Raw genomic sequence first — 72,089 nt, forward strand, 5'->3', positions numbered from 1 at the left:
AGGTCACTGGTTTAAGATTGTGTGGAACAGTGTCAAAAATTAGTGGTAATGTCGTAGAGTTTACTGACGCAGTAAGAAGAACCTACAACAATATCTCTCTCACACTTTAAGGACTCTTACAGAAATTTAGGGTCTGGGAATATCCTGCTGCCTGACTTTTGCCAGGACCCCTCCTCTAGATAAAGGTAGAAAGTGTTCTAAAAATTCTGGCTATCCGAGTCTTAAGCTTTTTCCTCTCCTCACTTGATCTCCAGGCTAAGGACCCTATTTGCTGTGTCAAGGGAGGAATATCTAGGTATTGATGGAGAGTGGCAAGCACAAAGAAGCATTTAACCAAATTTGTTAACTTTAATATTTGACTCATATTTGTAAGCTCTCAAATAATATTCACATAATTAGAAATGCACATAACCTATTTCTTCAAGGAGCCTCCTTTCTAAACAATTGCCAAAGTACACAAAGAGATATGAAGGGTGTGGCAATATATATATGTGAATCAGAATTATATTTGGATTTAAGAGGTCAATTATTCAGCTGCTATTTCTATTTGAATGAGCTTACACAGTAAAATGTGGGGATAAATTGAATTTATGGTGATGAGCAGAGGGGCAGAGATGGTCAGGAGGAACACAGTGATCTGTGGTGGAGAAGAGTTGATAGGTTCCAAAGGCTAATGGATCTGAAGAAGTTGATAACATTATGTATCTTGCACCATGTACACTGACTGTCCTAAGGGAACATTTGAACTTTTGGTCAAAGGACAGGCCAATGAATTCTGGAGGAAAAGAACATTACAAGTGTCATAATATTTTTGCTCTGAAGAGTATACAGTCTAGTCATATTGTATTGTGCCTAGTCATATTGTACTTCTCATAATATTTATTCTGGTGTGATTTGCTATTTGAGAGCTGTTTTTCTCTTTGAAATAAGGAAAACTTGGATCCTTCTTGACCAAATTCCTGTAAACAATGACAGACTTATTGGAACTTACATAAAGGCATTAAAATATAATAAAATTCAGCTCTTAGGAAGATGAACACTTAGAACAGACAAAATTTACATTAATTATTTTTTCCTGCCTAAGTCGTGCATGTCTAAGAACCTCACACCACCTGTATTCTCTCTCCAGGGCTGAACTTAACCTCCTCACCATCTGCTTGCTTGCTGCTGTTAAAAAACAAACAAGAAAATTCAACTAAGTTAATGTAAAGATCTAATTGGCTTTATTCAACAATTCACAAATTGGGTAGCATCCCATCTAGCAAATAGTAAGGAGCTCCAAAAAGTTGTAGAAAAGGAAAGATTTTTCAAGGTGGAAACTGGGCAAAAAAAGAAGTTATTAGGAAAGAGTGGATTTTTTTCAGGCGAGGTTACCTTCCTCAGAGGGACAAAAGGAGTTCTAAGGGGCAGATTACCTTATTAGTGCTGACCAGGTAATTCCAGATTGGGTAAAGGTTACATTCCTGGGAGAAGTTGAAACTTCAGTTAGGTTAGACATTAAATCTTGCTTTGCTGACATGGGCTTTGCATAAGCGACTCCATCTGGGGGCTGTTTTCTCTTTTTTAACACATTATGATGTTCACACAGCAGGCCACTGGAGGGAGGTGGAAAAATGTCAAACAGTAGCCACATCACATCAACAAACAGTAGTGCAGGAGTAACATAAAGCAGTTCTACAGAGCTGTGTAACTTTTTGACCTGGATGTCTTCTTAAACATGATATGGTCTTGATCCTTTGCTTTTACCCTGTGATGGACTCTACTGCCAGGAAAGGACTTACTCTGTTTCTTTCCTGTTCTTAACTTCTGTTTATCTAAGCAGCATAGACAAACAACTGAAAAGCACTATATCATTATAGATAACGTTTTAAGCATTTGTTATTTATGCTTTCATAGCTACATAGTATCTATAGGAAATTAAGGAACAGTACCTTTTGAGTGTTTATTTACTACTATAAGATCAGCTTGTATGTCCAACACTGATTAATAATTAGAATAGTAGAATATTTTCTGGCACGAGGAAACTTACTAAGAAGGCAAATAAAGTTGGTTTAGGACACTTTTGCTCTTACCTTGTTAAGTGTTAATATAGGCCTTATCTGTTCTACTTTAATCCAAGGATGCAAGTATCAGATTTCACCATTGCAGCATGGATATGTTAAGAGATGTCCTTCTTAAAAAAAAAAAATCTTTATTGGAGTATAATTGCTTTACAGTGGTGTGTTAGTTTCATTTGTCACACTGTTGGAAGGCATTTTCAACAATGGACTGAGAGATCACTGAATAATTCTGTGGTCTAGCCACTCCTTGACCTAGTGAAATTATGAAGGAAATGTGCGCTTGATGGACCATGGCTAAAAAAAGATGTAAATTTTTGTTTATTAGCAAAGCTTATGTTCCACATCGTAGCACAGAGGTCTCTCTTAACAAATGCAGTTTGTATCCTAACCCCCAAATCCTGAATGACAGACTTTTTCTTCATCCTTAACTGAAACCAATTATCAAGATCTTGCCACCTTGCCACCAGCTCCAGGATAAAGGAGACAATAGGAGACCATAGAGAAAATAAGTTCACATGAAAGATAATAAAAAAAACATGTGAAATTATGTTTGACTATTATTACCTTTAAAGAGTACACCATGAGTAACTTAGGGAACTTTACATGTAAATGGTGAAAGAATGAAGGGCAGAGGAAAAATATCTTAAACACAAAATGTCCATCCCTATAAAAGCATAGTCACATCAAGGTCAAAGAATGAGATCAATCTTATTAATGATTTCTCCTCCAAGGATTCAGTCAATTAAGTAGATCTGCATTAGAGTTTTATTTATTGAGCTAGCATTGATTTTTAAATCTAATAATTCTAGCCCTAAATTCTTTTTATGTGAGCTTTTTTTAAAGTTGTTTTTTGTTGAAGGGCAACATTAATGAAGAAAAGTATACAAATTATAAGCATTCTGTCTAGTACTTTTTTACAAAGTTACTACATTCATATAACCATTAACAAGACTAAGAACACAGGATATTAAATAGACTTCAGAAGCCTCCCTCCCTTGTGCCTCTGTACTGTTAAAACCCTTCCTGCATTAGCTAACTACTATTCTGACTTCTAATGTCATAAATTGTTTGACTGTTATCAATCTTTATGCATTGAATTGCATATACACTTTTTCTTGCCTGTCTTTCACTAACCAACAGTATAGGATATTCTTGTCTGTTGTTGCATAAAATAGTTTATCAATTTTCTTTGCAGCATAGTGTTCTGCTTTGTAAACATACTACAATTGCTGCATTTTACAGCTGATGGACAGTTGGGTAAAAAATAATTTGGAATGATTATAAATACCACTGTTATAACACACACTTATATATGTCTTTGGAGACTCAGGTATATTCATTCCTATCATGAGAATACAGAGAGGTGGAATTCATGGATTGCGGTGACACACCCATTTAGCTTTAATATCAGTTTTTCAAAGCAGCTGTTCCAATTTGTATATCTACCAGCAGGGTATGAGAGTTCCAGTTGCTCTAGTTTAACACTAATTCTTCTTCTTCTTCTTTTTTCTTTTTTAATGGTAGTCTTTCTGGTGAGTGTGTATTGGTAACTTGCAATTTTCATATTAAGTAATCTTTGCCTAAGCCAAAATCATAAAAAGTCCTGTATTAACTTCTTGAAGATTTCTTTTTTTTACATTTGATGTTTAGTTTCTTAATCCATGTATAATTGATATTTGTATAGCTGGAGAGGTAAGAGTCAAGAATATTTTTTTCCCACATTGATACCAACTTGGCCAGCACCATTTATTGCAACAACCATCCTTTTGTCACTGCATTGCAGTGTTGTATATCAAAAATTTGGTAACAAATACATATAGGATTTCTTTTTCTGGGCTCTATTTTGTTATAGTTTTATATTTTTCTTCCTTGTTACCCTGTTACTTGTACAACTGACATTGTAGTAAGTCCTGATATGTGATGGAACACATTCTCCAGATTCATTACTCTCTTTCAAGATACTCTTGTCTATTCTTGGGCATTACAATTCCATATAAATTAAGAGTTATTTTGCCAATTTTGGAAAACATTTCTCAAATACTGATCGGTTGTTCACTGAAAATATATATGAACTTAAGGGGATGTAACATTTTATTATATTGTGAATACTAATAAATAGAGGTCTTGAAATCTTTTGTTACATTAACTCCTAGGTATTTGATGCATATTATTTATTAAATATTCTGTTTGTTGTTGTATGTAGATATAAAATTGGTATTTGTTATGTTGGTTTTGTGTGCAATAAAATTCTCAAGTTTAGCTACTTATTCTAACAGTTTATCTCTAGATTATTTTGATTTTCTGCTTAAACAATCATATTGTATCAAAATAATTATTTTTAAAAAAAAATTCTCCCTGTCTAATCATTATGCTGTTTATTTTGCTTTCCTTAATGCATTAGAAAGGTCCTGCTAGTATTGTGATGAATAAAACTATTGATAGTGGTCATTCTGTCTCATTTCTAAATTAAGGGGGAAAGATATCATCACCTCACCATTAAAGAGTGATGCTTTACATATTTTTGTAGATGACTTATCAAATTAAAGAAAGTCTCAACATTTTTTGCAACATTAATTTTCATAGGCTAAGCCAATGTATTTTTCAAATAATTCTAAGATATTATGATATTTTATCTTTTTAATGTATTGCTATATTTTATTTGCTAATATTTTGTTTAGATTTTTTTAATCTTTGTTCATAGTTTTTGCATCTTTGTTGCATCTTTATTTATCTTATGTTTGCTGAGACTGAATCTTCCCTTTGTTTTAATGTCTTTATCAGGCTGGGAACCAAGTTGATGACTAACTTACTTTATGGATAACTTACTTTATGGATTATTTTCTCTTTTCATATATTCTAGAAGAATTGTATAAGATTGATATTATTTCTTATATTTTGGTGAAACTATCTGGAGTTTGCCTTGTGAGAACTTTTAAGTTATTGATTATACCTCTTTAAGTTGATGCAAGAGAAGGAAATATTTCTTCCCAGGATGCCAAATGAGGGTCCTTGGCTTTGTACAGAAAGAATTCAAGAACTAGCCAAAATAAAGTAAAAGCTAGTTTATTTAGAGAGATACACATTCCATAAGCAGAATGTGGAATGTCTCATATGGTGAGAGCTGCCCCAGGTATTGGAATAGTAGCTTTTATGGGCTGGGTAATTTCATATGCTAATGAGTAGGAGGAATATTCTTCTTAAGGGGCAGGGATTTCTAGAAGTTGGGACATTGCACACGGTTTGGCCTTTTATGGTCAGCCCCAGAACTGTCATAACATGAGGGGAGTGTATTTTTTAGTATTCTAGTGAAGGCATTATAAGCTAAAAGATCAATGACCAGACCATGTAGGGTGCCTTCTTGGTGTTAGCTGGTTCCAGCTGGTTTTTGTCCTATCTGCTTTTTCTCCTCAGCTGTACCCTCTTGTACATTCTTTTAACAGTTGTGCCCTGTCTCCTTCTTCCCTATCTCAAAGGGACATAGGATTATTCAGATTTTATATTTCTTCTTCAGTCTGTTTTGGTGAGCAATATTTTCTATGGAATTTACCCATTTCCTTTAACTTTTCAATATTATTAGGCAAAGAATAGTTTATCATATTCTATTGTGAGTTTAATATCTGTAGACTTCATAGTGGTATTCCTTTTTTTACTCCTACTATAGATATTTAATTTTTCCCTTTTTTAAAAATAATTTTTGTAAGGATTTATCAAACCGACTCCTGTTTCTGTGATTTAGTGTGATATGTTTGTTTTTTATTTCATTAACTTTCTTTCTTTAACCTTAATAAGAAAGTTCATCAATGTTGAATAAACCAAAAACAATATTATATTCTGCAAGAAATGGTGGAGATAAATGCCATCCTTAAGGATGTATGTAGGGATAGTGGACTCATTATATCTTGGTTTGATTTATTTCCTGCCCCTGCAGAAACCAGATGGACCTTAGAGGATGACTGTAGACTACCTCAAGATCATTCCATAGTAGCTCCAGTCACAACCACTGTAACAGATCCGGTATGTTTCCGAGAGCAGTTTAGTAAGATCCCAGATACATAATGTGCAGCCATTCATTCGATGGATGCATTCTTTTCTATCCTAATCAAAAAAGTGTTGAAAGTAGGTTTCACTCACATAAAAAGGACAATAGTATATATTTACAGTTTTACTCCAGGGCTATGGAAATTCTCCCACCATTGTTCATAACATAGACTAAGGACATATGGACTATATTTACAATCTCAGAATATCACATTGACTAACTGTATCAATTATATTCATTAGGCTGAATGAGAAAGAAGTGACTAGTAGCCCAGCGAACTTGATAAGACACATGCATTCCTAAGGGTAAGAAATAAACCTGGTGAAGATTCAAGGGTGTGTCACATCCATAAATATTTAAGTGTCTGTTGATCATGAGAGTGCCATAATATCACTTTCAAATTAAAAGATAATTATTAAATCTTACAGCTCCTAAAAAAAAACCAAAAACAAAGCATAACATTAAGTATGCCTCTTCAGGTTTTAGAACCAGTTTGTTCCTTCTGTAGGGATACTTATCTGCCCAATATGCTAGGTGACATAAAAATCTGCCAGCTTTGAATGGAGCCCAGAGCAGAAAAATACTTTGCATCAGGTCCAAAGTATGGTATGAGCAATACTTTACCACCTGTAAAAAAATTAATAAACCAAAACCTTAATTAAATAGTGTTGGGAGACAATAAGGGGAACTCTTACACCCTGCCCTAATAGCAGAGCCCAACAGGAAGAAGAAAGACTCCTCTTCTTTCCTAGCAAGGACTCAGCCAATAAAAAGCCATGACTCCTTGTTTATCATAGCCCTCTCAACTTCCCTTTTCTCTCTCTAAAAGCATTCTTTTACCCTTGCTGTGGGGTAACTTGGATACAGCTGGCCATGTTTTCAGACCCCAAATTGCAATTCTCTGCTGAGCCCCCCAAAAACCCCTCTTGGCTGGAGAAATATCTGGCAGTTTATTTACTTCAGGCCAACACACTTGAGCCATATAATCCTCCAGACCGTATGATTTTTGAAGTATCAGTGGTGAGAAATGATGCTGTGTAGAACTTTTGATAAACTAGTGGGAGAACCACAATCCATGGGTTCTGGAGCAAGGCTACTAGTGGAAGAATTACTCTGGATCAAAGCCATGCCATCTGTAGTGGAAAATAATACATCTTTAAGAAAAGAAAACAATGTATTTGTGCTTCTGGGCCTTGATTATCATGAGTGAGGTCCTGTCAGACCCATAAAGACATAAGATTAAGGAGGTCCACATACAATTCATTGTATGCTGGAAGTTATCTATCTAAGATTAAGTACTAGCTGGATCAGGGGCCATAAGCAAGCTGCATATGCAGCCTGGACCAACTGTTGTATCAGCACCTTTCCATCCGTTCAGGCCTATGATCAGATGAAAAGGACTTATGATCAGAAGAAAGAGGAGGATTATGCCCCATCGTGGTTTATAGATATGTCAACTCAATATGTAAGTTTAGACTAATTAGGTATGACCATTTCACTAGAGTCTCACTAAGGAGTATGTTTTTAGACAATTATGAGGGAAAAATACTATAACTAATCAGAACATCAAGTAGTGCACTAGCATTTACTTTTTTGTATAAATAAGTGGTCCCAAATTAGAATATACACAGATTCATGAGCAGTGGCAAAATGGCTTGGAAAGCTGATCATAGACCCAAAAGGGAAAAGACAGGAAAGTAAGGATAAGGAAACCTGAATTGGAGGTGTATGGGTATAGCCATGAAATCGGAAAAGAACTGTGAAGATCTCTACCCACCACAAAGAGCATCCATTGTAGAAAGGGCACTAAACAACAATGTACAGCAAATAACCCAGCCAGTTGGTATCAGCCAGTTTTTATCTTTGTATCCATGACTGGAATGATGGGTGCAGAAATGAAGTGGCCATAAAGGCACAAATGGAGGCTAAGCACAGACCCCAAAGCATGAATTGATCTAGCTGCTATCATCACAGAATGTTAAACTTGCCATCAATGGGGAATTATGTTAAGTTCTCAATACGGCACTCTTTCTTGAAAAAACCAACAATTTACTTGTTGGTAAGCTGACTGCTTTGGCTCTCTTGCATCTTGTAAAGACCAGAGGTTTCTTCTCACAGGATAGATACATATTCTATATATGAGTTTGCCTTTCCTGGCTTCAAGCCCTGTCCTCAATCAGCAACATTATCCAGGGTCTTATTGAGTGTTTGATCCACAAGCATGAGATCCCACATAATATCATATTGGGCTAGGAGATCCACTTCTTAGTTAAAAGGGAAGCAAGAGTAGGCCCACAACCTCAAGATTCACTGGTTAGATTATGTATCTCCTGGTTTATCATGCTGACTTGATAACATGTTGGGATAACTTGTTGAAGGCATAACTGAAGTGCCATATGGAGGAAATACTCTCTGAGAATGTGATACTATCCTACTGGATATCATATATGTATTGTATCAAAGGACTTTTTGTGGCTCCTTGTCCCCAATATGAAGAATACGTATGTCCGGGACCAAGCAGTAGAAAGAGGAATGGTCACTCCCGATGACCCACTTTGGCCTCTGTAGTGTTGGTGGTCCTGGTCAAGGAGATCCAACAAGAATATCATTGAATCATATACTACAGCTGCCAGCTGAATACTTTGGTTTCCTTATTGTTTGTGGACCAGCAGTCAATAAGTAAAGTTACTTTATTAACAGCAATATTAATCCTGATCACCAGGAGGATGAAGGGACCAAGGAAGAATATGTGTGTAACACAGATGATTCACTTAGTTACTCCTTGGTAACTCCTTTCTCAGTTGTGCTGTAGATGGATGGATAAAGTCAACCCATCCTGAAAATGACATGCTGATCAGCAGGAGGTCAGGCCTCTCTAAGATGCAGGTTTGGGTCACACCACATGCTAAGCCATCAAGCAGAAACCTAGAATGGGTAGTGGAGTAAGGATAGAATGAGTTTCAACTTAGGACCCCAGACCAACTGAAGTAGTAGGGACTGTGGATCTTCTGACTAAACTCCCATTTCTAAACCTCCCTCCAAGATGACAGGACCACTGGACGAGCAGCTTCCTTGGTGTTCATGAAGAAATAGATATAAACTGTGCAAAAGTTTAACTATGGAAGAAGAGATGCATTTCTCATATACCCTTCAAGGAAGGACTTGCTTCCCAAGCATGGGTACCATTGGCAGCAAATACCTCCTAGAGATCAGCTCTGTCAGTTTCTGCTTTACCTTCAGAGAATCAGCAAACCAAAGATTACACCCGTCCTGCAGCAGCCCACAATCAGTGAAAAAATAATGCAGGGGTAGAGATCCCAACTATTTTGGTTTGAGGCAGAACATGATTACCAATCATTTCTTACTCGAGAACTTCTCGCTTTGTTGTGCAACAGAAACTAACATAGTATTGTGAAACAATTATACTCCAATAAAGATCTATTAAACAAACAAACAGAAAAGGAAAAGACAACCTATGGAAGGGGAGAAAATACTTGTATATCATATATCTGCTAAGAGGTCAATACAGCATACCTTGAAGATATTTCAGGTTCAGTTCCAGACCACTGTAATAAAATAATATTGCAATAAAATGAGTCACAAGAAAAAAAAAAAAAAAAAAAACACCTCTTACTGGGCTGAATAATGTTTTGTCCAGACTGCATTGCATTTTGATGATCTCCTCTGATATTTACTGTACCACAACTTTCCTTTCACAGGTATTGATCCTTATCAGTATCTTGCACCCCAAATTTTGGTGTCTGTCTCTGAAGAACCCAAGGTACAATGCTTTGGACCCATGAAATTACCAACATTTCTAAGCCTCTTCTCTCAAAATACTCAAAATCTGCCTCTTCTTGACTTTTTTTAAAAATTTAATTTATTTATTCATTGGCTGTGTTGGGTCTCCATTGCAGCGCGCGGGCTTCTCATTGTGGTGGCCTCTCTTGTTGCAGAGCATGGGCTCTAGGCACGCAGGCCTCAGTAGTTTTGTTGTACGGGCTCAGCTGCTCCACGGCATGTGGGATCTTCCCAGACCAGAGATTGAATCCGTGTCCCCTGCATTGGCAGGTGGGCTCCCAACCACTGCACCAGTGGGAAAGTCCCTTTAGTTTTCTTAATGCCACTTACAGGTTAGCAAATATTTTGTTTTTTTTTTTTAATTTTTATTTTTATTGAGGTATAGTTAACTTACAAGATTATGTTAGATTCAGGTATAAAATATAGTGATTCAATATTTTTATACATTATCTCCATATAAATTTACTATAAAATATTGGCTATATTCCCTGTGCTATATGTTACATCCTTTTATCTTATTTATTTTATACCTAGTAGATTGTTTTTCTTAATCTCTTTTACTTATCTTGCCTATCTCCCCATCACTCTCCCCACCGGTAACCACTAGTTTGTTCTCTGCATCTATGAGTCTCTTTCTGTTTTGTAATATTCATTTGTTTTGTTTTTTAGATTCCACATAACAGTGAAAACACACAGTATTTGTCTTATTAAGTCTGACATTTTTATTAAATATAATACCCTCCAGGTTCATCCATGTTGTTGCCAATGGCAAAATTCCATTCTTTTTAAGCCTGAGTAATATACCATTTTGTATATATACCATGTCTTTATCCATTCATTTGTTGATGGACACTTAAGTTGCTTCCATATATTGGCTATTGTAAATAATGCCACTATGAACATGGGGGTGAATATATCTTTTCAAATTAGTGTTTTCATTTCTTGGATATAAGGCCAGGAATGGAATTGCTGGATCATATTTTTCTATTTTTAATTTTTTAAGTTCGATTTTTAATTTTTCAAGGAACATGCATATTGTTTTCCATAGTGACTATTCTATCTTCCAGGTCACTTATGTATTCTTCTTTTTCACATAATCTGCTGTTGGGGCCTGAGTGATTGGAGCCACACTTCTGAGCTGGCTCTGGATCTCTGCTCTGGCTAGATGCAGGGCTGTGGCCTGAGCTGGCTCTGCTTCTTTCCCTGTGCATGCAGGCATGTTGGCAAAGGTGGTCTCCACCTTAGCAGCAACAGTGCAGAAACAGGAGGGGCTGGAACGGGAGCTTAGCGCAGTCTGGGGTGTGCACTGGGGCAGTCCTAACAGGCCAGCCAGAGCAACAGGCAGTGTTTGGTCTGCTGCCTCTCTGCTGGGACTGGGAGCAAGCAAGTCTGTGCATGCTCTTCTTAAGAGCAGAGTCCCTTCTTCTTACAGCCTTCCAGTAAACCCCACTGGTTTTCAAGCCAGCTAAGAGGCTTTCTTCCCAATGTTAAGCCCCATGGCCATTGTGCTTAATATAGGGCATATATTGCTCCTTAGGGAAAATCCCCAAGCCTGTAATATCCCCCCTCTTCTTCTGGGTCACCCATTGGGCGTGACTAGATTGCTTCTCTTTACCTCCTACCAGACTCCATGTGGCTCTTTCTTTACAGTTTTGGTTATAGAAGAGCCATTCTGCTAGTCTCCAGGTCATTTTCAGTGAGCGTTTTTTCGTATGTAGTTGTAGTTTTGATGTGTTTGTGTAAGGAAGTAAGCTCAGGGTCTTCTTGCTCCACCATGTTGATTCTACCCAGATTAGCAAATATTTTGAAAGTGAAAAATGGCAGACAATGTCATCTTCCCCATAATAAATCTTACTTCTCTCTAGGACATATTTCCCTCAAGTTCAGATTGCCTTGACTTTTTTTCCAATGCCTTTAAATAGAAACTTTTGTAGTTCATTTAGCTTTTTTATTCATTCTTGATGGGAAGATCTTTCTAATTCAAGCTACTCTTGTTTTAATCAGATCACAATTCCATAAAAAGTATTACAGACTGGATGGTTTAAATAATAGAAATTAATTTTCTCACCTCTCTCTGAAGGCTGAAGTTTGAGATCAGGGTGCAAGCATGGTGGTTTTTGTTGAGAACACTTTTCCTGGTGTAGGGGCAGAAAGGTTTTCCCTTTCCTCCCTTCTAGTTTCTTTGGCTGCTCTGATAATTACATTGACATAAGACAGATTAACAGCAGAAAAAATAATTTTATATGTACGGGGGTGCCATAAAAATACAAGACTCTTTGACCGTCAGGTAATTGAAGTTTATGTGCCATCATGATCTAAAGAGAGGAGCTAGGGGTCTGCCTCTTCAAAAGGGAGGAAGATAATATATGGGAAGATGAGAAGAGCAAATATTTGGTAAATAAATGTGTGCCATGCCATATGTCTTTTGTATATAAAAAGTTATCTCTGGTTAATAGCTCTCTTCCTGGTATAGGTCCCTTATCCAAGTTATTTTAAGCAGTTAAGGGGGAATAAAAAACTCACCCTGAATCTGCTGGGTATTGATTGTCTTCAGCTCGAAATAATCCAAAGGCCAAACCGGTCCATTTTTTGTTATATTCTACTCTCCTTCACTGGTTTGAAGACAGTTGTTTTCTTTCTATGTCCTCACATGGCAGAGAGAGAAAATACTCTGGTGTCTCATCTTATGAGAGCTAATCTCATCATGAGAGCCCCACACTCATGATCTCAGCTAAACCTAATTTCCTCCCAAGGCCCTATATCCAACTGCTATCACATTGGGGGGTAGGACTTCCATACATACATTTTAAGGGGACACAATTCAGTTTGTAGCATGTCATAACCAAAAGCTGATTATGATTATTTTATTCATTTAACAAATATCTGTAAAAATTTTTTAAAAATGTCTTTAATGTTCCCAAAGTTCTTTCACCCTAACTCATTTCTAAGAGGAAAACAGTGTTTTAGTTGTTTCATCTGTTATTTGTTTCCATACTCCTATATTAATGTCAAGTTATTAAAACTTGTTATGAGCTTTTATAAATCCATTCATCAATTTTGACATTGTATATTGACTCTCTATGATTGTAATTAAGAGTACTAACTTATTTACATTTAGAATCTTTTATCCTGCCAATGTAATTATCTCTAAAATTTTATTAAATTTATATTTAATATTTAATTACTATGTTTATATACATATTGTTTCCTGTTGAGCCAAGCACTATACTGTCAGTTTATTTCATTTACTATATAAGTTTTTAATTTTAATTTAATTTTGTATTTCCTTTCTTACATTTTTTCATTATTATTTCACATCTGATATTCTTTCTACACTCCCCCAAAGCTCCAAAAATGTATCTCCATTTAAATTGACATATGATGAAAGCTATTTTGGTAATTCATCAGTTCTATTGATACTTTCCTGGATACAGCCTTCTGAGAGCTCTCTGGCTTCCTACTCTATTCTTACCTGTTAGTTCACCAGACCTTTGGCATAATACTCGTCCTATGCTTGCTTTTCTATCATCCTGAGAAGTTCCTTCTCCTTCTTTGGTTCTAGATCTCTTGTTCATGTCTTCTCTTATATTTTCCTCATCATTTTTCTAGCCTTTGCCTGCCACCCAGTCACAATGTCAATGCTACACATTTTACATGTCTGTTATGGTATTACTCCACTTCTGGGTACCAATTCTTGCATCAGTTAGCTTTTACATAACAAACCACCACAAAAAGTAATGGCTTTACTCATTTTCTAAGAGGATTGTAAGGGTAGGGAGGTTTTATCATCCGGGTCGCCTCAAAAATATCTGCTTGGCTACTTCATGCATTTTTCGTTAGCTGGTTGATGGACTAATGGCTAAATATTTAAGATGGCTTTGTCTGTTGGTTGGCAATTTTTGAACCAGGTAACTTTAGTTCTATTCTGATTGATTTCTCATACTCTAGCACAATATCTCAGGTTTCTTCACCTGGTAGTCTCAGAATTATAAGTGCAACACAAGAGCAAGTGCCAGTGAACATATATTTCTGAGACCTCTGCTTGTCTTATATTTGCTAAGATCAAATTGGTCAAGATAAGCTGAATGGTCATTGCAAAATCAAGTGGTCATAGAAAGGGAAGAATTTGGAGCCCTGTTTGCCATCTACCACTCTACCTTCCATAACAATAAATTTTCCTACCTAATCAAGACTCGGCTCAAAACTTGTGAATCATCTGTGATTCTGTCTATCTATCTGTCTATCTAATTATCTATCTGTCTATCTACAAATAATTCTAAATAGTTTATGATTTGTTGGGCATTGTTCTAAGTCTTCTATAATTATTTACCTTTTTATCTTAACATATCTAGGAGATGGTCCTATTAATATTCCCAAATAACAGAAAAAAACATTGTGACCAAAGAGTTTAAAGAGCATACTCAATAATGAAAGTGGAATTTGAAGCTAGGCTGGCTGAATCTGGAGTCAATGTTCTTCATTTTGGCCCCAGAGGTTATGTTTTTGGCTACCTCATCATGCTGCCTGCCATAACTATATTTACTCTCTGATATATTTTTGAGAGTTCTTTTATCTTTGACATATATTTATCACCTCTTTATTTTCTGTACTGCCTCTCTAATTTTCCTTTAAAAATACTTATGAACTCATGTTTAACTACAATAATTGTCACCTAATAACCTAGTATACTTCTTTCCTCCAAAGCTACATGACTCTTTTCAATTTCCTCACATTGTGTGCTTAGTCAATCTTTCCTCCAGTGTCTAACAGCCTGAGACACATCACATTGTGTTTCTTATTTTTCTCCTTCCTTTCCATATTTCAAGCCTCAAAACTTTCTTTTGCATGACCTTCTCTTTTTCAGTTCCCATGTAAATCCATCTCTCTCAAAGTATTCTGAATTTATATTAATCAGTACTCGTTTTGACAAATCATTTTTAGTCTTAATAGTTACTTCCTTGTTTTAGGAGTGTATGTGTGCTTTTTCAAAATAAAATTTAAATTTAAGTCATCATCAAAATGATTTCTTTGTTTGTTGATAATTGCTTCTTTGTTGAGCGTTACAGAAAAGATATTGTATTGTGAAGACCAATGTAAATGGAAAGTACAAGCCTTATCAACAAATTTTACCTTTAGTAGTTGACATGGAAAGAGTTGATTTTCCAGACTGAGTCTTGTGGAGAGTTACTAAAAATAATTCCAGGAAATTGTTAAGATTTCTAAATATATCTGAAGATAAAGAAAAATGTGTGATTTATTGAAAGAATAATATCATTCTAGGAGTAGGGGAACATGGTAAGAAAAGTTTCAATGCTGTGCTTAGGTAAATTATAAGCAAAGTGGTAAATAGAATAATAATGGTATTAGGGGCAGAAGAAGGTCATTTTGGAGATTCATAGTTAGTAGTTCCAGGTCTGAAGACAGCTCAAATGAAAAGTACAGTTAACACTATTATTATTATTATTTGCGGTACACGGGCCTCTCACTGTTGTGGCCTCTCCCAGTGTGGAGCACAGGCTCCAGACACGCAGGCTCAGCGGCCATGGCTCACGGGCCCAGCCACTCCGTGGCATGTGGGATCCTCCCAGACCGGGGCACGAACCCGTGTGCCTGCATCGGCAGGCGGACTCTCAACCACTGCGCCCCCAGGGAAGCCCAACACAATTTTAAAAAATTTCTTTTCTTTCTTTCTTTCTTTTTTTTTTGGCTGCGTCAGGTCTTAGTTGCAGCACTCGGGGTCTTCTTTGAGGCATGGGGGAATCTTTCCTTGTGGTGTGGGCTCTTTGTTGTGGTGCAGGGGCTTCTCTCTAGTTGTGGAGTGCAGGCTCCAGGGAGCATGGACTCAGTAGTTGTGGTTTGAAGCCTTAGTTGCCCCAGGGCATGTGGGATATTAGTTCCTGGACCAGGGATCAAACCCGTGTCCCCTGCATTGGAAGGAGGATTCTTTACCACTCCCTAGTTGAATCCTTTTTGCTACTAGTAGGAGAAATAGAGACAGAGCTGACATATTTAGTTTTAAAAGACCAAAAAGTGATCTAATAGAACAAACTTCATTTAAACTCCATAAGAAATGTATCGTCCTAATTTTCAGGTCTGTTTTTGCGATAGATAAATAAATAAATGCTTACTCCACTTCAGAAACTTACTTTTATTGTAATCTGTTTTAGAAAATTCTGTTTAACTTCTAATTTGCCAGTTTTGTAATCTCATAGCTTTTGCTCTCAGTCTAGGATTTATATAGCTAAACCATCACAGGATGTACTGCAACAGCAATAGAATCAGCCAGCCACAATTGTAAAACAAAAAAACTCATTGTCCGAGCAACAGGCCACGTGATCGAATGGGATCTGATACGACAGTATAGCCTTCCTAATTAATAGTTCCACAAATCCTAAAGGTATATTATAGCAGATTTAGACTATACCAAAACTTCATAGTAAAGTAGAACAAATATTCAGAGTGTAGTTATAGTTTTGGATTAAAACTACACAAATTTATATTCTGCCTTTCATTTACTTATGAAAGCTCAAATAAAATAAGCTTTAATTCTTTAATTCTAATTGTTCTTGAGTACAAAATTTGAAGATGATGATACCTGACATAGAAGGATATGGCAATTGTTAAGAGTTATAAAATACAATATAGCTAATGAATATTGTTTGTTGGACACCATTTTATGTGCCCAAATTCTCCTTCAGGAGCTATAGATTTATGGTCCCAGCTAAGTTTTATCCAAATGATTTAGTTAGACACCGAGATCAACAATAATTCCTGTAAGTTCTTTTTTATTCCTGTTAACAAGCTATTTGCTTCTTTTGCCCAAAGGCTTGAAAAGAAGTCTTGCTACACCAGCTTTTTCTTATTATTTTTGCATTACTGATGGCTTGTCTTTACCCCTTGCAAGCTGTAAGAAATTAATGGCATGACATCACATGTGTCTTAATAAAGGAGACACACTGAAATTATTTTTCTAGTAGCGTAAAAATGTGTATCAGAGAGAAATCATGGGGAAAATGGAGAAAATGACTCAGTAGAAATACTAAACTATAATTAAGAGGGTCAGAGGTTGATAAGTGCAAATTTACTTGGTGGTATATCAAACCAATTTTTGTTTTATATATTATAGTGAATACTAACCTATATGTGATGCCTTTGGGGCAATGTCATAACTGCAGCATGACAACTTACTATTAATCTTAAATTTAGAAAAATAGCTAAGCAAAAAGAGACATTGAGACAAAATTCTATTATGAGATACATTCGGATGAACATGTTTGGTTCATATATATTACCTTCCAACATAGAGTTAGTTACACAATACTTACTACAATGACATGTATTACCAACCAATCATAATATTTTTTCTCACTAAAATCAAAAGTAATTGGATTGATTGAATAAAAGGGTTCCCTTATCCTTTCCAATAAAGAATTTGTAGGCAGCCATAACCAGTAATTTGGTGCTTGCATGTAGATTAAAAAATTGCTTGTCATGCCTCTATCTAGTGTTTTATTTTATTTCTCAGAGTGAGCTCATATTAAATGATCTGACAAGATTGGGTGTGTGCAATTAGAAAATATTTGGAGTAACCAATGTATTTGATGAATAAAATATGTGTAACTTGTGGGGAAAAAGGCAGGAGAAAAAATTGAGTTGGTCACTCCACCTTCTTTAAAGGTCCCTCTTGAATGCTATATACCTCTGATTTACTTTAATATTCAGGCACATAAATGCTTTTTGAATGAAGAAAATGTAAGTTCCCTATATATTCTTTGATTATTTCTATATCTACATATCCTGCACTCACACCAACCCATCATCTTATCCAGTTTGTTTATGATTTTTTGCTATTTCAAATATTATTGTATAAGCTGGGCTTCAGTTTCTGCATATCAATGTAATATCTGAAGGTAGTAAAAAGTTTTTTGAGGAGCACATGATCCTCAAGTTATAAATCTTGTCTACATATCCTTTATGTAAATAAAAGCAGTCAACAAATGTTCTCATATTGAGCCCTTTTTTGAAAAGAAAATAACCATATAAAACAAACACATGAATTTTTAAAAATAAATAAATTCTGAAGCATAGAAGCCAGGGTAGAAGTATCGTAAGCAGTATTCTTCCATCCATCCATCCATCCGTGGATGAGCAACTAAAAGTCATATGAAAACAAAGGCAAACATTTACAAGTATTAGGGCTTTTCACAAAAGATAAAACATGGTTGAGTGGAGGGAAACTAGAAAAAATGTATTTTCTATATTTCATACCATCCCTATTATTGAAAAAAATTGTTTGTAGAAAAAATATGTTTAAGACATAGCGACTTGAGTTGTTATTTTCTTTGTTTCACAGAGTTTTAGGAATTAATATACTTAGTTGTGATGAAATGTTTAAATTTCAGCAAATTCTTCAATTTCATTTTTTTATTGGTACTTATTTGTTTATATTTAAGAAAAATTAAATTCAGTGATTTTTGCTAAAATTAAAATAATGATAAAGTCTTTGAAAAATATTCTCTGGATCCATTTCCTTTTCTCTCCCTTCCTTTACTTATATTTTTCTTATTTAAAAATTTGTCTGTATAGTCATATAAGTAAATGATGTTTATATATTAATAAAGGTAATTTCTTAGTGGTGGGCTTCTTAGTATGGCATAATTTTTTTTCTTCTTGATAGTTTAGAAACTTATTTTTCATAAGCATAGTTTATGATATAAGCAATTTAATAGTGCTAAATCATTATTTGGGGTTATTTGGAGGAAGAATTATAAATCCAAATAAAAGTTGACGAGAAGAACCAGTCCTTAAGGGCTACAGTGTAAGAAGATGTTATGTTTTATGTGGACTTTCAGTTTTCATCTTATAAGTTTGATTAGATTTTTACATGTAAAAGATTTTGAGAGGGTATTATAATAAAAAGAAATAGAATGAGAAAAAGAATTACTTAAAGAAGAAAGACTGACTGGGGTGATATGAATACAATGAAGAAACTAGTTTAGACATAGCATGGGTTGTAGAATTGCAAGATAAAATGTAAAGAGACATTTTATTTATTGTTCATTCATTCATCCATTCATGCATTCATCTGTCATATTTTGACAGATATGTATTTAGTATTTATTGTGATCAAGCATCATTCTAATACTCTGGTATTAATCAGTGACCAAACATAAAAACCCTTTCTGTCTTGAATTTTGCATCCTAGGGATGGAGGAGACTGTGATTGTTGGATGTGAGATGCTGAGTGGGTTTTAACTATGGTAGTGATGTTAGCAGTGGGGAAATATGAAAATACAGAAAAGACAAATCAGATACATAAGCAGTATCACATATCCACATGTCAATTAAGTGAATGTTTAGGAAAATTATTACTCCTAGTAAGGGTGTCTGGTAGGCTCATGTTATCGTTTATATATGAATTATCATGAATTCCACCTGAATGTAATAATGCCTCTTTCCTGATCTTGTCTTTATTTATGTACTACAGAGTTCAAAAAGGATTTAAGGTATATTAAGGAAATATGTATAACAAAATAGAATAAATCTCCATAGTCTTTGTTTCCAAACTCTCTGGAGATTGAGTTTTTTCTAAAAAAATAATCCCCTTAACAAGATCACATAACTATTTATAAAACAGAGGACGCCTCTAGAAAATTGTCTTTCTTGGATCACTCAATAATTATTTTGAGGATTACGTGCTTCTATAATTCTTACTTCATTGGGATTTAAGGATTGATGAGCTCAGAATCTGTTAAGGATTTAAGAGATTTTCAAGGAAATGATCTATATAAATACAGGGTTTTACATTACAATATTCTTTTCTTTACTGCCATGTCAATATGGGGCTCACTCAGAGAGCAGCTTATGTGGCATTTACTCCATAAGCTGCTGATTATGTTCTTTAATATGGGTAAGGCTCAACTTCTTGCAGATGGTACCTGCTGTACTCACCACTTCCTCACATGGTGTGTCAGTCATCCAAGGATCTCTACATGGCCTCAATTCTTTCTAGGTTCTTAGGTGACATTTGAAGTACATCATCTTTGACAGCTGTTACTCTCACTTGATAAACAGTGTTGATAACAAAATTTTTATAATTTTTGTTTCACTGACTCCATTTACAACTTAAAGTTAATTTGTGTTTACACAAGAAACAAATTTGCAAAGTAATTGGAAAATTACAATAATTTTCTAATTAACTAAAAGAAAATTGAAAACAAAAATTACCATCAATTACCAGCAATTTCAGGAAATAAAACTTGTGAATTCTTTAACTTACTTGATTATAATTATTTCACATTTTCTCCTGTTCTTTTTCCATATGGCTTTGACTATCCTACATTTAAAAAAAATAAACTATTATTCACACATTTCTTTTTACCCTGTAATGTTATTGACTGAAATTACGTGGATTTTGTACCAATGCCCTATAACAGTAATAAAGAACATTACTATTTAGCAACAACATTGACACTAATATCTGTTTTATTTAGAACAATATGTCCATGGTATATGCTATATTTGTATTCTGACATCTAGAGTGGAAACTCCTAGGTAGAGAGGATATGGTGAAGAGTCTAAAGAAGAAATCAAGTGTGCTAAAATTGTGTGCTGGGAGAAGGAGAGGGGAATGTGAAGTTAAATCTGTTAATAGATAAATAGATAGGTAGATAGATAGAAAGATAATTCATTTTGTGTGGGAGGTTTGCAGTTTTCTCTTTAGTACTCAATTTGTTTTAGCCTTTTCAAAATATTACCTATGTTATGGTTTAAACCATTACCTATGCTATGGCAGGCTTGCTACCTTTCAATATGCACTGGAAATCATTTATAATCTTGATGTGGTCTCTCAGCCAAGTGTGCTTCATGAGACTCCAATCTTGTGCACATGCCAGTGACCAAAAAGCCTTTAACTTCCCCTCAGCTTCACTAAAATTTAGAAAGGTTTTTCCTGACTATAGGCTCCTGACCTCCGTTTTGTTAGAGCATTTACATTAGAAAACTTTTCATTGTAAATTCTTATTCTGCTCCTTTGAGCTGTAAATATTCTCCCAGGTTTTTGCCAGTTTTACAAGCCAGGAACACCTTTCTCAAGGACCTGGGGGTCATCCCTTTGAAATGCAATCATCAGGAAAGATAGAGCCCCTATCTCCCAGTGGAAGGGTAGTAGCCTAACTTCAACAAGCTCCAATTAGCAAACATAGATAGACTCATCACAGGGAGTAATTTTCTTTCTACATTTTTTAGTACTTTTCTACTAGTTAAACCTAGCCCTTAAAATCTCTCCCGCCTTTTTTTTTTTTTTTTTTTTTCAGAGAAATTAAGTTCAGGCTCTCTTCCTTATTGCAATAATCTTGATCTCCATTACAATAGTCTTAAAATCTTCCTTGTCAGAGAAATTTTTCTTTGGTTTAGAGAGAAAGGATGTGTCCTTTTGTAACTGAATCTCTAATTATGAGCTGATTTTTCAATTGGGTGTGACTATTGTAGAGATTTACTAATATGTTTTTAAAAGTGAAATAATAATAATCACATTAAGAAATGGTGAAGAAAACTCATCTTTCTCTAATCAGGACACATTTTTATTAGAAACTTGATTCTTGTTTCTGGGAGAAGAAAGAGGCTGTCAAGGTTACGGAGGGTTGGTCCATGATTTTATGTGAGATGATAGGTGTTTCCCACCTTCTTGGCTCTATGTTGGGTCACTGTACTTTGGCATGGGCTTAGCTAAAGAGATCTTTAGAAAAAGAGGTACGTCTAAGGGGGCAGGAGTGCTGAGAAAGGATAGTCATTCTGATATCATCTTAAGAAGTCAATTCTTGTATCATCTTAGGAACACTTGCTCTAGATATCTCATTCCAGTAGCATATGATGGCCAAAAAAAGAAGTTTGTTCTGCTCAAAGAAATTCTTGGTTAAGAAGCAGAAAATGAATTTTTTTTTCTTTTGGCATTATCTCTTTTTTCTTTAAATTTTATTTTCTCTAAACTTGAAAAGGTATTTTAAGTTGACTTACAAAGTTAAATGGAGGAAATGCATTTTCCATAATATTTTTCCACATTCAGTTCAAGTGAAATGAAATGTTCTTAAAAATACTCAAATCATGTTTATGTATCCTTAAAAACAAATTTTTACATCTCCATGTACATATATACATATATTCTTTAGTGTTTGCACAAATGTTTTGACAGCAGTAATAAACACAGATATTTGTCTGCAGTACTAACATTAATATATGATGGATTTAGAGCTAGATTCCATGCTCTATGATATACATGTATTTTAACCCCTGGAATATGACCTCTTTCTCAGTAGAGAGGATATAGTGAAGAAACTAAATATTATATTTCTTTATATGTTATATAAACTTATGTGTGTATACATATACACACACACATACATGTATATTTAAATGCATTATATATAAGTATACATGTCTGATAGCCAAAGTTTGTAAAATAAACTTTTTTTGCATACTCTAATATCACACTGACTTGGAAAAAATACTATAATTCAGGTTGCAAGAAGTTTATTAGATAGAAATTTGTTCATTTATTTAAATTTCTTTAAATTTAAGATAAAATTTTTTGTTTTATTTTTACTTACATTTTGATCAACTTCTCTAATAGGATCAAAACATCCTGATGGGGCCTCTTGTGGGCTTTAAGCCTTCAAGAGACTTCTAGAATCAATGGGAACACTAAAGATTTCCTTTATTTGACTCTTAGTTTGTCATTGATTTTCCAGGATATCCGTTTGAGTGTAATCTAAAAAAAGATTGTAGAAATGCTTAGTCAATATGCCATTACTTTTCATGAATTCGGTTGATTACCCAGTTACTTTGTTCGATATTGGGTAATAGTTCAACAGTACAGTTCCTGACTGGTAACATTTTGCTAAAGCCAAAAATCTGGCTCATCTTAAATCTGAGCGAACATCAAACTTACTAGTGACCGTCTTCTACATGACTCCAGCTCTCTCACAGATTCTAATGCTGCAATTAAGTTTAATTAACATGAAAATACTTGGCCTTAGAAAAACTCAGCCTTCCTCCTTGAGTAAATATGATTCCAAGAACCATCAAGTGGCAACTCAATTTAATGGTGATTAAATTTTCTCTGACTCTGTAATGAAAGGTAACTAAATTACATTTCACTACTACAGAAATATTTAGTTTTAAATAGATCAAGAGTATAGTCATTTGAGGGTTAGTACCTGAAGTAATGAAGGGTACCTCAAAACAAGAATAGTTTTAGGAATAATTTTGTAAAAGACAGTATTAGCCTGGTTTTCCACTTGTGGGTAAAGAAATTTGACTGCAACATTCACCCAATTAAAATGCTTCACCTTAATTTCACTTGATAAAGTTCTATTAACCTAAAAACTTAAAAAAATAACAAAACTGAATAGTTGTAAATATCTGAACTGACACCATGGGATGAATTGTAAATACACAGTTTGCTTATATTCAGCAACTGGAGCTAATATTCAGAGATTAATTGTATTAGTACAATTTCAAGAAAAGGAAACAGAGGCTTAGAATTGTTGAATACTTTGACAAAGTTCACAGAGCAAATACAGAATTTGAAAGCAGGTAGAGCTGACCCTGTGGGCTATGTTTTTTAGCACTATGCCATACACTTAATACACCTTAGAGAGAAAATTTTCAGAGAATTGTTTCAGTACTGATTCATGTCAGGGTCATTTTAAATGGAGTTTGTGTTCCTGTTCCTATGTTAATCCAAGGCAGATGGGTCATTTTCTTTCACCACACATGCTTTAATCCTGAAAAATTTTTAATTCTCATAAATGGATCCTATCGATCATTGACACACTCTCTGCTTTGTTCATCACAGTGACACCTATTTTTGTGATCTGCCCAACTGCTCCTTGTTATAAGCTTCCCAAAATCTCTTCTGGGTTTGCATTTTAGCTCTCAAACTTGCTTCAGTTTTGTTGCCATTGGGATCCCTTTGGCATGCCATTTTTTTATTCTATGGATTTTATTTTCTTTATTAGAGTATAATTGCTTTACAATGTTGTCTTAGTTTCTGCTGTACAATGCAGTGAATCAGGTACATGTGTACATATACCCCTCCCTCTTGGACCTCCCTTCCACCCACCCCCCATCCCACCCATCTAGGTCATCACAAAGCACTGAGCTGAGCTTCCTGTACTTTATAGCAGGTTCCCACTAGCTATATATTTTACACATGGAGTGTACATATGTCATTCCTAATCTCTCAATTAGTCCCACCCTCCCCTTCCCCCCTTTGACCATTTGGTACTTAATCTTCTGAAATTTACCTTTCCTGACCTACAAAACTTCACTAAAAGGAAAAGATCCAACAACTTTTATTTCTGACACAATGAAGAAAACAAAAAATGACCTCTTTGGTAAGCCCCACTCAACAGCCCTTGAGTGAGAAATCAATCAAAGATGTATGTATGCAGTTAGTCAATTTCAGGTCCCAGAGGCATAGAGTCTCATTAAGTGTAAGCTTGTTGTTCTAATTCTTTCCTTTACAGATTTGCTCTTTCACACACTTGTGAACATTCTGGAGTTGTGCCTCTTGTCCAGTTTTTACAATATGTCTGTCAACATTTCCTGTGGTCCTCCATAAATGCCATCTGTGGCTTCGGTGGGAGAGGACTTTAAAATCTCACTGGCTTTTGGCAGAAAATAACCTATCTCCATCTGAATGACTCCCTCCTACCTGTAACTTTAAAACCTAGGATACTCTGATTTCTTCCTATTTTCAAAGCAACGAGTCCCCCCCTTACCCTTTAACACTTAAAGCTCCCCAGTCATTTGAACTAACTGGAATTAGAAAGTTATACTCATATGAAGTATTTTTCTCAATCTCTTTACTTCTAATTCTAGGTAACACACAAAACTACATAAGTAAGGTAGCATAATTATAATATAAGAAGTAAATAATAAAGAAATAAAATACAGTAAATACTTTAAGAATAGTTAAGATAATAATATAAATATATAATTTAATATAATATTTAAAACTTATCAGCAAAGTTAGAAATTGTATCCTTTTAGGTACCTATAGAAAGAAAATACTGAATGTGGAGCCATTACTATGCGCCAGCCAGAGCTATGCTAGATATTCAGATATCAAAGCTAATAAGGAAAAAGTTTTTTCTCAACAAATTTGAAATGTAATATAGGGAAAGAAAGTTTAAACAAGTAATGGCAGCACTAGATGGATAAGTGCTGTATGGATGTGTAAAAGAACGTCAAAGAACAAATGGCACACTGCAAGAAAGTCTTCACAAAAGAATTTTTTTATTTTGCTTTAAAAGTGAGAACATATTTTTCATACGGTTAAGAGGGATACTGAGGCAGTTAGAATGATATGTGCTCAAACTTGAGCCACGAAGGAATATTGTCTTTAAAAATGTCCAGTACTTGAACCATAAGATGTAGGTGAAGGCAGAGTTGAAGAGATGAGATTGGTTGAAGAAATATTATTCACTTTAGGCATTTAAAGAGAAAGGATCTAATACAGGAAATTAGGTGTTTACAAATTCATTGAGATGGCTGGAGGAGTAGATGTCATGGAGTTGCCCCAGGAGGTACTGGTGTCCAGAGCAAACTATTTTACTGAAGCTGTTCTTTACTGAAGCTGCTCCAGCATGGCCTTTCATACCCATAAATCAGTTACTAGATACTGGAATGCTGAATATGACCCTTGATGTTTCCTCTTAATAAGAGTCTCCCTACGACTTCTATTGTCAGCTGAAATAGCAACAGGAGGATGGACTTAAATTTATCTACCAAATATCACTGAAATTCATTTGATTTGTGGAGTGTAATTTACAATGTCTTTTCAGTATAGATGGACTTGACTTTATCTACCAAATATCACTGAAATTCATTCGATTTGTGGAGTCTAATTTACAATGTCTTTTCAGTATAAGAGGGCACTCTAGAGACAGAATTGAAAAAAACAGTTTGTATTCTCTAAAGACCATCTCTTTGAGTATTCAGTATCCATATTTAAATTTCCACATATAATTTTATTCCCAAAGGATAGCAGTAGTAACAACATATCTGCAACACTATAAAACCATTCATTTTTGTAAATAAAGATACACTCATTCTGTCCATAAAAAAAAAACTCAAGTCCTATCAGTCATCATATAAACCCTATATGCTATTTATTCCTCTTCTAGCTCAGTCAAATTTCTACTTGTTATCCTATAATACAAGAAAATTATAAAGGTAATTTTCAAATTACATCTTATATTAAATAATAGGGGATAGTAAAGTAAAATAACCAAGGTTTGCATGTAAATAATTAACGACTTTTATATAGAGAGACAGCAAATACATTCATTATTTTTACAAATGCTTATTATTATTGATAACTTTCTGTCCTTCTAAATAGAAGACACTCCAAACATTATTGTTTTATAGCCTAGATGAACTGATTTCTCTTGCTTTAGCCCTTATGTGTCACTCAGTGAATGAGTCAGAGCAACATATCAAAATGTGATATATTGTCTTCAATATCCAGAATCTTAGGAATTATTTTATCTCTAAGTGGTAAGAAGGTCAAGAAGTGAAATTTTGTTTCTCCCTGGAGGGGTTATTTGAACCTGTTCCAGACTACAATACACCTACAAAGTTCACTGAAATGCAACTCCTTAAATATTCATTTACATCTTTTCTCTCTGATGCGCTTGTATCTTGTCAAAGCATTCAGGATACCCCATTCTTCTTACTCAAAAATAAATGGGCTTAAGGTAACCAGTTGATATAACTCTAAAGTAACATAGTGAAGGTGTACGTCAGTTGCTACATGGTGGAAACCAACCATTACTGGTTTTTTTCTTATTGCAGTAGGGGAAGAGTGCTCAATTATAGATAAATAGCCATATGTTGGGTACCGACATGTGGCTATGCATCAAATTACCCCATAATCAAATTACCTCAGTTTAGAAACCACATCTGGGATATCATCTGTAATAGGATTCATTATTTGAATAAGTTGAATGTATTCCATTGTCATTCATTTCCTATGTATTACCTGTCCTTGGCACTGACCAAATGAGTGAGTTATTTGGAATGTACTAGAAATTTCATTTGGCACTAATCTGTCATTTGCTACTTTGGATTACTATTTTGGTGCACAAATGTAGCCTCAGGGGTCCCCACATTCACCTTTGCATCATAATTACCTCAAACCATAGGCCCAAAATTAATGTATGAATATCCCAACTCTTCACTCAGAGACTGGAGCATATCTGCTGTATAGACTTTTGTCCTACAGCAAGACAAAGCCAGACTCAAACTACTTTTTCACTTGATTCCCAGGGGTGGACCCCCATGATATTTGGTTTCCCATAAATTAGAATTTATGGGACTGTATCCAAAAAACTCTCCAGAGATAGGTTTTTCTCTTTTCTCAATATACAGCTATCCTAGTAAATATCTGATACCATTTGGAAAAAGAAAACACACATTCATATCAGTGTCACAGGGTTGTTCTTCAAAAGTCCCCAGCTTTCTCTTCATTGATGAGATATGGATCTGTGATCTGGATCATATCTGGGAACTGACTGTAATTTAATGTAAAGCCATAAGTACATAAAGTTGAACTCAGTCTCTTGCTTACCATACAGAGATTTCTCAGATGTTTGAACCAAGAAGGATACATATTTTTCAGTGTTAGAATAGCATAATGAATTAGACATCATCAAAATTCCACATGGATGTAATTTCTGTTTTGGCACTGCTGTCTTTTAAAGTAACTGTGCCAACCTTGCCTATGGATTAGGGATTGGATGCTGCTACTAAAGACCTACTATTCTGAGATTCTTTCATCAACATTAAGTTAATGCCAACACCTCTTACCTTCAACAGTGACCTATAGAGAAGAACAGTTCTTTAAAAGGATATTTATATTCCTGTTATCTATGTATTCCTCAATGCTTTTCTTGAGAAGTTGTCACTTAGCTCTTTCAAGAAACATGGTAGTAGGTGAGTAATAAGTTAAATATGATAAATACACACAAACATTCTTATCTTTCTATTATTTTAGATTATTTTCTCCACATTATATCAATTCCTTCTGATATTTTAGCTTCATTCAATGTAGGCCAAAGTTGAATCCAGTTCTAGTCAACTGATTGAGGTAAAACATATTGCCTCTTTCAGCTACTTAGGCTTAGATGTTAAGTCCAGAGTTTGGGGCCAGCATGCATATAGTAAATGGAAAAACTGAACTACAATCCAGAATCCAGATTCTGAGAATTTCTATAACAGTTCAGACTCCTCAATAAAGAAAGGTATCTTAGAAGTGTGGAATGCATATTGAATGACTCAATCCACAATATCCTCTTCCAGAGAGAAATGCAGCTTTCAGAAGTCCTTGTATTCAATACTTTAAGTTTCAACTTTAGCTTTTAAGCAATCTGGGATGGGAGGGGTTTTTTTAGGTGGAAAGAATATACCAGATTTCATTTAGGGAAGGTTTTTTTTTTTTTTTTCCGGTACGTGGGCCTCTCACTGTTGTGGCCTCTCCCGTTGCAGAGCACAGGCTCAGGACACGCAGGCTCAGCGGCCATGGCTCACGGGCCCAGCTGCTCCACGGCATGTGGGATCTTCCCGGACCGGGGCACGAACCCGTGTCCCCTGCATCGGCAGGCGGACTCTCAACCACTGCGCCACCAGGGAAGCCCCTAAGGAAGGTATTTTTATTGGAAATTTGGAGCTTGGTTTGGTTTGGTAATATTTAAGGGTTGGTTGGTTGGAGTCATGACTGGGGGAATAAAAGACACCAGTTAAGGAAAGAATAGTGATGTAATGGCTGAGAGATTCTAGTGGGATTAAAGAGGTTAAATCATAGAATGTGCTATAAAAATGGAAGTTTTCCCCATTGATGTGCTTGCTTATGAAAATTAAAGTTCAGAGGAAAAAAAAAGTTAAAATTTTAAAGATTTCACCATTAACTTTAATGTAAATAATGGTATAACAGCAAAAGTAAAAACCTTAAAAATAAATAAATTGATCATCAAAATTAAAAGCTATTATTCTTTAAAGAGTACTATTGAAAGAATTAAAATATAGACTATAGACTCAGATAAATTATCTGCAAATCACATATTTGATAAAGGATTTTACCCAAACTAAGGTACTCTCAAAGCTCAACAATAATAATAAAAAAAAAACCCTAATTTGAAAAAGGGCAAAATTTGAAGATTTCTCATCATAAAAACATGTCAATGGCAAATAAGTACTTAAAAATAGAAGAGGAGGGCACACTTCCCACATCATTTTTTTAGTCATTAGGAAAAATGTAAAATAACACTAAATCTAATACTATTACACCCAAATTAGAATGTTTAAAATTAACAAGACTGATCATATTAAATTGGTGACGATGTAGCATGACTAGAATTCTCATATACTGCAAGTGGGAATGGAAGATGGTACGATCACTTCAGAAAACATTTTGGAAACTACTTTAAAAGTTAAACATATTTCTAGCGTATGATCCAGTTATTACCCTTGTGATATTTACCCAAGAGAAATAAATGCATATATACAAACAAAAACTTACTCATGATTGTCCATAGCAGTTTATAATTTTAAATAAATTTATTTATTTATTTGTTTTTATTTTTGGCTGTGTTGGGTTGTCGTTGCTGTGTGCGGGCTTTCTCCAGTTGAGGTGAGCGCAGGCTACTCTTCCCTGTGGTGCACGGCCTTTCATTGTCGTGGCTTCTCTTGTTGCAGAGCACGGGCTCTAGGCATTCAGGCAGGCTTCAGTAGTTGTGGCTTGCGGGCTCTTGAGTGTAAGTTCAGTAGTTGTGGCGCACGGGCTTAGTTGCTCTGCAGCCTGTGGGATTTTCCCGGGCCAGGGCTCAAACCTGTGTCCCTTGCATTGGCAGGAAGATTCTTAACCACTGTGCCACCAGTAGCCCCTAGCAGTTTATTTTTAATAGTCAAAAGCTGGGAACAACTGAAATGCCCATCAAAATTGAATGGATAAACAACTTTTTATAAACAAGTTGGAATATATTAATATTCTACCTTATGATGGAATATTAACCAGCAAGAAAAACAAAGGAACTAAAACAACAATATAAATGAACTTCCAAATATCTATATTGTGTGGAAGAGGTCAGAAAAAAATGAAAAAAAAAACAACAAAAAGAGTATATACTCTTTGATTCTATTCATATAAAACTCTAGAAAATGCAAACAAATCTATAGTGACAAAAAGGGAAACAATGGTTTCCTAGAAGTGTAAGAAAGTAGGATGGGCAGTTATTATTTTTTAATAACCCCAATAGAAGCTAGCCTTTTTATCATTGTGGCTGGTAAGATATTTTTGTTGTTCTTAGTAAAGAAATCATACTATTACATATATGTACTATTCTGCACACATTTTTTAATAATACATTTTTAAATAATTTTTGTCCACTTTTTACAGTTAGAGAAGAGGAGACATACAAATGATAAGTAAAAGTAGAAGGAGATGATTAAGAATTGACCTATGGCATGAAAGTGTCTAAGCAAATATAAAATGTAACATCAGTGAAAGTAAAATCAGTTATTATTTTTGGCAACTAAGGTTATTCTTTTCAGCTCTCTAAAGGAACCAGAGATCTATTTGTTTTATTGCTAATTCAGAAAGTGTTATGTTTAGACATTTCATATATTACAAAAAAAAAGGTTTTTAAAACAAAAGTAATTTATTGTAATGTAGTTATGTCTATCAGCCTATGCTGTTACAATGAGTTAAAACCTATTTGATTTGTAAAACTAGACAACTACAATAATAAACACTTCAAAAAATTATATATAGTGAGTTTTTTTTTTTATTTAGAGCCTGACTGATTTACAAAAATGCATGTATCTAGAAAATGTACATGTGATCATCAAAGTAAGGTTGTGTCCTATGATTGAATCTTGAAAGTATTTGACAAATATGATACATGGTTAGAAGTATAAGTGACAAGCAAGAATAAAGAGTATGAGTATGGATGATCTATTTAAACATACAAGAATGTTTCAAAGTAATGAATAAACTTATACATCAAACTAAGGCAGACACTTTTGGATTGCAACCTTATTTACAGAATGTTTTTTGTTTACTTATTTTTTTTATTTCCCTTTATTGCTAAGCCAAAAGCACTACAGTTGAATTTTGAAACCAAATGAAATGAATTGGAAAGGACAAAAGAAATAAAATGATCAAAAACAAAAGCGATGGGCTTCCCTGGTGGCGCAGTGGTTGAGAGTCCGCCTGCCGATGCAGGGGACACGGGTTCGTGCCCCTGTCCGGGAAGATTCCACATGCCATGGAGCGGCTGGGCCCGTGAGCCATGGCCGCTGAGCCTGCGCGTCCGGAGCCTGTGCTCCACAATGGGAGAGGCCACAGCAGTGAGAGGCCCGGGTACCAAAAAAAAAAAAAAAAAAAAAACAAAAAACCGATTATACTAGGGCTTGCTATACTCAGTTATAAAGAAAACCTTTGAAAAAATATGATATAGAACAATGACAGAAAAAAAACTTAGATGGATTGTATTATGTTTCCCACCTACTTTAAAGATAGCGTAGATTTCCAGAGTTTTGTATCGCTAATATAATTGAGCTCTGATATCGCAGGCTGCTGTTAAGAATTGTGCATTTATTACCTCATTTAATTTTCAGAAAAGCCCATTCTATTTCATCAATTTTAAGTCAATTAATTATGTTTTCTTTCTTTTTTATTTTAGCTTCTCTGAAGTCAGGATTTATGTTGCAATTAATGGAATGCCCTTGTGTTAATTGTTGAGGTTTTTTTCTTTGCTAATGATACATAGAATAATGATACATCTCAAACTGTATGGCATCTTAGAGTCCCTTATATATGGCAATGCCCGTTTTCTATATGAAAAAACTGATGATAAGAGAGGCTAATAAGACTGATTAAAGTGAAATAATTAAGTTTTAGAACCAGGATTCCAACTCAAGACTCTGATAACTGTGCATATACACTTCACAAATACTCTATAATACTTTTCCCCATATTATTCGTACATAATATTTCCAACATTAAGATTTACTTAATGATTACAAGGATGATTTTGCCATTATTTCAGCTACAGTTAAGTAATTAATTCTAATAATAGTTACTATTGAAATGAAATAAGTTAACATTTTTATTGTCTCATGTGAGTTGGTGATAAGCATTATGTTAGTTCTATTCTTTGAACTGGAAAGAGTACCAGCAATGACTTTTGACAAAATGTTACAAAACAAAATTATTCTTATTACTATAATATTCACTGACATACTGACAGCCTTTGGATGCTTGTGTGGGAAAATTTCCTTTGCATAAGATAACAAAATATCCTATGCAATTGGCAGAATTTATTTGTAAACAATGGATCTGTTCAGTCATGCTTTAACTCTATAACATATTGTCCTGAAATTGTCCACAGAGTGAAAATATTCAATTTATCTTATATAAACATGTTTTATACCTATTTTTGCTTCTCTTTATGAAGACTGAGGTAAAGATGAGGTCATTGTAGAAATACCACATTTAATAATTTAACACACATTCATTAAATGCACCTATTAAATTCTGTACACAGTTCTTGATATAGAAGATATATTATTAAAGAAAGAATATCTCTATCCTCAAGGATAATAAAACTAGAGGAGATTTATATTAAATACTTGTACAAATGCACATATTAATACAAATTCTGATGTGCTCATTAGAGAAAGGGACATAATTGTCTAAGCTATTATAGCAGTTAGACTTCCCCATAGAGAAAGAGGGGAGAGCCATGGAAGACTTCTGTAAGAAAGTAACATTTAAGATGAATCCCAAAGTATGAGGTGAAATTAGTAAGAGTGAAGGGAAGTGTATTTCATGAAAATTGAACAACTAAGTGAAGTCCCCATGTCAAAAGGTGGTCTTTTATGTGCCATTTCAACTTCTCTTGGCCTCACCTGTGTCTTGTTCCACCTGCCCCTGTGTGTATCAGGTCTGCTTGGGTTTTGATTGACCTCATGCAGACATAACCTGAGTGTACCCCATATCATTCTTTTGCCATGTGCTTTGCTTCCAACCCATGACTTCTCTTTTAGTGCCACTGGATCTTACTCAAGGCTCACAAATGCATAACTTATAAGAGCAGGGAATTTAACACTTACTGGGCCAGAACTTTCACCATTGGAAATAGCAGCTTATTAATAAATTTCTCCCCACTTTTCCCCTATTAAGGATCTTCCTAGAACACAGTTTTAATTATTTCTTGGAGATTGTACCATGGGATCAGGAAATCAGTCCTACTTGCTGTAGACTAGCTTAGTAACCAACGCTCATACTCTCTCCTTCCTTACCTTCTTCCTCACTATATCCTGCTCCTGAGGCCTGTGTTCCCTAATAAAGCAATACTACAGAGTCCACTGACTTAGTTTCTGGAGCAGCCAGGTTAAGACAGGGATGTTCCAGGAACTGCTACTGTATTCATGACTTGTCAGATTAAAAAAAAAAAAAAAAAGAAAAAAAAATCCATTCTAACTAGTTTTAGCAGAAGGGGATCTATTACATTTGATTTAATGGCTTACATCTGGTTTCACATGGATCACAGGTCTTCACACCTCATGCAACACTCAAGCCTTTCTTCTCCAACCCAAGCAAGCCTGTCTCAGGGACTCTGACCAGCTCCACCCCCCAGGCCCAAACCATTGCCCAATGAATGAGAGCAATCAATATTAAGGCATCCATAACCCATGTGTAACACACTAGCACATACACACAGAGCACACTAACACATGTTTTTAACTAAACGATGCATGTGTTTACTTTTTTAAATAGATGATGACCGTCAAATTGATATGTATTTCAATTACACTGAATATGTTTAAAAGAGTGATGTAACAGTTTTATTTAAAAATATCAATATTTACTACACTAGAAAGTATATATTTTGGCAACTCTACCTTCCCCTTGAAAAATTTTAGCTGCCAATTTAAAAGTGTGGGGGATACATTATTATTTTTTATTTTACATTATTTTAAAAAATACTTTCAGGGAGTCCCTGAGCAGAACAATGTGGGGACCACTGCATTTCCAATCATTTGGGAAGCTCTAGCTAACAGATTCATTAGGAAAGTTGAAGAAATGCTAACATGAGCACTAAAGAAGACTCCCAGAGTCATACACGGAACAGACCACCAAGGGGGCTGCTGTTTCTACCATGATGTGAAACAGTCTCAAAAAGAAGCCACTATAGCTGCTGGTTCTAGAATAATGCCAATGTTGAAAGTTAAGGAAACCACCATTGCTCAGTCAGGAAATTGTTGCTACAGCTATCAGCTGCAGAACTAAGAGACTAAAAATAAATGTGACTTTCAAACTTACTCTTTCCTAAGATCAAGTTAAAATATATATGTATAACTATTAACTTTAAATACATATACATAAATGTATATATATATATATATATATATGTGTGTGTGTGTGTATAATTAGATGGTGCTAGAAGATTGCAAAAAATCCTGAGCTGTTTATATATCTGACATAGTCCACCCCCTTGGCTACTCAAAGTTTATATAAAAGTTTCTTTCCAAAGAAAGTTAAAAGCCAGTTTCTCTAAGCATTTACCCAATGAATGCCACAGCATCCTTTGGGGGAAGATTAGGAGTTAGGAGGAAGACCATGGTTCTTGTGGTGTTACCGCATGGTCCTTCCTCAAAAGTTTATGGCCTCTCCTTCCTTCAAGGGACTCTAAGTTTGTGATCTGACTCAACCTTGGGATTCAGTGAAAGGCTGTGACTTACTTAATTCCATTTGGCATAAACTGTTTCCTTCTTCCTTCCTCCCTTCCTTCCTCCCTCCCTTCCTTCCTTCCTTCCTTCCTTCCTTCCTTCCTTCCATCTACAGATCTGAGAGAGCTTTATTAAGTTTACCAATGGATATAATATAAGGCCATGCAGAGTATTCCTCCTTATTAAAACTTATTAAACCATCTGATGACTTGCTGTCCAGAGAAATGTCCACGCCTAGCATTCCTGGCATTAGGAAGTGAATCATCTTCATTGAAAACACAGAGATCTTTCAAATAGCAACATCTCCTTTATTACAGAGAACAACTACATTTCTTCTCAGAGATAAGTAAACTTTCTCATCAATGTATTTTGCAATGTCTTGGTGGATGCATTTCACTGTAAATCTTTTGGTGCACACAGTTATGATGTTGACAGAATATATATTTTATATTCCAATCTATGAACATTTTTGAATTAATTATTTTACATTTATAATAAATGTAATGTCTTAAAATCATTTAAAAAAGTGATAAACTAGTCCTGGCTTCAGTTAACTAACTTAGAAAACAATTAAATCCACTGAAGATTGAATCTTTGTTAAGTGTACCAGTATCTGTGGATCAGTCTAAAGTAGATTTTTCCCTCTTTGGCTTAGCATTCTCAGAATCTATTCTCTTATATACTTATTATATTTATAATAATATAAAACAGAATCTTGAAGAATTTTGCACTATCTAAGGTATGTAGTTCTTCTGAGACAGCTTTTACATATACACCTCCCTCCTTTCCAATATGTATGTGTATATGTTTGCAAGTAAATGTGTGTGTGTGTGTGTGTGTGTGTGTGTGTGTTAGATGAAGACAACAAAGGTAGTAAGAAGGTCTTGCAGAGAACTATCATCCCCTTCTAAGGCCACTTCTCAAGGTGAGGTAATTATAAGCTGTTAAGTTAACCCTCTATCAGAAAGAGAAGAACGGGAGAAACGGCTGCTTCTGTTGTTGGCTGAGGTTTTGTGGACTGACTCTTCTCAATATGTGCCATGCTTTCCCGCCTCAGAAAGACTTTTCTGAGTACTCAGCCCAAGTCCTGTGAATCATGAGTTTCCTTCAGTCTGACTAGTGGGAAGAGGAATAGTTCCAGGCACAAAGTACTGCTCCTTCTAATGATTTTGGATGGTTCTTTCCTTAGCTTCAGGTAGTTTCCTCATCTGCATTTACTGATCAGAATGCTGGCATTCCTTAGTTATGTAGCTCTCTCCTCCCCAGTCTCTGTCCTCTGAAATCTAACTGCATTGCTCTTCCCAGCTCTCAATTTTGTCTCCTTGGTTCAAGAAGTCCTCTGGGCTCTAACTCAGTTCTCCCTGTCTGCATGAGTCTTGAATAATTTCTTAAGACATTGAGCTGGGGCAATCATAAGGCTTACTTTGTTTCTCATCTCTCAAGAATCACTGTCCTTTATTGACAAATTTCCAGTGTCTTGAAAACCATTTTTTCATATATTTTGTGTGTGCATGCTTTTTCCTTTTTTGAGGGATGGGGTGGGAAGTGGAGTGTTTTTCAAGCAGAAGGGTAAATCTGTTTTATTTTACTCCATTTTAGATGAAGTGGAAGTCCTCATGATGATTTCTTAACTTCTAAAAGATCAACCTTCATGTTTCATAAAGAGTGGACTGATATACTATAAGAGTGAAAGCAGAAAGATCTGTTCGAGCCTATTCTAGAAGAAAAGGGAATAGCAAATGCTGAGTTGGACTAGAAAGGTGGCTAAGTAAGTAGAAGCAGATATGATATTTATTTTAAAGGCAGGTAATCATGATAATTGAGCAAAGTAATTTTAATCTATTACATTTTCTCATCCTATTAAATAGTAGGATGAACACTCTATTAAAAAAGCACAGGCCAAACTTTTTATGCCATAACTAGTAATAAGAATGTTTTAGATATTAATAGAATAACGTGTTTTTTTGTTACCTAGTAAGATTCAGTATTATTAAACTTGAGCATTTATTATAATGGAAGATTTTCTCTGTTTTCAAAAACATGAAAGGGAAAAGTTAGAAATAATGGAGTTAAACAAAATTCTCTTAGGATCTGTTAAACTGATTTACTAAATTCAGAGACATATATAAATGGGTTATAGTTTGCATCATTATTCTCAGCTAATAATGTATATATTTGTAATTTGTTGGCTTCCCAGTAAGTTCAGTAGATTTAATTTTTATGATTTTTATTCACCTTGCCAAATAACTTAAAGTTAGACCATAATGACAATGACAGTAATTTATTTGATTACACAGTCCTGCAAGCAATATCATCAAGCAATAGATAGGAATATCTGAAAAAATTATAATTCAATATTATATAGGTTATATAAAATATTTTAATCCAAAACAGTTGCATTTTACATGACTGGGAGAATCCTATATTTTTAAGAAACTTGATCGGTAGGTAGATAGATGGATTTATATATATATATATATATAAATAATATGTGCTTTCTAATAAATATAATATACAGTTGCCCTTTGATATTATTGGTTTATAATTTAGTCACTGAACTTTTGTTAAACCACATTTGAATAGCTTTTCTTTTTAAAGAAATCACAATGTTTTTTTCTGTTGGAACTTCTCTTACGTTGAGCAATGAAAATTCTATGATTCCTTCTAGTTTTTGCTACAAGTTGCTTATCTAGAGTTTTTTTTGTTGTTTTGCTTTATTTAGACATTTTATTCAGCAAATATTGTTTCTGCCTTATAGCTATTTCAACTCCCATATTTGATATAGTACAAAGATAATACACTCACACTACTTTAAAAATTGCCTTAAGTTCTTGCTTCACTTTCAAGAAAAACATGTAACAGTAGGGGATTTTTAATTTTTTTTTCTTCCTGTAATTATTGCACCCATTAAAAGTTGGTGAAAATAAGTACTTCCATATATTTTTAATTGAAATATAACATTTAAAAATTATTTATTATTCCTTCTTTTAACCCCCTATTTTTATTATCGTATCAACTAATTGTCTAAACTTATTTGAAAAGTGAATATTCATTCACTGAGAAGGAGATGAGACACAAAATAAAAATGTAAGACACATATAATCCAGAATATAAATACTAAGCATTACTTCCAATATGTTGCACTCAATTATAAATTGCATATACAAGGCACACAGAATGCACAGACTCTATTCACTTCCACTTCCATTAATGTCTTAAGATATTACGGAGCCAATTACTTAAATAATGCTTGACTATTCAAAATGATAAATTGAAAGTTAAATATATATTTCAAAGTGTGCATGTTCTTGTTTCTAATAACCTATGATTATTTCTGAATTTTAAATAATGACATTAACTACTCTGCCTTTAAATGAAATTAATATGAACTGGATTTAGATTCTGTGGGGAAAAAATGTCCCTATAAGAATCAACATACATAAAATTTAAATGCCCTTAACATTGTACAATCTATCAAGTCTTTCATTGGATCTCAGCTGTTAACTTGGCTTGTCTTAATTTGTTCTGCATGAATATGTACATTTCTATCTATGCAATATGGAGAGCTACTAAATGTATTACAATGTACGTGACAGGCCAGTTCAACCAAAATTGTTTTCTCACGCTCCACAACTTCTATGTGTCCTGTTAAGCATGTGTGAGAATGAGAATTTCTGTATTTGGAATAACCTGAATTTAGAATCTGAATTCACTTGCTGTTCAAATATCAATAGGTTTGTACAATTTTATTGCTTACTGCCATTTACCAGAAGACAACTACTGTATTCATTGGGGAAACACTGTTTAATTTGTAACTTTGCCAAGATTCTTTGCCAAGATATCTCCTAATCATGAGTTCAACCTGAAATTTGTTCCTGTTGTATCTTTCTCCATTTCATTAGTTCAACTATATTCTTGCAATGAATTAGGCCCCAGGCTTTTTAAACATCTGATTCTTCTCTTTCACATGACATGACCAGTCTACATATTTAAAAGAACATTCCCCCTCAGAAAACAAGAAAAATATCAAATAAACAACCTAAACTTACATAAAGGAACTAGAAAAAAAGAACAAGCAAAACTCAAATTTAGTAGAAGGAAAAAAAATCATAAAGGTCAGAGCAGAAATAAATGAGATAGAGACTGAAAAAAAATTTAAAGTCAATGATATGAAGAGCTGGTTCTTTGAGAAGATAAAAAAAAAATTGATAAACCATTAGCCAGACTCATCAAGAAAAACAGAGAGAGGACCCAAATCAATAGAATCAGAAATGAAAAAGGAGAAGTTACAACCGACACCACAGAAATACAAAGGATCAGAAGAGATTAGTATGAAAAAAAAAAGAAGAGATTAGTATGAATGACTATATGCCAATAAAATGGAAAATCTAGAAGAAATAGACAAATTACCAGAAATGTACAATATCTAAAGACTGAACCAGGAAGAAATAGTAAATATGAACAGACCAATTACCAGTAGTGGAATAAAATCAGTGATAAAAACAAACAAACAAACAAAAACTCCCAACAAACAAAAGTCCAGGATGAGATGGCTTCACAGGTGAGTTCTACCAAACATTTAGAGAAGAGTTAGCACCTATCCTTTTCACAATATTCCAGAAAATTGCAGAGCTATTCTCTCCCTCTGGTTCACTTGACCTCTGCTTTACATGGTATTTCCATCTGTGTGTCTTTGCTTTTTGTTTTTTGGCTGCACCATGCAGCTTGTGGGATCTTAGTTCCCCAACCAAGGATTGAACCTGGGCACTCGGCAGTGAAAGCGCAGAGTCCTAACCTCTGGACCACCAGGGAACTCCCTGCATTCATTTCTTACTCTGACCAGAGCACACGTCTTCCATAGTTTACATTCTCACTTCTTTTACATGTCTGATCAAATGTCACCTTTTAAAACAGGACTCCCTGAATCATTTCTTAAACAAACAAACAAACAAACAAAAACTATCTCCTCCTTCCTGGTATAACTTTTCCTCCTTACTCTATTTTGGTTTTCTACATAACACTTATCAATATCTGATAGGGTGTATATTAACTATTATATAACTTTTCTTAATTTCCAGGATGATGGATACTTTATTTTTTCCTCTACTATAGTTCCCGCTTGTAAACCTGCACTGTTCAGTAAAGTAATCACTAGTCACATGTAGCTCTTTAAATTTAAATTAATTAAAATAGAAAACTTAGTTCCTCTGTTGGACTGTTACATTTCAAGTGCTCAATAGCCACATGTGACTAGTGCTACCATAATTGACATGACATTACAGATTATCTCCATCACAGAAAGTTCTATTGGATAGCACTGGTCTAAAATATGCTGAGAGCAAATGTAGACTTTTAATACATATTTGTTGATTAATGGCCTAAAAAAATTAAAGGGAGAAGAGAGAGAAATGTCAAACAGAATAAAAGGTATATAATCACAGATACAGAAGTAATTATAAGAGTATTAAGTCCCTATTACATGAAAATCTATGGCAGAGGTTTAAAAAACTATGTGAAAACTATATATTCACCAAAAACTTAGTTTAGAAAAATCTGTCTAAAAATAAGTTGATAAACTAGCAACTATCATAAAATATTGATAAAATGATTAAAGCTATACCTTTAAAAATGTACAAGGGCCAACAGAGATGTGGTCAAAATTAAACTTTAGATACTTTAAAGAGCAATGATTTCAATTAATCTACTTTATTCTGAGACATTTAAAATTTAAAAATCCATCCTGATCCATTTTATGAAAATGGCATAACTGCATTATCAATATTGAAGTAATGAAAACTATAGATCAATATTATTCATGAACATATAGGTAATAGTATGAACAGATAATAAATAATATAATATTTGAATCCACAAAAGAGTCAATATAAGAATAATACACTATAAGTAAAATTTTCTTTATGGAGGTAAAATATAATTAATATCACGATGTCTGCTACTATAATTTATTAAATCAACAAGTTGATAAAGAAAAATAGACATGGTTTTACCAATGATCAAAAATATTTGCTAAAATAGGTCAGAAAAGAAAATACTAACAAAATTCTAGGTAAAATGGATGAGAAATAAACTTCAATGAAAATTAAAACAATTCAATCAATTTCAAGATCTAGACAGAAATTTCCTTAATCATTATTTCTTTTTTTTTTTCTTGTGGTACACAGGCCTCTCACTGTTGTGGCCTCTCCTGTTGTGGCTCCAGACGCACAGGCTCAGAGGCCATGGCTCACGGGTCCAGCTGCTCCGCGGCATGTGGGATCTTCCCAGACCAGGGCACGAACCCGTGTCCCCTGCATTGGCAGGTGGCCTCTCAACCACTGCGCCACCAGGGAAGCCCCATCATTATTTCTTAACTTTACTTGAATGTCCTTGTCCATCAGTCGAGGTATTAAAAAGTGGAACAATCACAAAAAAGAGGAAATAACTCTCCCTTTGTTATTAATATGATTGTTTAGTTAAATAAAAACTAGAATTAAAGTGAAAGTTTTTTATTGTGACTAGATATTAATTGACCACTGTAACAAATGATTTTCTCCATTTTAGCAATATGCACATAGGAAAAGGATATAATGTATAACACATAATGGTGGTAATATTTTAAATTTAGAAAATCTTGCAGTAAAAGAATATGACCAACATAAAATCTAGTTGAAGAATGTGAATTGAAGTCTGAGCAATGTAAACAATATTTACGTTCTTTTATATAAATATAATATTATTAAAAACTTAGTTATTGGAAAACTAGTAAATAACTTAAGCAATTACCGTTAAAGTCCCAGCAGATTTATTGATTTTAATTGAATAAAATTATTTTTATATTATTATGTAATAATAAATGTCCTCAGTAAAGCCAAGTAAAACTAGTTAAGGACATTTTTTCCCCAGTATCAGAACATACATTAAATCTGGCAATTATATTGGCCAACAGAGTAAAAACAAACAAAAAAAAATGAACAGGGTAAGAAATTTAGAAAGAGATCTCAGTATATGTTTTTAGTTAATGTATTCAAAGTCAGAAAAGGTGCAAATTTATATTCACTGAGAAGAAAATAAAATTGTACTGATAATTGTACTAACTTGAAAATGAATTACACACAAATTAAATGCTTAAATTTAAACAAAATTAAAGAGGAAAATAAGGAAACTACATGAGTGGCAGAAGTGGTAGGGAAGATTTCTTCACTAAGACTGGAAAATCAGAAGCTAAAGAAGAAAAGATAGGCATACTTGATTTTTAAAAATATGAACATAGAAGAAAAATAGTATGAACAGACTATATAGATAGACAATAAATTATAAAAATTATTTGCAATGCTGAAGATAGGTTATTATCTGTATAATAGTACTTGATAAATGACAAGAAGAGTATTAAATATTAGAAAATGTACAAAGTATCATCTGAAGAGGCAATTCACAGAAAAACAAATTCTAATGAAAAGACGATTTAACTCATTAGCTTTCACAGTAATGCAAAGTAAAGTAACAATAAGCTGTCAGGTTATAGGAATCAGACTGACAAAAATGAAAACTATTTTAACACTTTTTGATGGAAAAGTATTTATGAACCAATGTACTGTCAAATGTAACTTGTTACATCTTTTTAACAAAGCATTTGGGAAATATATATAGATACATCTGTTTTAACCCATCAGCCCCATTCTTGTTTATCTACCCCAAAGATGCAAAAGTATTTGTCTATAAGGACAGGAAGCAAATAGGCTATAATAACATTGTTTGGAGTTCCAGAGAATCATGAAATAAAGTGGATTTCTATTAATAAGGCAATAATTGTTTAAATTACAGTATTATGTTATAACCACATATTAGAATACTATGTATCAGTAAAAGTGAATTGGAAATATACCAGGTTATTTGAAATAACAGCATAAATTGTAATTGAATTAAAAATGAAGACAAGTGTGTTGACAACAATCTCACTTTTATACAATTATAATAAATCCTGTGTAATACATGTGTACATAATTATATATAACTATATATTATATATGCATATATAAATTCACACAGGTATATATTTTTACACAGGTATATATACACATATATAAAATATATAATCATAGAGAAAGATACAGAATAAAATATGCCAAATCGATTATATTTGTGTGTATGTGTTGGGTGTGAGTGTGAATGATTTGTACAGCGGTAGGGAAAAGGGGAGAAAAGAACCATAGAAAATTAAAAGAACCATAGAAAAAGAAAAAAACATAGAAAAAAACCATAGAAAATTAAAAGAGTAAAAATCATGAAAAATAAAACATAGTATATATGACATGCATGCATTTATACAGTAAACATGTAAGTACATTCTTTTAAAGGAAATGGGAAAAAATGAACATTTTAGCAAGCTGTTGAGTTGAAGATAATAGACTAAACACAATTACCTTGTCATAATCCATTAAATATCATCTATAATGGTGCAACTACATAAAGAATGGAAGAAAGACATGAACAGACTAGAGACTTGATCACATTTTCAATAGACACATAACAGTTTGCTCTTCGTGGATGAAGCAGTGTGGTGGAAGCTGAATGCCTCTGAAGAAATGAATCAGGCTTCCAGTATTTGACTTTTAGCTTCCACATACTAATTAAACAAAGATAGTGCATAACCAAATAGAACAAGACTAATCAAAACATCATGTGTCAGAGCCAATGATTCTATAAAGGTATAAAGTTAAGTGAGCATTTGTCTTTGGAACTAGGATGCATTTGATTTTCCATCACTTTGCCATCTGTATCTTATGAATATTATAATTCCAATCCTTTTCTTCACTTAAATTAAGAGATGAAATAAACTGTATATTCTTAAAATATTCACACAATGCTTTAAGTATGCTAAATAAAACTTATAATTATAAAAATGTTTGAAATAATTACTATTATATAAACATCTTTACAAATTTGTATATACAGAAATCATGTATATTTTAAAATCATGAATGGTCAGTCATGCATAACTGAGGCACCAAAAGTTAACAAAGGGGTTAATAGATATTATTGCTACCATGAAGAAAACAAAAATTAAGATATCGATAGTTCTCTCAAATATGTCTTAGGCTCTTTAGGATCTAATTGGGAACCTCACTATGATTAAAGAGAGAAAATTGTTTTCAGTAGGTACTGGGAAGGGGGAGAAAAGTGGAATAAGAAGGATGGAAATTAATATGCATATTTTCACCCTTGTATCTTAATTAAGTAATAATTACCTAATTAATAATGTGCTTAGGGCTTCCCTGGTTGTGCAGTGGTTGAGGGTCTCCCTGCCGATGCAGGGAACACGGGTTTGTGCCCCGGTCCGGGAGGATCCCACATGCCGTGGAGTGGCTGGGCCCATGAGCCATGGCCACTGAGTCCGCACGTCTGGAACCTGTGCTCTGCAACGGGAGAGGCCACAACAGTGAGAGGCCCGCGTACTGCAAAAAATAATAGTAATGTGCTTAATTAATAATGTAAAAATTATAACACTTAAAATAGGCAACTTTAAATTGCTACATCATTGCAAATCCCATTTAAAGGATGTGATTTTGTGTTCTGAATAATGTACAAATAGAGGCCAAAGTAATTCAGGAAGGGGTAGTTCTTTTCTAGTACACTGAAAAATAATTTTAAGAAGACAGAGTTGTCTTTAATTTATATATTTTTAATATTTTAATATAGATTATCCAGTTATTTGCAAAGTGATTACTGAAAAATAAGAACTTCATGGGAAACACTTTCTCAGGATCTACAATGGGTCCTAAGATTTACTCGGAAGGCAAGAATTTGTGTCCATGATTAGAAAATTCAGTTGAGACGATGTTTACAATTGCGCATTTATTTGCTTTTGCTTTTATATTACCTTTTATCTCTTCTACTAATCTGTGAGCTCCTTGAAGATAAAACCTGTATATTATCTGCTCAGTTTTTTTATTTCCCTTGTCTAGCACATGGCCTAGCTCTTAGCGGAGACCCATTTCTTAAATAATAATGAATGAATAAAGAAACTGTAATATAACTAGCTGCCCAATGGGATGGAGTGAATCATTGGTGACATAAAACACCAGCACTATATGACATGTATAGTTATTCTGTGTCACTACATGACATGTACCATTATTATTAGATACCTAATAAGTAGACATTTTAATGTGGTTATGTGGTTACACCTTTGTAATTATTCAAATAGTCACACAAAGAGTAAAAGATCATATATGCAATCTAAATTAAAACTATTTTAAAATTGAATATAAATATACACTGAAGGTTAAAGAGATATTAAGGAGGAAGGAGCCTCTAAAAAGAATGAACTTTACATTTGAAAGTTGTAAAAAATGTGATAATATAATAACAAACAGAAAGCCAAGATAACAGGTGCAAAGATAGATAGATAACAGGTAATATTTCCAGCCATAATAAAGTGATTTGGCTTTATGATTATAGGTACTTTATTAGAATATACACTGGGTAAATTCAGGGACATCATCCATCCTGATTTTCATTTCTGCAGAAACTGGAAGAATATCCGGTACGAATTAGATGCCGAGTAAATATTTGTTGAGCCAATTAATTAAATTGCATTGCCTTGCACATTTCTTTAGTTAGAGTTCCTCAATTTAAAACGGTTTAAATATATATATGTTTGGGCTTCCCTGGTGGCACAGTGGTTGAGGGTCCGCCTGCCGATGCACGGGACATGGCTTCGTGCCCCAGTCCGGGAAGATCCCACATGCCACAGAGCGGCTAGGCCTGTGAGCCATGGCAGCTGAACCTGTGCGTCTGGAGACTGTGCTCCGCAATGGGAGAGGCCACAACAGTGAGAGGCCCACATACCGCAAAAAAAAAAAAAAAAAAAAAAATATATATATATATATATATATGTTTTATAAGCATATATTACATACTTATATATATATATATATATAGCTTTATGTATAAATATATATAGCTTAAAATTACAGTATTATAACTCATTTTCTCAATGATAATACTAAAAAATCAATATATTTAAATTTTATTTCTCTAGCTAGTTCTTGTTACCTAATCCCATGTTTTTAATGCTACTAATTTTGTTTATTACTATATGAATTAACTATATGAATCATTTTATCTCTTTTCCTTCAAATATTTTTACTCCCTTGGACAATGAAAGGAGTTTATGATATGAAGAAGATTTCAAGTTATGAATTTCAATCTGCAATATACATAGGAAAACAAATATTAAAATATGCATATCATAAATTACCAAATTTTATCACATGAATATTTACATAAATATATATTTAAAACACATTTCTCCAATTAAATCACTAATTACAAATTCTTTACAGACAGTGCTCCTGTAGTAGACTCATCTCACAATTTGTAACAGTATTCAGTATTTTACTCTCCAGAGGTGAAGTATTTCCTCATATTAATGTATACAGAAAGTAAGAAACAGAGGTTTAAAATAAAGAATTTTTTTTTAAAGAAAAGAGGTCTACTTCTAACTATAAACTTAGATTTTATAGACTCTTGAGAAATTAGAAAAAAGTCATCCTTATCCAAATGAGTTTACATCTTCTGAACCAAAATAGATTATGAAACTAAACTTCTTCTAAAAGTATGGGTTATTTTCTCTCTTTCTTTTTTAATTTTAAATATTTATTGCTACAGGTAGTTTTTTGGAGGACTGAGTGGTGAGATCATATTCTTACTAGAGTCCAGGAACACTCTATACCTACTGGATGCTCAATGACTTTTGTTGAGACGTCTTCTGTGACAACTCATGCTGCCCACAGGTTCCTTAAGAGCTACTCCCTAGTTGCCTCACAGTAGATCCTCCTTGCTCATTTCATTTGTTTTGGAAACATCTTTTGCCCTAGGTATTTTTATTCATTAAATAAACTTTACTGACTGCCTCTAGATACACCAGGTTCTGTGTTTACTGCTAGCTTACTATGATGAACATAATAGTCTTTAAAGACAAGGAGCTAATAGATTCATGGGAGGCAAGCGAGAGAATAGACAACTATAAATGACATATGTTAGTGTAGAGTTAGTTATAGGTTCTTTTAAGGAAGCTAAAGTGGTGCACTTCACGTTAGCAGGGAGTGAAGTAACCTAAGGAGATAAGGACAAATAGTAGTCCTAAACTCAGGTTTAGTTCTGAAACCTAAACTGAGTCTGAGACTTAAGGAATGAATAGGAATGAACCTGGTTAAAGAGGAGGTTGATAGGGTTTACTTGGATAGTAGATAGCTGAAGGAAAGAAAGGAAGAAAGAAAGAGAGAGAGAGAGGGAGAGGGGAAGGGAAGGAGGGAGGAAGGAAGAAAGGGAAGAGTATGAGTGTATGTCCCTGGGACATGATGGAAAGCATAAACCTAGGTATTGTTGGACTATAAGGTATGAGGGAATGGCAATAGATGAGGCTGGAGAAATAAGCAAAACAAGACATTTTTGAACAAGAGCAAAAATTATACAATACATTAATTGTTTAGTGTGACATTAACTGGGTTTGCATATTTAGTTGTTTGTATTACTTTTTTTCTAAAGTCTACTTTAGCTAAATAAATTTATTTATCTATCCTTTCTTATTTAATCTAGATTTTATTGATTTTATCCTTTTACTTATCTCATGTATTGTTAGCATTAACATTTCATTTTGGTTTATTCCATTATATACTCCCATCTCCTTCTTAATATATGGTATTACATAATCTAATTTACTTTTGAAATGTATATTTACTGTATCTTTAGATCAAAAACTTTAAGCAAGTATGAAAAGTCAGTCTTCAGATAGTTGAAATGCCTTTTCTCACTGTCTGGCATGGTTGCTAATCATCTCTGCTCTTTCCAGGTCCCATATATACTTACCCTCTTCAACATTCATTCCAAATATGAGCCTTCAAACTATAAAGCCAAAAACTAAGAATCAATCAATATTTATAGGCAAAAAATTCCTCTATTTTTTTCTCTTCTCTCTTTTCCCTTAAGCTAACATTACTCTACTTTTAGTAATAAGGTACCAGACATTGTTGCAGTCTTTTTGTTGTTGTTCCATTCTTATATTGCAAAAATCCAGCTTTAGTAGAAAATTCATGAAATAAAATCCAGTGTTTCCATTACTGATAAGCACAGAGGCTAAGTTATTAAGAGAACTAAATAAGAGTAAGAAGTAAACACAAACTTTCATGAAGGAACATTTTCAACATGTCACAACTTTCTGATTTTTAAAATTAGGTAAAATTACAAAGTATACAATTAATCAATTTTAAGTATACAGTTGGGTGAATTTTGACAAATGTGTACAAACTTGTACTTCTTATCACTATTATGGTATAGAACATCTCCATCTTCCTGAAATGTTTCCTCATATCTCTTTGTAGTCAATGCACTTCTCCTTCCTCTCACCACCTACTTTCAGTCTCTAGAAATTGTTGAGCTGCTGTCTCTAGTTATAGTTTTGCCACTAAAAAAAATGTTATGTAAATAGAATAATGTACTCTTTGTTTTACAAAACAGAAACAGACTTACAGATATCGAAAACAACCTTATGGTTACCAAAGGGGAAACTTTGGGGGGAGGGTAAATCGGGAGCTTGGGATTAACATACACACACTACTATATATAAGATATATAACCAATAACGACCTACTGTATAGCACAGGGAACTCTACTCAATATTCTGTGATAACCTATATGAGAAAAGAATCTGAAAAAGAATGAATATATGTATATGTATAACTGAATCACTTTGCGGTACACCAGAAACTAACACATTTTAAATCAAATCTAATCCAATAAAAATTTTTTAAAAAGGATAATGTACTCTTTGTAACTGGCTTATTTCATTTAGCACAGGACTTTTGATGTTAGTCTATTGTAGAGGGCTGAATGGTGGCTTCCAAAAGATATGTCTGCATCTTAATGATTGGAACCTGTGAATATTACCTTACAAGACAAAAGAATAGAATAATGAGATGTGCTTATCCTAGATTATGTGTGGTCCCTAAGTGCAATAACATACAACCTTATAAGAGAAAGAGGGGATTTTTTCAGACACACAGAGGAGAAGTATATGTGCAGATGGAACAGAGAGAGATGTGACCACAAACCAATGCATGCTAACAGCCACTAGAAGCTGGAAGAGACAAGGAAAGGATGCACTCCTAGAGCCTTCAGAAAGTTAGACTTTTAGCAATGTACGAGAGTTTCATTTGCTCTGCTCCCCTTGCAGTACTTGGTGTTTTCAGAGGTTTTCTTAGTTTTAAAGTTATTTTATTTGCTGCTGTTTTATTGGGTGTGTAATGGCATTTCGTGTCAGCTTAAATTTGCATTTTCAAACAACAAATTATGTAGAGCACAGCTTCACATGTGTATTGATTATCTGTTTATCTATTTTGGTGAAGTGTATGTTCAAAATTTTGCCTATATATTTATTGAGTTTGGAGATTGTATTAGTTTGCTAGGGCTGCTTTAATAAAGTACCACAAACTGAGTGGCTTAAACAACAGAAATGTATTGTCTGTTCTGGTCAGTAAGTAAATAAAACTTGAAAATAAAAGAGTCGTGGAGACTAGAAGTTTGAAATCAAGGTGTCAGCAGGGCTGGTTCTCTCTGAGGGTTATGAGAAAGAATACATTCTATGCCTCTCTCCCGGTTCATGATGGTTTTCTGGCAATCTTTTGGGTTCCTGGGCTTGTTGAAACAGCGCTCTGATCTCTGCCTTCACCTTTACATGACCTTCTCTTTGTGTGCATGTCTACCTCTAAATTTTCCCTTTTTATAAGGACACCAATTATATTATATTAGGGTCTAGCCTCATGACTTCATTTAACTTGCTTACCTGTTTAAAGAGCCTATCTCCAAGTAAAGCAACCTTCTGAGGTACTGGGTGTTAGGACTCCAACATATGAATTTTGGGGGACACCATTCTTCCCATAACAGTGATGAACATGAGAAGTTCTGTGTTAGAGATATTAGTGATGTTAGATGTTCCTCTAATACCTCCAAATGAATATGTCCAGGAGTCAGCTGATAGTATTGGTCTGTACCTTAGTAGTTAAGTCCAAGTTATACTAATACTATGAAGAGCAAAATCTAATACTGAGAGTGGCTTATTATGTCAAAGCCTACTATCAGATTAAATAAAATAAAATTAAAAAGTGTCACTTGGTCTTGGTAAGATGGAACTGACTGGTGACTGTAATGAAAGTATTTTTCTGCAGAATGGCAGTGGTAGTATACAGACCAAAAAGTGGTGGCAGAGTACTTTTTTAATTAATTTTTTTATTGGAGTGTAGTTTATTTACAGTGTTGTGTTAGTTTCTGCTGTACAGGATAGTGAATCAGTTATACATATATACATATATCCACCGTTTTTTAGATTATTTTCTCATATATCTCATTACAAAGTATTTTTTTTTTCATTTTAACATCTTTATTGGAGTATAATTGCTTTACAATGGTATGTTAGCTTCAGCTTCACAACAAAATGAATCAGTTATATATATACATATGTTCCCATATCTCTTCTCTCTTGCGTCTCCCTCCCTCCCACCCTCCCTATCCCAACCCTCCAGGCGGTCACAAAGCACGGAGCTGAACTCCCTGTGCTATGCAGCTGTTTCCCACTAGCTATCTACCTTACGTTTGGTAGTGTATATATGCCCATGCCTCTCTCTCGCTTTGTAACAGTTTACCCTTCCCCCTCCGCATAGCCTTAAGTCCATTCTCTAGTAAGTCTGTGTCTTTATTCCTATTTCACCCCTAGGTTTTTCATGACATTTTTTTCCCTTAAATTCCATATATATGTATTAGCATACGGTATTTGTCTCTCTCTTACTGACTTACTTCACTCTGTATGACAGACTCTAGGTCTATCCACCTCATTACAAATAGCTCAATTTCGTTTCTATTTATGGCTGAGTAATATTCCATTGTATATATGTGCCACATCTTCTTTATCCATTCATCCGATGATGGACACTTAGGTTGTTTCCATCTCTGGGTTATTGTAAATGGAGCTGCAATGAACATTTTGGTACATGACTCTTTTTGAATTATGGTTTTCTCAGGGTATATGCCCAGTAGTGGGATTGCTGGGTCATATGGTAGTTCTATTTGTAGTTTTAAAGGAACATCCATACTGTTCTCCACAGTGGCTGTATCAATTTACATTCCCACCAACAGTGTAAGAGGGTTCCCTTTGCTCCACACCCTCTCCAGCATTTATTGTTTCTAAATTTTTTGATGATGGCCATTCTGACTGGTGTGAGATGATATCTCATTGTAGTTTTGATTTGCATTTCTCTAATGATTAGTGATGTTGAGCATTCTTTCATGTGTTTGTTGACAGTCTGTATATCTTCTTTGGAAAAATGTCTATTTAGGTCTTCTGCCCATTTTCGGATTGGGTTTTTTTTGTTGTTGTTGTTATTAAGCTGCATGAGCTGCTTACAAATTTTGGAGATTAATCCTTTGTCAGTTGCTTCATTTGCAAATATTTTCTCCCATTCTAAGGATTGTCTTTTGGTCTTGTTTATGGTTTCCTTTGCTGAACAAAAGCTTTTAAGTTTCATTAGGTCCCATTTGTTTATTTTTGTTTTTCTTTCTATTTCTCTAGGAGGTGGGTCAAAAAGGACCTTGCTGTGATTTATGTCATAGAGTGTCCTGACTATGTTTTCCTCTAAGATTTTGATAGTTTCTGGTCTTACATTTAGGTCTTTAAACCATTTTGAGCTTATTTTTGTGTATAGTGTTAGGGAGTGATCTAATCTCATACTTTTACATGTATCTGTCCAGTTTTTCCAGCACCACTTATTGAAGAGGCTGTCCTTTCTCCACTGTACATTCCTGCCTCCTTTATTAAAGATAAGGTGACCATATGTGCATGGGTTTATCTCTGGTCTTTCTATCCTGTTCCATTGATCTATATTTCTGTTTTTGTGCCAGTACCATACTGTCTTGATTACTGTAGGTTTGTAGTATAATCTAAAGCCAGGAAGCCTGATTCCTCCAGCTCTGTTTTTCGTTCTCAAGATTGCTTTGGCTATTCGGGGTCTTTTGTGTTTCCATACAAATTGTGAAATTTTCTGTTCTAGTTCTGTGAAAAATGCCAGTGGTAGTTTGATAGGGATTGCATTGAATCTGTAGATTGCTTTGGGTAGAAGAGTCATTTTCACAATATTGATCCTTCCAATCCAAGAACATGGTATATCTCTCCATCTACTTGTATCATCTTTAATTTCTTTCATCAGTGTCTTATAATTTTCTACATACAGGTGTTTTGTCTCCTTAGGTAGGTTTATTCCTAGATATTTTATTCTTTTTGTTGTAATGGTAAATGGGAGTGATTTCTTGATTTCACTTTCAGATTTTTCATCCTTAGTGTATAGGAATGCCACAGATTTCTATGCATTAATTTTGATTAGCTCTAGTAGTTTTCTGGTAGCATCTTTATGATTCTCTATGTATAGTATCATGTCATCTGCAAAGAGTGACAGCTTTACTTCTTCTTTTCCGATTTGGATTCCTTTTATTTCCTTTTCTTCTATGATTGCTGTGACTGAAACTTCCAAAACTATGTTGAATAAGAGTGGTGAAAGTGGATAACCTTGTCTTGTTCCTGATCTTAGCGGAAATGCTTTCTGTTTTTCACCATTGAGGACAATGTTGGCTGTGGGTTTGTCATATATAGCATTTATTATGTTGAGGAAATTTCCCTCTATGCCTACTTTCTGCAGGGTTTTTATCATAAATCGGTGTTGAATTTTGTCAAAAGCTTTCTCTGCATCTATTGAGATGATCATATTGTTTTTCTCCTTCAATTTGTTAATATGGTGTATCACGTTGATTGATTTGCATATATTGAAGAATCCTTGCATTCCTGGAATAAACCCCACTTAATCATTTTGTATGATCCGTTTAATGTGCTGTTGGATTCTGTTTGCTAGTATTTTGTTGAGGATTTTTGCATCTATGTTCATCAGGGATATTGGCCTGTAGTTTTCTTTCTTTGTGACATCCTTGTCTGGTTTTGGTATCAGGGAGATGGTGGCCTCATAGAATGAGTTGGGGAGTGTTCCTCCCCTCTGCTATATTTTGGAAGAGTTTGAGAAGGATAGGTGTTAGCTCTTCTCTAAATGTTTGATAGAATTCACCTGTGAAGCCATCTGGTCCTGGGCTTTTGCTTGTTGGAAGATTTTTAATCACAGTTTCAATTTCAGTGCTTGTGATTGGTCTGTTCATATTTTCTATTTCTTCCTGATTCAGTCTTGGCAGGTTGTGCCTTTCTAAGAATTTGTCCATTTTTTCCAGGTTGTCCATTTTATTGGCATAATGTTGCTTGTAGTAATTTCTCATGAGCTTTTGTATTTCTGCAGTGTCAGTTGTTACTTCTCCTTTTTCATTTCTAATTCTATTGATTTCAGTCTTCTCCCTTATTTTCTTGATGAGTCTGGCTAATGGCTTATCAATTTTGTTTATCCTTTCAAAGAACAAGCTTTTAGTTTTATTGACCTTTGCTATCATTTCCTTCATTTCTTTTTCATTTATTTCTGATCTGATTTTTATGATTTCTTTCCTTCTGCTAACTTTGGGGTTTTTTGTTCTTCTTTCTCTAATTGCTTTAGGTGCAAGGTTAGGTTGTTTATTCGAGATGTTTCCTGTTTCTTAAGGTAGGACTGTATCGCTATAAACTTCCCTCTTAGAACTGCTTTTGCTGCATCCCATAGATTTTGAGTCGTCATGTCTCCATTGTCATTTGTTTTTAGGTATTTTTTGATTTCCTCTTTTATTTCTTCAGTGATCAATTCGTTATTAAGTAGTGTATTGTTTAGCCTCCATGTGTTTGTATTTTTTACAGATCTTTTCCTGTAATTGATATCTAGTCTCATGGCATTGTGGTTGGAAAAGATACTTGATACAATTTCAATTTTCTTAAATTTACCAAGGCTTGTTTTGTGACCCAAGATATGATCTATCCTGGATAATGTTCCATGAGCACTTGAGAAAAATGTGTATTCTGTTGTTTTTGGATGGAATGTACTATAAATATCAATTAAGTCTATCTGGTTTAATGTAACATTTAAAGCTTGTGTTTCCTTATTTATTTTCATTTTGGATGATCTGTCCATTGGTGAAATTGGGGTGTTAAAGTCCCCTACTATGAATGTGTTACTGTCGATTTCCCCTTTTATGGCTGTTAGTATTTGTCTTATGTATTGAGGTGCTCCTATATTGGGTGCATATATATTTACAATTGTTATATCTTCTTCTTGGATCAATCCCTTGATCATTATGTAGTGTCCTTCTTTGTCTCTTCTAAAAGTCTTTATTTTAAAGTCTGTTTTGTCTGATATGAGAATTGCTACTCCAGCTTTCTTTTAGTTTCCATTTGCATGAAATAACTTTTTCCATCCCCTGACTTTCAGTCTGTATGTGTCTCTAGGTCTGAAGTGGGTCTCTTGTAGACAGCAAATATATGCGTCTTGTTTTTGTATCCATTCAGCCAATCTGTGTCTTTTGGTGGGAGTATTTAGTCCATTTACATTTAAAGTAATTATCGATATGTATGTTCCCATTCCCCTATTCTTAATTGTTTTGGGTTTGTTATTGTAGGTCTTTTCCTTCTTTTGTGTTTCTTGCTTAGAGAAGTTCCTTTAGCAGTTGTTGTAGAGCTGGTTTGGTGGTGCTGAACTCTCTCAGCTTTTGCTTGTTTGTAAAGGTTTTAATTTCTCCATCAAATCTGAATGAGATCCTTGCTGGGTAGAGTAATCTTGGTTGCAGTTTTTTCTCCTTCAACACTTTGAATATGTCTTGCCACTCCCTTCTGGCTTGCAGAGTTTCTGCTGAGAGATCAGCTGTTAACCTTATGGGGATTCCCTTGTGTGTTATTTGTTGTTTTACCCTTGCTGCTTTTAATATGCTTCTTAGTATTTAATTTTTGACAGTTTGATTAATATGTGTCTTGGCGTATTTCTCCTTGGATTTATCCTGTATGGGACTCTCTGCTTCCTGGACTTGATTAACTATTTCCTTTCCCATATTAGGGAAGTTTTCAACTATAATCTCTTCAAATATTTTCTCAGTCCCTTTCTTTTTCTCTTCTTCTTCTGGAATCCCTATAATTCGAATGTTGGTGCATTTAATGTTGTGCCAGAGGTCTCTGAGACTGTCCTCAGTTCTTTTCATTCTTTTTTCTTTATTCTGCTCTGCATTAGTTATTTCCACTATTTTATCTTCCAGGTCACTTATCCGTTCTTCTGCCTCAGTTTTCTGCTATTGAGCCCATCTAGAGTATTTTTCATTTCATTTATTGTGTTGTTCATCATTGTTTGTTTCTTCTTTAGTTCTTCTAGGTCCCTGTTAACTGTTTCTTGAATTTTGTCTATTCTGTTTCCAAGATTTTGGATCATCTTTACTATCATTATTCTGAATTCTTTTTCAGGTAGACTGTCTATTTCCTCTTCATTTGTTATGTTTGGTGGGTTTTTATCTTGCTCCTTCATCTGCTGTGTGTTTTTCTGTCTTCTCATTTTGCTTATCTTACTGTTTGTGGGGTCTCCTTTTTGCAGGCTGAAGGTTTGTAGTTCCTGTTGTTTTTAGTGTGTGTCCCCAGTGGCTAAGGTTGGTTCAGTGCGTTGTGTAGGCTTCCTGGTGGAGGGTACTAGTGCCTGTGTTCTGGTGGATGCGGCTGGATCTTGTCTTTCTGGTGGGCAGGTCCACGTCTGGTGATGTGTTTTGTGGTGTCGGCCTCTCTGCTAATGGGTGGGGTTGTGTTTTTGTCTCGCTAGTTGTTTGGCATAGGTTGTCCAGCACTGTAGCTTGCTGGTCATTGAGTGAATCTGGGTGCTGTCGTTGAGATGGAGATCTGTGGGAGATTTTTGCCGTTTGATATTATATGCAGTTGGGAGGCCTCTTGTGGACCAGTGTCCTGAGGTTGGCTCTCCCACCTCAGAGGCACAGCACTAACTCCTGGCTGCAGTACCATGAGCCTTTCATCCACACGGATCCTTAATTTGGGATGATTTGTTGTCTATTCATGTATTCCACAGATGCAGGGTACATCAAGTTGATTGTGGAGCTTTAATCCGCTGCTTCTGAGGCTGCTGGGAGAGATTTTCCTTTCTCTTCTTTGTTCTCACAGCTCCCAAGCGCTCAGCTCTGGATTTGGCCCCGCCTGTGCATGTAGGTCGCTGGAGGGCGTCTGTTCTTTGCTCAGACAGGACGGGGTTAAAGGAGCCGCTGATTCGGAGGCTCTGGCTCACTCAGGCCGGGGGGTAGGGAGTGTCATGGAGTGGGGGCGGTCCTGCAGCAGCAGAGGCCAGCCTGACGTTACCAGCCTGAGGCGCGCCGTGTGTTCTCCCGGGGGAGTTGTCCCTGGATCCCGGGACTCTGGCAGTGGTGGGCTGCACAGGCTCCCTGGAAGGGGGGTGTGGATAGTGACCTGTGTTGGCACACAGGCTTCTTGGTGGCGGCAGCAGCGGCCTTAGTGTCTCATGTCAGTCTCTGGGATCTGCACTTTTAGCCGCGGCTCACGCCCGTCTCTGGAGCTCCTTTAAGCAGCGTTCTTAATCCCCTCTCCTCGCACACCAGAAAATAAAGAGGGAAGAAAAAGTCTCTTGCCTCTTCGGCAGGTCCAGATTTTTCCCCGGACTCCCTCCCGGCTAGCCACGGTGCACTAACGCGCTGCAGGCTGTGTTCATGCCGCCAACCCCAGTCCTCTCCCTGCACTCCGACTGAAGTCGGAGCCTCAGCTCCCAGCCCCCGCCCGCCCCAGTGGGTGAGCAGACAAACCTCTCAGCTGGTGATGCTGGTCGGCCCTGATCCTCTGCGCTGGAATCTCTCCGCTTTGCCCTCCGCACCCCTGTTGCTGTGCTCTCCTCCACGGCTCCGAAGCTCCCCCACTCCACCACCCGCAGTCTCCGCCTGCGAAGGGGCTTCCTAGTGTGTGGACACTTTTCCTCTTTCACAGCTCCCTCCTACTCGTGCAGGACCTGTCCCTATCATTTTGTCTCTGTTTATTTTTTTCTTTTGCCCTAACCAGGTACGTGGGGGGGTTTCTTGCCTTTTGGGAGGTCTGAGGTCCTCTGCCAGCGTTCAGTAGGTGCTCTGTAGGAGTTGTTCCACGTGTAGATATATTTCTGGTGTATTCTTGGGGAGGAAGGTGATCTCCGCGTCTTACTCTTCTGCCATCTTCCCGGAAGTCCCCTACCTCATTACAAAGTATTGAGTGGAGTTCCCTATGCTATAGAGTAGGTTCTTATTAGTTACCTATTTTATATATAGTAGTGTGTATATGTCAATCTCAATCTCCCAATTTATCCCTCCCCCCTTCCTCCTTGGTAACTATAAGTTTGCTTTCTACATCTGTGACTCTATTTCTGTTTTATACCATTATTTTAGATTCCACATATAAGTGATATCATATAATATTTGTCTTTCTCTGTCTGATTTACTTCATTCAGTATGGCAGTCTCGAGGTCCATTCCTGTCACTGTTATGTGGGAAAACTCATGGTGTCATCAACTTACAACTTAGAGGCTGAGACATTAGATCAAAGAACCCAGAGAACTCTAAGTTAAGAACCAGATAACATTTTTTAAGCTAGTATAACCCAGGTTTCTCTCTTTCAACTTAAATTTACACATGCAATTCAAACAAAATGAGTTGCCCTCAGCTCTATATTCTACCCAGTTCAAGTTGTACATACTCTATGAATTATCTCCTGATTAAAGTAACACATATTAACTTCCTTTTTCTTTAGTTGTTATTATCCAGCATCATTTTTAAATTATCTGAAGCCAAAGTGATGATTATAACACTTTAAAATATTGGTAATATATGTTACATTTGTTACTATACAATGTATGTGACAATATAAATACACATATATAAAAATAGATACAGATATACAGATAGTATAAATTTGTTCCTTTCTAACTAATTGAAATGTGAATTTGAAGATAGCTTCGTAGTTTTGTGACCAATGACACATGGCTCTGTGCCAGACACTGAATGCTGAATCGAAACATTGATTAATTTGATAATTGAGAAAATGGATAACAAAACCTTTCATTAAAACACACATTTATTTTACATTAATGAAGTTTATTTTTTTGTCATTTTTGAGGTAAATAGAAGATGTTTCTTTTCAATTAAACACAACTGTCAGCTAACTTGGTAGGGTTTATAAAATTATGAATTAATCAAATAACTATTTACAGATTCCTACCATAAATGCACTCATCTTATATTTACTGAGTTTCTACTCTGTGACAGACATAGTGCTAGTGGTATAATTAGATGCTAAACAAGACTGACAAGACCCTCCCATACTGCAGCTTGCATTTGAGTGAGAGTGACAGATAATACAATAAACAAGTGATTCGATCATGTCAATGGAAGTGGAGGCTCCTTTAGATTCAGCAATACACACTGAACCTCAAGAAACATGCCAAGCTAAGAGCCAGAGGAGGAATATTCCAGTTGTGGAAAAAGACAAACAAAGCCCCTAAGACATAAATATCATGCTGTACTAGCAGTAATTCTCAGATTTTAGCATAGGTCAAAATCACATGTATTGTATAATTGAAGTTTGCTAAGAGGGAATAAGTTAAATGCTCTCATACACACACAAAAAGGTAAATATATGAGGTGATGGATGTGTTCATTAACTCACTGGGGGGAATCCTTTCATAATGTTTAAGTAATATCAAATCATCACACTGTATACTTTAAATATTTTTAAGAATCAAAACATGACTGGAGGAAGGTCATTATTTTTCTTGCAACTGGAAGCCAGGTAGAGAGTATGGTACAAGATGATGCTAGATGTGGTGGTGGAATTAAGCTAAAAGTTCATCCATTTATTTTCTATTTTCTCAGTAGAGTATGATGTAAGGCTGTCAGCAAAGAGATGAAGTTTGAAATTATTATCTTGTATATTAAGCAGGTGAAATTAGTTTGGAATCTATAGGATTTCATGGCAGTGTTGAGCATTTGAAACATGGAATCATGAATTTAAATTGAACACGTGTAGCCAGTATTCGACTTACTCAACAATGTCAAATATTGAAATGAAGACTCAGGAGGTTAATTGGTTTAAGTCAGAGTAAGGGTTTTGCTTATATAGTAGAACAGAGGCGATGAAAGGAAAAGGAGTTGAAATATTTGGAAGGGAATGATTATAGCTTTACGTTATGAAACATAAGTTGGCAAGGTAAGAAATGATGACTAAAATAAATGATTAGTACTAAATGAGAGGTCAATGGATGAAGCTATTTATCAGTAGTTGAACAATTATCACAGTTTAAGTACAGAGTCAGTGAGCTGGAATATCAAATATAAGTGTGATAAATATATGTTTTCCAAATAATTATATGATTTGTTTCAAAATTATTTCACCCTCTCTCAAAGTTCTACTGAAACATGCCTGACTGCATTTCCAATACAGCATATAAACCATGATGTGGGGACACGGGTCTTGGGGAAAGAATAGTGCTAGAGAAAGAAAAACAGAGAAGAAAGAAAAACAAATAAGAAAAGGAAGACATTTCTTTTTTAGCATTATTTTATTCATAAAATTTTATTTTATAAGTTCATATTAAATATATATTAACTATCTTCAAATAAATATTTTATCACTTTCCCTAATGTGGTGGAACAAGTAATTAATATATAGTATAAATATATCTGTATATTATTTAGCTTTTAATATGTATATAATTAAGTTGAAAAGTTAACTGTGCTCATTCATTAGATAGTACAAATTATAATCACCTTGATGGCCTTCTTTCTTGTCTCACTTAAGTTCTAAGATAGAAGGTCCTCTTGGACTTTATTATCTGTAGTTTCTGAAAAAGCTTACATACCAATAATACAAGGTTGATGAATAAATGCTGTCAAGCCTTGATTGTAAGTACTTTGGACCATTAAAAATTATATTGTGCTAGTACAATTATTTACAAGGAAATATTGTCAAATGTATTGTTGAAAGACAAAAAGTTTGAAAAACGTACCTGAAGCACAATTTTAATTTTTTAATATTTGAATTTATTACATTGTATGAACATACTCATATAGGGAATAACTTAGATACACACATATATAATTAACAATTATTAGCTCTAGGTAATGTAATATTAATTTATTACTATGCTTTTCTTCTGAATTTTTTTTTCTCTAACAAACATGTATTGAATAATTTTGCAAGTTTATTTTTAAATCTTAAAAAATTGTTTGAGACACAGCCTGGTTCTTCTCAAAAGGTACTATTTTCCTCACTTCACTTTGATCTCTATATTTTAGTTTGGATATTTTACACCTCAAGCCACACTAATACACAGATGTTATAGTCATATTAACTACTACTATAAATTTAAAAGTATTAAATATACTTGAATATTTCTCTATTAAAGAAAGAAAATATTTCTCGTGGGAAATACTCTTGTGTATGACTTTTTTCATTACATACTTCTTGATCAGCTACTGGAATTACCTTTTCTGTTCCCCTTTCTGAAAGTTGAAAGTAAATCACAATCACTGAGAAAAAATAACAGGTTATCTGAAAGAATTATTTTATCTATTGGGAACAAACAAACAAACAAAAACTTCTATTGCTTATGAAACATTAGCATAGTCCATTCTGGTAAACTCAACCATATAAGTAAAATTTCCTTTTACTCTTTGTTATTCTTTTCTTTTTCACTTTACTGAATATGTTCTTTTATTTCTTTCATTTTTCTGATTGTAAACTGTTGTCATCCCATTTTCTCACTAAACTGGCACCTTAGATTTTTATTTTATAGAAATCTATGATCATCTTTTATCTTCTTAATTGCTTAGTACTAAATTAAGCTTGTGTGATTTGTCTTAGACATCATGTTTCAATGTCCACTTTTCAGTCATTGACTTTCCTACTTTGACTCACAAGATAAGCCTAAAAGTTTGATTCCCCAGAACCATCCAAGTAGTGCTTGTGGCAATATTTTTAATTAAATTGCAGCTACTGAAGGTAGAGATTTTTTAAAAAGTAATGTAGTCTTTTTTACAAACCAACTATATAGGAAGTGTAAGTGTACATAAAAATCACCATTTTTCATAAAAGTTTATTTTATAAATCCATATCACTTAGATTTATTATTCCAACCTAGATCTGCCCTATCTAGCATGACTTAGACATAAAACTTCTCTCTCCTTTTCCTCAAATGTTCTCTGTTATCTACAATTTCATTACTCCAAGAAGCATATCAATATATTAACTCACAGAATAATATCTTCCTTAAGAGGAAATTCCAATGGTAATAAAAATTATGTTATTTATCATTATTTATCAATCAATGAGAGCAACAGTAAATGAGCTGGCTATATTTAATTTTTTAAAACTTAATATCTCACACATTTGAGTTTGTATAATTTTAAATTTTAACAACTTTTAGTTAAAATACTCTTTACAAAGTAAGAAATGTAATTATTAGTGAAGAGTGTGAAATGAAGTTGGGGATTTACACCTCATAGCAAACAAGCAAGCATTTGTGTCTTTATGGCACCAGTCAGTGATTTCTCTCTCCTTGTCAGGTTGCCACCATATCCAGCATCAAATAATTATATTTTCCAGTTATTTGGAAAATTAAACTTGGCCTAGCTTCTTTCATCACATTGGAATATTCAAAATGGAGGTCAGCAAATTCTTCTGTGTGTAAAAGCTGAATAGTAAATATTTCAGACTTTGCAGACCATATGGACATTTTTTGTAACTACTCAATTCTGCCACTTTTGTGCTAAAACAGCCAGGGAAAATATGAAACAATTAAGCTGTGTTCCAATAAAAGTTTATTTACAAAAGCAGGTGACAATTCCAGTACTGGATCATGATGGTGTTGACTCACTTTTCCCTGCTTCTACTTACAACAAAATGCCCCAGAAATAATTCAACAGACAATGGTAAAAGTATTTTAAAAGTTGGAAAGAAGGATGGGCTAGGAATATTAATCCTTAAGGAACAAAGAAATTATTTAGTTCCTTGGGTTTTACTTTTGTTTCCCAAGTATGTTGGACTGGTCACTGGAGAGTTCTATAACTTGAAACCATCAACTGGAATAAAAATAAATAAATAAACCCAAATATACTTTCTCTGCTCAAAGGACCAGGAAAGACAAACGCCAATGCTTGTTCCATGTCTAAGATATTTGTTGGTTAATTCACTTGCAGCAGCAGCTTCAAAGTCTTAGCATCCTGAACCACCCCGGCTCCAAACCTAGGGCACCAGTGAGCAAGCAGATCCACCCACAGGGAAAGGAACAGAGGAGACCTGTGTGCCTTGACCTTTTACCTAGTAACATAAGAACACACAAACCTAGTCTATCTCTTCCCTGCTACACCCACTATTCCCCACCACCTATTCCAAAACACACACAGAAGATTTCCCCACCAACAATAGGCAACTTTGGAAAGAAGCTTCTGCCTCTGAAGGAGACACTGTTAGGGTTTAAGTAGGAGTCTCAGTAGCAACTAAAGAAGGAAGCATGATAGAATAGTATTATAAGACCTCTGAAAATTAAACAGTTATGGGAAATACAGCCCACAAAAGAAGATCAGAATCTATCTGCTAATCTTGCATAGAATAGAATCAAATACCTCCTGACATAATAATCAAAATGTCCATGATAAAATAAAAAGTCACTCATCATATCTGGAACCAAAAAAAGCACAATTTGAATGAGGGAGGACAATCAACTGAAGCCAATGCTGAGATGAACTAGATGTTGGAATTATCTGATCATGGATTAAATAGCATTACAATAAATATTTAAAACAAATAAAATGATTTTAAAAATCTCAGGAAAGATGTAGAGGTTAAAAAATAACTAACAGAAAATGATAGACCTGAAAAATACAATAACTGAAATAAAATCTTACTGGATGAATGTAACAGTAGAGAGGAGATGTAAGGGATAAAATCAGTGATTTAAAGGCAGATCAGTAGAATTTACTTACTCTAAACAACAGAGAGAATAGATTTAAAAGAAAACAGTCTCAGGAATACATGGAAAAGTAGCAAAAGATGTAACATTCATACCATTACAGTGTCAGAAGGAGAGAGAATAGGTATAAAAACCTTTTTAAAAACTGGGTGAAACTTCCCAAATTTGGTGGAAGACATATACTTACTACATGTTCAATAAGCTTAGCAATGTTAAGTTGGATAAGTTAAAAATTCCCACCAAAATACATCATAATTAAACTTATTAATATTAAGATCAAAAAGTTCTTGTAAATATCCAGAAAGAAATAATACATTACCTATGGAGGAACAAAAGACAGCAGATGTATCATCTAAAATAACTGAGGCCAGAAGAAGCAGAACAACATTTTCAAATGCTGAAAGAAGAGCCATCAATTCAGAATTATATATCCTGAGAAAATCTCCTTCAAGAATGAATTAAAAATAAAGAAACTTTGTTGCAAGCAGAACTGTCATTTAAAAATAGCTATAAGAAACTCTCTAAAGAGAAAAGAAAGGATAACCAAAGAAGCGTAGGACCTTCACAAAAGAAAGAAACACATCAGAATGGGTAAAAATTAGAAATAAAACATAACGGGCAATTTTTCAAATTATGAGTTTCTTTAATCATATTTTATGGTGGGAACAAAAAACTTAGTATGTTCTGATATGGTGCTCAATGTAGGTATAAGAAACAAACACTAGTTATAAAGCAGAAACTAACACATCATTGTAAAACAATTATTCTCCAATAAAGATGTTAAAAAAAAGAAACAAACACATCATAATTATATTTAAAAGTCAAAAGAATAAAGGGACCTAAATGAAAGTAAGTTTTCTACATTAATACAAATAGATTGTGACAAACAACTTATGCATATAGTAATACGTAGAAATTTTACTAAGAAACTACAGAGCAATATACTAAAACTACAGAGCAATATACTAAAAATTAAAATAGAATTCTACAAAAAAGTTCAAGTAACCAATAGGATGACAAGATATAAGAAACAAAAGAAGCAGAGGAAACATATAAAAAATAAATAATAAAATGACAGACTTAAACCCTAACAAACCAGTAATTATTTTAATTGTAGATGGTCTAAATACACCAATAAAAAGCAACAACAACAGAGATTTGAAAGTTGGATTAAAAAACACACAAGACCAGCTATATGTTGTTTAAGAGAAACTCACTTCAAATATATAACAACATAGATTAGTTGAAAGTAAAAGGACAACTAAACATATATGAAGCACACATTTTAAAAAACAGGACTGGCTACATTAATATAAAATACATATACTTCAGGGCTTCCCTGGTGGTGTAATGTTTGACAGTCCGCCTGCCGATGCAGGGGACACAGGTTTGTGCCCTGGTCCGGGAAGATCCCACATGCTACGGAGTGGCTAGGCCTGTGAGCCATGGCTGCTGAGCCTTCACATCCAGAGCCTGTGCTCCACAACAGGAGAGGCCACAACAGTGAGAGGCCCACATATCACAATAAATAAATAAATATATACTTCAGAGCAAAGAGACTTATAAGGAATATCATTTAATGATAAAAGAATCAGTGCACCAAGAAGATATAATGATCCTAAGTGAGTGTGCACTAAATAATAGATTTGCAAAATGCATCAGAAAATACTACTAGAAACAAAATAGAGAATACACAAATCAGCAATTATAGTTAGTACTTCAAAACCTACTCTTTGCAGTTAATAGAACTACTACATAGAATCTCAGGAGGGATGTAGAATTCAACAACACCATCAGCTAAAGAGATCTAGTTGACATTTATAGAACTCTCTACCCAACAATGGCAGAATACACATTTTTTTAAGGGCCTATAAAATATTCAACAAGATAGATAATATTTGTCAGAAAAAAAAAACCTATAAAACTTTAAAAGAATTAAAATTATACACAGTATGTTCCCAGACCATAATGGGTCAAACTGGAAATCGATAATAGAAAGACAATAGGAAAACCTCCAAACACTTGAAAATAAAGCACACTTATGATTGACCCATGGGACAAAGAAAGAATCTCAAAGTAAATTTAAAAATACATAGAACTGAATGAAAATAAAAACACATCATAAGAAAGTTTATGGAATGCTGCTTAAACAGTGCTGAGAGGGAAATTTATAGCACTAAATTCTTGCATTAGAAATTAGGAAAAAATTCAGTAATCTACCTTTCTACCTCAAGAAACTAGGAAAAAAAGAGCAAAATAAACCCAAGAAAGCAAAGGAAAGAAGCAAATCATAAAGAGCAGAAATCAATGTAATTGAAAACAGAAAAAAAAGAAAAAATATAAAAAAACTAATGAGAGCAAAATCTGGTCCTTTGAAAATATTTTTTTTAATTGATAAAATTCTAGTAAAATTGACAAAAATAAGAGAAAAGTCATAAATTACCTGTTTCAAAAATGAAACAGAAGATATCACAATAGATCCTGTTGCTTTACAATGATAATAAATGATTAAAACAAATAATTTGACACATCTATTCAACAACTCAGGAAAACAGATTAATTCCTCAAAAACTCAAGCTACAAACTTTAAGCCAAAATGAAACGCAACAAATAACCTGAGTAGTTATGTAACCATTAAAAAAATATAATATTAAATTTAAAACCACTGATGAAAGAAATAAAAGACAACAAAAGCAGATGGAGAGATATACCATGTTCTTGGATTGGAAGAATCAATACTTTGAAAATGAGTATACTATCCAAAGCAATCTACAGATTCAATGCAATCCCTATCAAATTGCCAATGGCATTTTTCACAGAACTAGAACAAAAAGTTTTTACTATTTGTATGGAAACACAAAAGACCTCGAATAGTCAAAGCATCTTGAGAAAGATAAATGGAGCTGGAGGATTCAGCCTTCCTGACTTCATACTATATATAACAAAGCTACAGTAATCAAGACAGTATGGCACTGGCACAAAAACAGAAATATAGATCAATGAAACAGGAGAGAAAGCTCAGAGATAAACCCATGTGCCTATGGTCACCTAACCTATGAAAAAGGGGGAAAAATATACAGTGGAGAAAAGACAGCCCCTTCAGTAACTGGTGCTGGGAAAATTGGACAGCTACATATAAAAGAATGAAATTAGAATACTCCATAACACCATACACAAAAATAAAGTCAAAATGGATTACAGGACTAAATGTAAGGTCAGACACTATAAAACTTTTAGAGGAAAACATAGGAAGATCACTCTTAATGTTTTAAGACTGGAAAGTTTCCCTCTAAAAACCAGAATAAGGCAAAGATGTCTACCCTCACTACTCTTATTCAATATAGTACTGAAAATTCTAGCCACTGCACTAAGGCAAGAAAAAGAAATAAAAGTCAGACAAATTTGAAAAGAAGAAATAAAATTACTTCTATTTGTAGATGACATAATTATCTTTGAAGAAAGTGTCAAGAAATCTACAAAAACTCATAAAAAAGAAGTGATTTCAGTGAAGTGACAGGATATAAGATCAACACATAATAAATGAGTTTTTTTCTGACAATAAGAGGAAACAAATAAAAAATGCAATTCTATTAATAATTACTCCAAAGAAAATTAAATATATCAATATAACACTAAAAAAACATGTACAGGATTGTGTATGATGAGTAAAATGCTGATGAACGAAATTAAAGAAGATATAATAGTTGAAGAGATATAGTGTTCATGGATTGGAAGACTCAACTTTGGAAAGGTATTGATTCACAAAATTCTATCAAAATATCATCAAGATTTTTTTACAGACATATTCAAGTTTATTCTAAGGTTTATATGGGAAGAAAAAGGTCCTAGAATAACCAAAATAATTTTGAAAAATAAGAATAAAATGGGAGGAAAAATTTTTCCTGATGTTAAAGGATATTATGTAGATGCAGTGTTGCACTAACAGAGGAACAGACAAATTGATGGGGCAGAATACAGAATTTAGAAACAAATCAACACAAATATGCCTAAATAATTTTTAACAAAGGAGTAAAAGCAATTCAATTCAAGAGGACTGACCTTTTTCAAAAAAAATTGTGGAGTAATTAGACATTCATAGGCAAAATATAAGATTTGACATAAGTCTCATGCCTTATACAAACAGTAATTCAAAATGAATCATGGAGTTGATTGTAAACATAAAATTATAAAACCTTTAGAAAAAAATAGGAGAAAAATGTTGGTACCTAGAACAAGGTAAAGAATTCTTAGACTTGGCACCAAAATGTGATCCATAAAAGAAAAGAAAATGATAAATTGAAGTTCATCAAGATTGAAAACTTTTGGTCAGTGGATGAAGCTGTTAAGATGATTACAAATTGCAGATTAGCAGGAAATATTTTTAAATTACATATGTGACAGAGATCTTGTATCTAGATTAAAGAACTCTCAAAACTCAACAGTAAGAAAGAAAAAAAATCCATTTAGAAAGAGTACCAAAGATATTAGCAGACATTTCACTAAAGAGGAAATACATATGCCAAATAAGTACAGGAAAAGCAGTTCAAAATCAATTAGTGATTAAGAAAATGTACATGAAAACCACAATATACCCATAGGAATAGCTAAATTTTTTTTTTAAAGCTACAATATCAAAGCTAGTGAATATTTGGAGAAAATCAGTCACTCATACATTGCTGGTAGGAATGTAAAATGGTACAGCTGTGCTCAAAAACAGCTTGGCAGTTTCTTTAAAGAAGCACACATGCAACTATCATGCAACTTAGCACTTGCACTCATTTATCTCAGAGAAATGAAAATGTATGTTCACAAAAAAAACCTGTACATGAATGTTTATAGCAGCTTTATTCCATTATAAAATTATTTTCAGTGTTATGTGATTTTGTCACTACTTATGAAAAACAAGGGACTTGTTTCTATTACCATTTTAATGATATGTAGGCCAAGGCTCAGAGGATTTCAAAGTCTTATAGTTGAATAAGTTGAATAATGGAGACTAGGAGAAATTTCAATGCTCTTTGCATTCTATCTGACTCCACCTCACCCCACCACAGACGTTACTATAATAAAATCAAGAGAAATAGCAGTAAATAATAGGTACTTCTTTCAAGATTCAACCTCAATTGTTAATACATTGCCAAAAAGTGGCAAAATTTGCAAGTTAAAGGCATTATTTGTTTACTGGAATTGAAGGTAAATATGAAAGACTGAATCACCACATGACTGATAATATTCAAGAAAACTATAGTAGCTCTGCCAAAGTATGGCAGAGTCAGAGAAAACAGAAGAGGATAAGTAAAAACCGTGCCAAATATTGTCCAGTTAATCTCAGCCATATTTAATGGAGCCCTGAATTGACTCATATGTAATTTCCCAGTGCTGGTGTTGATTGCCTGTGTTTACGTAGGTCTTTTTCAAAGGAGTTCAGAGCTCTTAAGACTTCAATTAAGTCATTCATGAGAGTCAGTACATATTTGCATATATTCTAATAGAACCAGGTAGCTTCTCTAAAATAATATTGTTAAAACCATCACTCTTCTACCAACTTTGATGAATTTGGTAGTCAATGTGCTTCACAGAAAAAGTCAAAAAATTTTTCTTGCCAGATACTATTCTCTTTTTATAAGTTGCGGTAAAACCATTTGGAAGGAAAAGTATTATTCTCACAAAATTATTTGATATGTGAAAACATTTTGGAAAAAATCATTATCAAAGTTGACTTATCAGTGTTTACAAGGTACCTTTCATGTAACCTCAGAAACCTTGCAACTAATTAGCATAACTTGTCCAGGGAAACCAGTAAACAAGTTCAGATTTCTCATTCTCTTCAGAAATCATAAAACAATAATAGATGTTTATAACTATCTAATGTTCCACAGGGATTTTTTTAAAGAATACATTCAGTGTGGTCACACAGTATACTGTGAGCTCTTAGAACTGTGGTGAAAATTTAATAGCAACATGTTATTTTTGTGATTATTGTACTCACGTGAAGTTCTTAGGTAGAGGATTGAAGAAAGCATATCTGATGGAGCATTTACCACTCCACTAATTTTACTGGTGCACTGAGGTCTCTTTTTAAAGGCCCTTAAATATGGAACTGATGAAAAGATGAGTTCAAGGAAATGTCATTTTTTCAAAATACATTTCCTCAAGTTGCCATTTTAAAAGTAAATTAGTTTTGCTCACTTGCTCTTTATCCTTTTATTTTGCATGAAATACTGTAAACCTGTATGCTAATGATCACCAGTTACATAAATGACAAAACGAGAGACAATTATGTGACAAACAAATAGCAGCAGTAGTAGCTGGTAAATAATATCAGCCATTATACTCTATTTGCTGTTCCCAAAGTGTGACCTCCTAAGACAACCTTTGGAAATATGTTATCGTTTAGGAGGTTAATCACATGTTAAAAGCAATTCTTGGCAGAAAACACGATTTTGGCACTACAGATTTTTATGTTGCAAAATCTCGAAAGTATTATAAATTCAAGTTGAAATTACACAGGGATATGACTTACCCTTATCATTGGATCTCTAAAGCTGGTCTATTTTTAACATAGCAGAGGCAAGATTTCTTGCATTTTCTGAGACATTTTCTTGTCTATCAATTTGTCATAAATGGCTAATTCTTAGATACAGTGATTTACCCAGGAAACACTGCTTCATTTTTCCTGACTATGAATTCATAAATTTCCTTTACAATTAACGTATTTTCTTTCTTATACACACAATAACTCATCATACTACCACAAAGGACCTAGGAAACTATGATATTCAACAAAAGAAAACATTAATTATTTTTAATATTAGTAAATCCAGTGGTAAATAAGAATGAAAGAAAAGGATATTAAGGAAAAAAAAAAAAAAAAGATGACCTAAACAAGATATTTCTGTTACTGCTAAGGAGGGGAATCTAAACATTTCAAAAGACAAAGCAAGGTATCAAGATGACATGGTAATGTGAAAATCATTGAATTCAATTTATGCTCTGCTCTCAGGTCAAGACTAATGCAACCAAACAGTTCTATCAATATTTCCAATATGAGATGCAACTACTCAACTTATTTGGGGAAAAGAGTAGTATTTGTCTCTGGATAAACTAGTTGGGTCCTTTCTTTGCTTACTGGGAATAATCTAATCCAAGATCTTAGCTAGTCTCAAAAAATTATCAATTCAAACATGGATACATCTTTTTTAAAACATCTTTGTTGGAGTATAATTGCTTTACAATGGTGTGTTAGGTCAAGCATGGATTCTTTAGGCATAAAAAATAAAATATTTAAGTTTGAATTAAGAACATTTCACTGATTTAAGAACAGAAAAAAATTTAAGGAAATAAAAGTAGAAATTATTTCTTTTTTTTATGACAATGTGTTACTATCACCTGATGGAGAAATACACATAGCAGAATCAGAATCACAGCCTCCCTAAGCGTTCAGATCAAAATTTGACAGAGACAGGAAAAATCACAGTAATATGCCACCATACCTGAAGAGAATTTACATGGCTCATAAAATCTGTAAGTAGTACATATAGTAGTATGTGCATATAAATATATATATATATATATATATATATATATATATATATATAGAAATGCAGTGCAAGTCTCTTTTACACTTTTATGAAAAGTGTAAATACTGATTTAATCCATATTTAATAATCTCATGATTGAAGTTCAACCTCTTTTGGAAGAGAGAATGAAAGGAAGGAATATACACTTTCAGAAGAAAACCCAGGCATTGAATTTGCCTTTATTTTCTATAAGACAAAGATGAAGAGCTAATGGAATTATTTATACCCTAAAAAATTTTAAATAAAAATACCAAGACTGGGCTTCCCTGGTGGCGCAGTGGTTGAGAGTCCGCCTGCTGATGCAGGGGACACGGATTCGTGCCCCAATCTGGGAAGATCCCACATGCCGCGGAGCGGCTGGGCCCGTGAGCCATGGCCGCTGAGCCTGCGCGTCCGGAGCCTGTGCTCCGCAATGGGAGAGGCCACAACAGTAAGAGGCCCGCGTACAGCAAAAAAATAAAAATAAATAAATAAATAAATAAATAATACCAAGACTAAATTGACCCAGAAAGTCTCAGCTCATAAATGGATCACCACAACATCGGATATATTCTGTCAACTCTTGATATGGGTTTATTAAAGTAAGCCATCAAGGAGATGAGTATTAGGTAAGCTGAGAATTCTGATAAGCCAGTTTAGATTTGAAATGAAGAAGTCCTGACAACGTGACATATTAAGCTATTTCATCCAAGCTCTTACTAAAAGTAAAAATGAGTTTGCTCTTCCTTTGTCTCTTTCTTACAATAAACTTATTTAGTGCCTTTCCTGTGTAAAACACTGTGCTGGGAAATGATTATGAAATGTGTTCCCTCTTTGAGCTTACAGTGTAATAAATGATGTCAAAAAGTTAACAAGAAATTAAAACACAATGTGATACATGTTATAATAAATGCAGTACAGACTTTAGGGGTCATAGATAGACACTCTAGTAACATGTAAGATCTAATCTGAAAGATAAGTAGGTGTTAAACAAGTGATAAGTATGTTTATTTTAGTCTTTTAGTTAGAAGGAAGATAATGTGTAGTGGGCTGTTGGAAACAGAGAGTGTTTCTAACTAAACAAGTTCTTAATTAAAAGAGGCATATAGAAGTGGGCCAATCTAGAAGATAAGGATGCAAACCTTATAATCCATGATAGGAAGTTTAAACATTTTCTTAAAAGTGATGAAGAGTCACTGACATTTTTAAACAGTGGAGTTAACATGGTGAGATTTTGCTGTTGTTGAAGATAATTCCTTATGCTGTGAAGAAAAGGATTGGAAGAGTGAGAAACAAAATTATTTACTTATTAATAATAATAAAATAGGAGAGAGAAAAACAATATTTGTCTTTTGAAATGGACAGCAGAGAATAAGAAAAAATAATGGATTAGTTATACTTTGGAGGTATACTTGAAAGGAGTGTGTGACAAATTGGATGCAGGGTATGAAAGTGGGACAATTCAAGAGTCATGTCCTGATATCCAGGTTTAAGGTCTGAGAAACTTTATAAATATAAAATAGCCATTTTGAGTTAATGTTGGTAAATATGAACATACGTTGAAGATATCTAAATCTGCTGAATATTAGAATTTTATATCAGTTACATTCAGAATGTTCTTCACAAATTTTCTTTTTATGGCTGAGTAATATTTCATTGTATATATGTGCCACATCTTCTTTATCCATTCATCTGTCGATGGACACTTAGGTTGCTTCCATGTCCTGGCTATTGTAAATAGAACTGCAATGAACATTGTGGTACATGACTCTTTTTGAATTATGGTTTTCTCAGGGTACATGCCAAGTAGTGGTATTGCTGGGTTGTATGGTAGAATCTTGATGTGATA

The sequence above is a fragment of the Phocoena sinus genome, chromosome 18, assembly GCF_008692025.1.
Source record: "Phocoena sinus isolate mPhoSin1 chromosome 18, mPhoSin1.pri, whole genome shotgun sequence".
Classification (NCBI taxonomy): domain Eukaryota; kingdom Metazoa; phylum Chordata; class Mammalia; order Artiodactyla; family Phocoenidae; genus Phocoena; species Phocoena sinus.